Genomic DNA, 72,089 nt, shown 5'->3' on the forward strand with positions numbered 1-72,089 from the left:
TTGCTCATTTTATACATATTTAAAATTACTCCACAAATATATGCCAACAATATTGATCCGGTACAGATCAATTAAAAAATTCTTTAAAATAATCTTTAGAGACAAATATTTAAAAGTACAGATATATAAACTAAGTATTTATTAGTTACAGGAAAAAATTAAATTTTTTAGAATTAGTAGCAAACAAATGTATCCATTTTAGTTTGCCTATCTTTTGAAATTGTAACCTTTTCAGAAATATTTAAACAATTAATTTAAAATGTTAAGTGTTCTTACTTAGCTATGGAAATTTCTTAGCTGGAATTTTCAAAGATCTATAAATTGCAATTTTCCACAAACCACATTAACTTTTATGCGTGAACATAAAAGTTAATGTGGTTTGTGGAAAATTGCAATTTATAGAATTGCAATATGTAGATCTTTTACTGTAGTAAATGTTTGATTTCTCAATGACAGTGTTTGGGTGCAAATAAATCTTAAGTGATAAATCCATTCAATATTTCCTAGATTTTTCATTTTGTTTTCCTATTATCCTTATAGTTTGTTTTGCTTATATTTTTCGATTAAATTATTTCATAATTAAAGCTTTTGTTAATATAAAGAATTCAATTTAAAATCTTTACTTTTCATGAAAAGTGGATCTCCATTTATACACCTTTCTAGGGACCAATATAAAAAGAGGTTTAAATGTAAAGAAGTATAAATGAAAAGACATCTAAATAAAAAGAGGTTTAAATGAAAAGACGTATAAATGCAAAAGACATAAAAATAAAAATTCAACAAATTAATAAAGGTTCATAATAAAAATAATTGTTCTTATAAAGTAAATGTTATTCATATAGAAAATATAGAGATAGTAGTAATAAAAATTAAAAAAAGAGCATTTATTACAAAAATGAAGAAGAAAGCATACATCAAATTCACTTCTTGAGTACACAATTTGTCCAAGCTTTTCATACAGGATGACTATAGATTTGAGACGAAAAATTCCTTTTGTGAACCTTATTTATATTTTCTCAAATCCAGGCCAAATATTTATGTTTTTGACAAATGAAAGAAAAAAGATTGAAAAAAGCAACATAAACCTGGGAATTGTTTTTTTCCCATTATATAAACAAAGAATTTTAACATTGCATAAATTAAGAATGAACTGAGACTGCCATGAAACCTCGTATAAATTAGAAAGATGTATGAATGTGAAATATATAAACGAAGCTTTATTGAATTTTTAAGCATTTTGGCATTGTTAATGCGGCATAACATTTTGATTTCTTTTATAATATTTATAATTTATTTTTATAAAATGAATAATAATTTATGTCCAATAAAATGAGGTGCAGTACTATAATTTTTAATGTTATTTTTATGTCGTAAAGTTTTCTTTTTTGTTTTTCATTGGAAATGGCACTGTGTGTGTATTTGTCATTGTAATAGAGTGTAGTTTTAAAAAGCATAGGCTATATCTATTTCTCTGTTGCTAAACTTTTTCTATCTATATTTATATGATTTTATTAATTTTACTTTCTTGCTAGTTTTAAAATGCATAACAAATTAAATGTTTTGAATTGGAAAAAAATAAGAAATTAAACTGAGAAGTCATCTTTTTTGTTCTTATTTATATGCATTATTTTTTAGGCAACAGAAGATATTTGTTTTGTTGTGTTTGCACTTTTTAATGTTTTATGGGCTACTCTGTACCTGGAATCATGGAAAAGGAACTGTGCAGAGTTGGCTTATCGTTGGGGTACATTGGATATTCATAATGAACTTTTAGCTGAACCAAGACCCCTTTTTACTGTGAGTAAATTTGTGAAAATATTTAATGTAATACATAACCTCCGTTATTTAATGCTTAGTTCTATGTTATCAATAAAAAAAAATAACATAAAAGAATTTTTTGTCAGAAAGTTTTTTATTTTTTTATATAATGTTTTTAATAGCAATCATACTGAGTGAATAGCTTGAAGAAACAATCTTTTAAATATGACTTTTGTCATTCATGCATTCTTTGAATCATCGTAACTCTTAACCTGTGAATTTTTATGGTTTATATGTTTCAAAACTTCTAGAATTTTAATTTCCACTGAATAATAATTTCATTTAATGTTTAATAATTTATATTATGGTGAACAGCAGTGTTAAACAATCTTTTGACTTCCTACTAAAAAATAATAATTTTTATTCTTACTCAGAATTAAAGTTACTCAGTGCTGTAAATCTACACCTAGATTATAGATATGTCTTGAAAGCCAAAAGCTATGTTTCGTTCAAGCTGATCACTTTTCCACTTTCGCTTGATTTTTTTGCCTCTTTTACCTTCTTTAAACTGTAAGTCATATGTCATGTCATGAGAAAAAATTTATAATCTTTAATTGTTTGCTTATTTTAAATTAATTGCAACTAAGTCTTGAAAATTTTAAGTAGCTTTATTCCTATCTTTTACAGATTTATAATTTTCTATTTAATTTAAATTTCTTTGCGTGAATCTTTTAGTAAAATATATCAATTGGTTGTGATTTTTTCTAAACTATTTTAGGGTCCTTTAGCAGTCAGTCCCATTACTGGAAGAATGGAGCCTACTTATCCTGCATGGAAACGTAATCTGTTTCGCTACTGTGTTAGCTTACCTATCATAGCTTTTTGTCTTCTTTCTGTGTTTCTTGTCATGTTTCTTATATTTGAGCTTCAGGTAAAATTCAATCTTCCTCTTTTGATGTTATACTTCTTTTTCTATATTAACTCTGTTCTCATCTTAAAACAACCATACGTGTGTGGCTTAAAAAATAACACCTCTCTTAAAAATATTCCTTGGAATAAGTGGCAATAGCTGTAGTTAGATGAGGCTAAAATCTAAGGCAGAATGTCTAATTTTTCAAAGCTTTTACCTTTTACACACTTTTTTAAAAAAATTTAGTGTTATTTCCTTTACAAAGAAGATTTTCATGAAGTTAAAGAATAATTTAAATATAATAAATTTAAGTGTTTAAAATAATAAATTTATTGTTAAATAATGTGCTTGTTATTAGCTTGCAATTTATTGCATTCTTTGTATGTGTTGTAAAGTGAAAGTGCTTCGTTTCAAAAAATGAATATGTTGTTTTAAATGTTAATTATTTTTTAAATCCTTTGTTGGTTTATATGTTCTTCTTGAATTTCGTTAATATTTCTTATCTTTTCTAATCATTCTTTACATTAGTTTTTTAAAAAAATAAACATATTTTTTACCTGCCTTTTTTTAAATTTTTTTTCAAATACTTATACAAAAAATTTATGTTTTATAATTTTAACCTTGCTGATAAGATTTTTAATTTTAACCTTGTAACAAGTGTTAAGGTAAGTCTTAATTTATTCTTTTTTATTTTATTAAATGGAAGAAAAATTGAAAAACTTGCTAAAATTTTCTGAAAAAATTTATTTTAATTTTGGATTTATATGGACTCCCAATAGATCACTGACCTATATGGCTTTAGATACCACCAACTCCAGAGTAACCGCCAAGATTTATTTTTTGAAATTCTGGTTTCAGAACTCAGAACATTTAAATAGTGATTATTTATTCAGAAAAAATATATAACATGTCTTTATCAGTAATGCATTTTTCAATTATTATTTTAATCAAATCCCCCCCCCCAATTGTCTCCAAAGTTTTGGATAGCAAAAGCAATTTTTATTTATTTCAGATTCCTAATTCATTATATCACAAAAAAGCTATCTTTAATATTCAGCAATACCTCACAAAATATTTTTTCTTCAAATTTATATCTTTTGTCCTTGTTACTTCCTGACTGGATTTAAATTATGAAAATATATATCATTTTATTATATATGTAATGGTTTTTGAATTGTGAAGCTTTAAAACTTTGACATAAAATGGACACTTATGTCCTTTTCATATTTTTTTTAATTATTAAAAAAAAGTCTAATGGTTAGTAATTCGCCGAATTTTCTTCTTCACAGACTTGGTGGGATCGAATGATTGATGCTCGTGGCTTCCCATTTTGGATGACTCTTTTTCCGAAAGTCCTTTTGGCATTAGTTATAAATGTTTTGGATGGTGTTTATCACAAAATAGCTGTATGGTTAAATGATAAAGGTGAGTTGAATATTTTATTAAACCTTTTGTAATAAAGCTTGCATTATTTTTTTTCATTATCTGGAAAGTTTTTATTCATTAAGTTTTCATTAAATAAGAAACGTAAGTTTTTTCTAAAAATAAATTTAAAAAATAATACTTTGCTGTATTCTGCTACTTTTATGGAAAATAATACTTTTTAGAATATGAAGTTTACATGCTAATTTTTAGTACTTTATTATATCTTATGCTATAACTAAAATAGAACTTTACATGCACTTAAACGTTTGAAGTTTTTGCAAAATATTTTTTCCCTTAGTAGTGAAGTAAAGTTGATATCACAAAATTGTCATTCTGATTTATTACTATATTATATTGAAACATTAACTGTTGAGAAAAATATTTTCAAACAATTACAAAATTCTGTAGTTGTTAGAGGGTATGCTCTGAAATTAAATTCGTAGCTTTAACGGTACATTTTCAATTGAAATAATTAATAATTTTTATAATTGAAAATGTTTCCATGCTCTTCAATAAATTCAATGCTTTTCAATTGTTTATTAATTTCTGTGTAATATTTATCTAAAGTTCCTAGTTGCCATTTATTTAATAAGTGATAATGAAAATAAGAATGAGTTTTTTTTATTCTTCTAATCTGCATGTCCTTTATTATATTCAGATGTTCTTATTAAATATTTTAAATTATTTATTAATGACTCAAAAAAGATATTGTTGAAAGGTATTAAGTGTTCTTTTTTATTTTTTGTTAAAAACAAACATTTTAAACTTTGGTTTAGGTTAATATTTGCTTTTTTCCACTAAATATTAGATAACAAAAAATCTCACAATTATGAACAGGTATTGTAAAAAGCATTAAAAATGAAGGTTAAATTTAACTAAATGAGAAAAGCAAACTAAACAAATGTCTTATTTTACAGAAAGCTATAGACTGGAAGAAAGTTTTCAAAACCATCTGATTATCAAATTAGTTCTGGTTGGTACTGAATACGAAAAAATTTTACTTAAATTTTTCGCTATAATATTTTTCCAATCAATTTTTCATCTTTAGAAACTTTATATTAAGTTCTTAAATACATCATTCATTTATTTATTATGTACAGTAGAGTTTCAATTGTCTGGAATAACCAAACCCAGACTGAATAATCAACTATTTGAATAATTTACTGAATTTATTACTATTGTCTAATATGGAATTAAAGAAAATTTGCAAAAAAGACCAAACAAGAAATTTATTTACATTATTTGTTATTGTTTTGTCTTCTAATAATTTATATTATTAATTAATAAAATTCATAAATTATTACTATATATATANATATATATATATATATATATATAATATTAGAAATATAATAAAAACGAACTGAATGAACGAAGGAAAAATGAGCGTTAAGGTTCTCTTCAAGATGTATTCTGTTGTGACAGACACATTTTAAAATAAAGAATAATTATCCTAAGATGAAAATTACTCAATATAATACACCAATGTCTCAAAAAAAAGAAAAGAAATAATAATGTACTTGTAAATGAGGTACAAATGAAAGAAGAAAAAAACAAAACAAACTTATAAAGCAAAATAATAAAAAAAAATACGTTAAAAATAGTTTGACTAATAATTAACAAAAATTGGTAAGAAGAAAAATAATAGGGTATGGGTTTTTAGCTGGAATTATATGAACTAATTTGTAAGATTTAGCTATTTAAATTTCAGTGCTGAAATCTATGAAAAAAGCACATTAAGAATAATAATATTGGAAAAAACTTTGGTAACATAAACCAGAACTTATGAAAAGAAGTTTCTAAAAATTAAAAAAGTATAGCATTTAAATTTGTTTAAATCATTCAAAAGGATTTATTTATATTTTAATAATTCAACAAAAATATTAATTTTTAATTAAGGCCCTGAAGTAAGGAAGTATAATAAATAAAACCATTTTTATATAATTATAAAGTCTACACATATTTTACACATTTATTAGGGTATATGTTTATAGGTCAGAGCCCCTATCTATACTTACTAAAAAATATTTATTTTACTGGTTAATTGAAATTAAAGCTAAAAAATAATTTAATAAAGGCTATAAATTAATAGTATACTTAATAAATTAATTAATCCAGTATAAAAGGAAAATCCATAAGGCTTAACTTAAAATTTCCTTTTAAGGCTTAACTTAAAATTAAAATTTTAAGCATTACTTAAAATTTATGAGGACTGATGAGACAGTCATGAGGTGCTGATAATAACAATATACAACACTACCTAGATTTATGGTATGACGTGTGGTACTATTGTTATGAAGTAGCACAGATAAACATTAGCAAAATTTATTTATTTATTATTTAGCAGTATTTCTAATTGTCTGAAATGTAACTAATTAGCTACAATTGTTACAATTCTCTATGCCAATAATTGCATATTAATAACATTTTTCTCAGATAAACATTAGCAAAATTTATTTATTTATTATTTAGCGGTATTTCTAATTGTCTGAAATGTAACTAATTAGCTACAATTGTTACAATTCTTTATGCCAATAATTGCATATTAATAACATTTTTCTCACAATAATCTTAATTATTATTTCAATAACTATTTTATTATATTTTTCAAAAATACTATTTTAAGAAGTATAGATAATTAGCAAACGGTTATGACACTGATGCAAAAGAGCATTGCTGAAAAGATGTATTTTCATTTGCTGAAATCATTAGATGTTTTATTTAAACATTTGTGTTGGGATTAGTTGCATTTCAATACTATTTCAGATTTCAAATTTAAAAAAAATAATAACAACAATTGAAATTTGTTTAAGTGTTTTTCCTTTTTGGGTGGAAAAACCATTTGGATAGCATCCATTACCTGCTTTTATCCCCCTCTAAAGTTATCCAGATTGTTGAAGGTCTACTGTACCATATCATTTTGACTTCAGAAGCTTAGCACAATAATTGAGCTATGCAGCTTATAGATGATATTTGGCTACTTTACTTTATTTGCATGATATATGGCTTTCTTAAGCAAATTACTTATATTTTAAAAATTCAAAGTTTTTAAAATTAAGCTTAACATGATATTTTGTATCTTTAGTTTGCTGCGCAAATTCTTCTCCAATAAGTAGCAAGTTAAAATTTAAGATTCCTGATTCATTGGATATTTCACGCTATGATAATTTGATGTTTAATGATATAATACTTATTTGTATTGGAATTCAACATCAGGATCATTTTACAATTCATTCTTTGATATTATATATTAGCAAATTCAAATGTACATATTATATTATAAAGTAATTATTACAGGCATGAAATTTTTTCTTGGATCTACTATTTTTCAATTTTTCTGAGACCATATTGCCATACTTTTTCTTTCATACACTTTTCAAAATGTATGAATTCTAATCAACTGAACCTTAAGTCCATCTGTGGATAGAGATTGTGATCAGTTGCTTGAAATTTAGATTTTTTTGATGGCTTTAAGCAGTTAAGATTTTAGGAAATAAATCACTAATTTATTTTTTGTTAAGTTATACTCAGTTGCCTTAAAAAAATAAATGTTTTATATTAACATTTAGAGCAGTCAGTTACTATAATTTCCTTAATTAAGTGCATTACATTAAGAGCATTACATCATAAGAAAAATTATTTTTGATTGCAAAATAATCACTCTGCTGATAATTTTCTATCATATACTTTTCAAAATGTATAAGCAAAAATAAAAGTAATTTTCAAATCTATTTATTGATAGATTAGTATCAGATGCTGGGAAATGTAATTAATTAAAGTAATTTAAATTCATGTGCATTTCCTCTTTTTTTTGCAATCTCTTGCCTGTTATTAACCTTATAGAAAAAGAACTGAAAACTCTAACATTTAATTAAATACCCCTTTATTAAGCTTCATAATTATTTTTAAGAATTTTTTATAAACATTTTTTTTAGGTAAAGTATGCTCTTACAATTTTTTTTTTTAACTTTTAATCATTTAGTTCAGCTATCTTATTTATTTTCTCTTAAAACTCTGGTCTTCATCCACGGAAGCAGGCTATGAGTTATGTGTGCTGTTCTGTTAAAGTAGTTTTTCAGTTAGCTCTATCCGAACTTTATAAAATAATTTTTAGTTTTTATTGTTTTTTATAATATTAGTTATTCATGTAGTTTTTCTTTTGAAAAATATTTGAATGCCAATTTTGATATCTTGATTTCTCAATCTTATCTAGTATAAACTCTAGTTGCTTGAGATTAGAGGCTTTTTGCATTAATAATTTGTAGACTATAAATAATTTATTTATTTACTTTTTTATTGCATTTTTTTAAATGTAAAATATAAAAAAGAAAATTTATTTCTGTTATTCCACTTTTCTTACATATATTTTATAGAAATTTTTTAAAAAACTAAATATATTTTTTCCTAAGATCTATTTTTTTCCGCAGCTTTAAAAATGCTTTATTTTTCATATGTTTGTATTACTTATTTTCACTACTTTTAGTGCTATTGAAATTTTTTTTAAATTTACATATGATTGAATATTTATTTCCTTATTTAAATCAGTTCTCAAGCAATGCTGTCAATTGTTCTAAAACTATTCATTCATCTAAATTTATAAAGTAATCATTTATTATTATTATAAAAAAATTGCAAATATATTTCAGCTTTTTTTTTTTGTTGTTTTTTTTTTGCCATCAGTAGAGATACAATACCTTAGCATAGACTTAACATAAGCATTACATATTTATCTTCTATTGGTAATATTAAATATAGTATTAACTTTAGCAATAGATGGGCCTAACATATTCTTCATAACAGATTGCTATAACGCTTGCCTCGCATCATTCATTCGAAAGTTCTCCGATGCACTCAAGTTCTATCCTACTAATGCTCTTTTAGAAAACTTAACATTTTAGCTTAACATTCATGTAGAAGGCGAAACTGGGGAAATGTACTCTCTGTTTCCTGTGGAATTGGGAAAATATACTCTTCTATCCCCTGCAATGATCAATTTAGATTCCAAAATCCAAATAGTTCTATACGTTTATTTTCCCTTTTTTTTATGCTTTCCCAGAGAACTATAGGGGAGAAGAGGAATATGAAAATCATCTTGTAGCCAAAGAGTTATTGGTTAGTATGGTATATCAGTATTGTTATGCTTGAAATTTCCTCCCATATTGTCGTTCCTTTTCCTGCATGAATATTTGCAGCTTAATATTTGAATGTAAATTAATGTTTCTTTTATGCTACTGATTTGGTTATTTTTTTGCCTGAAAAGAATTGTAAAAATTTTTATAAATTTTTTTTTTATGCCTGCCAAGAATTTTTACTTATTGTATTGCTAGGCTTATTGTGTCCAAGAAGCTACTTTTTCCTGCACTTAATTAAGAATAGTGTGTTCTCTAAATCATTTGTAAAGACAATGATATTTTTATACGTTTTTATTACTATTCTGTATTGTTACACTTTTTTTTAATTATGAATGAATGGATTTTTGTTTATATATGTTTTTTTAATATATATATATGTTTTACTAGTTTGTTTCAAAAATATTTTTTAGTTTTTAATAATTTTTTATAATGTTTCTTTTGCCATTGGTTACATGAAAAAAATTTTATTATTTCTAGCTCATACATGTTTTCTTGTAAACTTGTAAAAAAGTTTAAAAATCTCTGGCAAACTTTTGACTACAAATGTTCAAATCATAGCTACAATATGCTGGAGATGTAACTATGAGTATTTTATCAACTATTTGTTAAATTAAAATTTAACTGTAAGATTTGCCTATAAAATGATAAGAAGTGTGCTAATATGAATGTTATTTTGTCTAAATTAACGTTTAAATTTTTAAAAAAATTTTCTTTTCAAAACTGTAAATAATAAGCTTATTATTTTATGTACTGCCTTCTAACTTTAGGTGTTTATGAAAACATGTAGACAAATCTCATCAAAGAGAAAAAAGGTTTTACTTCACTCCAAAAGGATAGTCACTGAGAGCAAGTTATTTTTTTAAAATTAAATGATACTTACCTTTATGGAATAAATTTTTTTTAATGTGTTTAAATAGTACGATACTTTTAGATATATGTTTCCATATGTTTGATTTTTTCTAAAGGTTTAGCAGGTAAAAAAATAAAACAACTACTACTATGTGTTGGTTCTTGAAAATCAGTTGGAGAAAAGAAATCTCATTTAAAAGTGTTTAAATAATGTCAAAGAAACAGAAATAACAGCATAATGCATGAAATTTAAATAAATTGTTTATTTATATTGTTTATTTATATTGTATGTGAATAATAGCTTTTTTATATACCTTAATAACATAATCTTTATATTTCTTGTTTTGAATTTGTAAAATAGTTTTTTATTTTAATTAATATAGGGTTTCTAATTTTTCTATCTAGTTTCAGTTTGTGAACTCCTTTCTATCTCTTTTCTACATTGCCTTCTATCTGCAAGACATGGAAAAGTTAAAAGAGGTAAATATTTCTGGTGTTTGTTTTAAAATTTTTAATCATTAAGAAACAATTATACTTTTAAAACATAAAGTTAAAAATTTTATAGAAAACTGTACAAACTTCAGTTAAATTAAAATTATTTCTTTAAACTTACTTAAAGCATTTTATTAAATTTTTTTAAGTTTCAAAAAATTACTGGTAACGAATCTCTTTGATCATTTTAAAGTTTTTCTCAATTTAGTTTTTACTAATTCTAAACCATTTTTACATTCATTAGCAATTAGCTGCTCTCTTGATAACACGGCAAGTGGTTGGCAATATCAAGGAATCCTTCATACCTTTTATTACTGAAACATTTAAATTGGCTCATTTGAATTCAAATCAGGCTCTTCACTCCCCTGCTGGATCTGATCAGGAACAGAAAGATGTTAGTTCTGATCAGGAAAGTGACTATTTGTCTTCAACATCCTCAACTCCTGTTCATGATCATCAGAAAAAAAGGAAAAACTACAACAGCCTCACTCAGGCTGAAGTAGAAAGTGCCATGTATAAAGTAAGCTGAAGTTTTAAAATATATTTATATGTTTAACTTATAGTTGTAGAATATTGGATCTTTCTGAACTTTCCAAGTGGAATAATTCGGGGCTGGGTTAGCCTGGGTGGTAGGTCTCTAGGCCCATGTCCAAGAGGTCGTGGATTCGATCCCTGCAGGCTGAAGACTTCTCGTGTAGTAAATGGTGACTGATGCACGTTAAATCTGTTGAGTCACAAAGGCCTCCATGTTCCCATAACAAATCATGCCTCTGGGGGTACTGATTCAGGAGTTCTGTTGTCTCCTGGATTGGTTCAAAATTACAAGGCTATAGAGTTGAACATTAGTAGTCGTGAACCTAAAATTGGCTCATCTGTTTAATGACGGTTATAATATAAAATAAAAAATGAAATAATTCGAGCCGTGATGGCTCAGTGGATTTAGGTTTCGCCTTCCAATGAGGTGAACCGGGTTCGAATCCCAGCAATGGTTGGTCGATACGAATTCCGCATCCGCCTTGCATTGACCACAATGCTGACGTAAAACTATCCTCAGTGGTTGACAGATCATGAGTTAGAGTCCCCTTGCCGTCAGGTTAACTGTTCGAGATTCTCGTGGTCTTTCTCTCCTTGTAAATTAAATGTTGATTGGTTCCATCAAAAAGTCCTCCACGAAGGCAAATTTCTCCCAATACTTGATCCAGGAGTTCCCTTGTCTTTTGGATTGGGCTCAAAATTACAAGGCTAAGTAGTTGAACATTAGTAGTTGTAAACCCAATATTAAGTCGGCAGTTCAATGACGGTTATAAAATAAAATGAAAATAAAATAATTCTATTATTTTAATATTTTCCTATCAAAATTTTCAAAAATTTGATCATGAGTACGAGTGAATATGGTCAGATTGTATGACTGAAGGGAAGATTGTGTTTGAATTCAATAAAAAATACATTATTTTTGTATTTGTTACATGCTTTTATAAAATATATAAAATCTCCATGAAAACTAACTATCTTACTATGTATTTTATATTCGAGTATGTATATGAATTAAGATTAACTTTTCATAAGATATTTCAATACAACAGATTTGCATTAAATGTAGTTAAATCAAATATCCTTATTACACTTAATGTTAGGATTTCAGAGGAGGGAAAAAGTTAATTGCCTATACTTACATTGTTAGAAAAATCTGTTAAATACAAATTAAGTACAAAATGTTGTATTCACTAACTAGTAATTTAAAATCTAGTATTTAAAAAAAAAATGGGGACAAGTAGTCTTATGACCTGGTTATGTTTCAATTGTGCCTATGTCCTAGTGCCCTTTCCCAGAAAATATACATTTATTATATGAAATATTTACAATTGTTTAAAATAATTATAATTGGGTTTTTCTTCTTCATTTATTTAGTAGATATTTTATAATTCATAATTTTCATAAAATTACAGTTAAATATTGAACAAGAGGCTTATAATGCAAAATTTGGATCCTAGTGTTTCTGCTATTAAGATAAACTTTAAAAAAAAAAAAGTAAATAAATGATGTTATTACTTTTAACAAGAAATTCAGACTTTTTTTCTTATTAATATTTAGTCCAAAATATTTTGTTACTGCAATACTTAAAACAATACAATTTTGCAATACTTAGACCAGGTGACCGAGGTTTCATCTTAATTTTTCTTTTAAATTTTCATCAGTGATACTTATCTTTGTTGGAATGGCAAAATATTAATAAAAATTCCCATTGCATGAATGAATAACTGAATGATATTTTTTGGCCATTTCGGAGAACTCCCTCATCTGTGGTTATCTTGCCACTTAATTCTGTATCAGTAGTTTATTAATACAGTAAACACTCTATTAACCGAAATTGAATTATCTGGGTTGACCTGGAAAAGGACAAATACAGAATAGGGAGAAATATATTGGAAGTTTCAATTTCTTCTCAAAATTTCCTACTTAAAATTCATTCAACTGTATCGTTATGAGTAGTTGTAATATAACATTAAAATTTACGTTCATTCTATTTCTTTTGAGTTAGAAAATAAATTATTAATGTCATAATTGTATAATTTTACATTTTTTTAAAAAATTTCGTATAATTTAATAATTTGGGATATTTACTTATCTTGGACATGTCATTTCCTTACCATCCTGGTTAAACAGATTACTGTATCCTACTGTACTGGCAGAAATACATAGATGCATTTCTGCCAGTGCTACTTGTTTTGTTTAATCAATATAATGTTGTTTTATAACCCTTTGTCATGCTGATAATTTCAATAAAAAAATATAGTCAAGAAAATTGTGGTCATTGGTTGCAATTGCATATCAATGCTCAATGTAGCTATTTGCTTTATCTTTACATTTTCAAAATTAAAAGTGGTTGATTGGTAGATGAAAAACTGCATTCTTTAAGAAATAATTACAATATTATCGGTATATATTGATTTTAAAAAATAAGTGGGACAATTTTTATTCTGCCACCCCTGAAGAGATTAATAGGATGATTTTAATGCATTTTATGATATAGCTTAGCTATTTCAGTCCTGTACTTTTTTTGACTGATTGCATTTTGTTTCAGTATGAGGGAACTTTTGAAGATTACTTAGAAATGTTTATTCAGTTTGGTTATGTTATTCTTTTTTCATCTGCCTTCCCAATGGCTGCTATGTGTGCTCTCTTGAACAATGTTATTGAGATCAGGAGTGATGCATTTAAATTGTGCATGATATTTCAAAGGCCTTTTGGTCAGCGAGCAGAGAATATAGGAACTTGGCAGGTAGGAGTTGGCATGTTTTTTTGTAGTTTGCTGTTTATCTGACAAAATAAAATCATCTTTTAATGCATGCATGGTCTATGTGTAGGATAATGATTTGGTAAAATGGATATTAGTTGCATTTTATTTTAGTTCATTTAAAAAATTGCTGATTGATTTTTCTCTTTGGAAAAGAATTGTATAATAGGCCAATTATTGTGGTAAAACATTAAGCACATTAAATACTATTAACAATTATAGCAACTATTTTTTTCTTAAGAAAAATAAAGCACTTTATTAATAGGCTCTTTTTTAAATTAGGAATAAGATGTACTGATATCTTTTTATTACTTATCTTTAAAATATTTCTAGATTAATCTATTATGAAATGTTTCTTTTTCATCAAAGAGCAGTTTTTAGAGATAGTCAATTAAAAAGAAATTTCTCTTTGTTTTAGGATTTTATTTAATCCTTCCAGAGTTTTTATAAAATTTCCTTCTTCTGGTACATCTAAACCATTTAATAATTTTTTTAATAATTTAATTTGACATTTTAGAGAGGAACCAGATTAAAGCATTGATTAAGTTGGAATTAATGCTTCCGTAGTTAAAATATAACTGTCAGTGATAGGAAATTTTTATTGCTAACTAAATTTTTTTGTTGCTAATTACAACTACATTGTTTTTAATGTAGTGACTTCATACTACTTTCGAAATGTAGTCCTGCTTGACTACTTCAATTTCTTGTTAAAAAATGGTTCGAGTTATGTTAATTATAAAAAATGGATTAGAATAATAAATTGGCTTATTTAAACATGAAAATTTTTAAATCATTTATTTTTATGGAAATAATTTTCAAATGATTAAATTGACCTTTCCAGATGAGACAGCTTATGTTTGCTCACTCGGAAAAAAAATTAAAATATAAAAAGTTGATAGTGGGGGGAAAAAAATTCTGTTCAAGCATTCCAGACAATAAAACTGAGTTTTATAAAAATTTTGAGTATAGCTGTGACTATTGAAAACTGGTAGATGTTGGAGGGAATCATCATAACTTTGAGCTTTTTTCGAATTGGCAAAAATCTGTTAGCATGTATGCATTTAGTCAAATAAAAATCAAAAGTTTAATAAGTTTTTTTTGGACAAATTTAATCAGAAAATGTTTTAAAAATTTAACCCCAAGATAATTATTTTTTAAACACTGTTTTGCTTAGACAATTTCACTGCATGATTAAAATCTGTACCACAAGGCTGTAATCATTCTATGTAAAATTAAAAGTCTCAATAAAGTATCAAAGTATCTATTTAACAATGGAAAACATTCATTAAGACAAATAATCTAATGATTTAAATATGATCTTAATCTTTTATTTCCCTTAGCAGAACACAATGTTGTATTAATCCAACTTTGCAATTTTAAGTAAAAACAAGGAGATGTTTTTGAAATCAGAGATATTTCATTATTGAAAGATGTTTCTAAGAATAAAAGAGTTAAAAAAAAGCGTCAGAGAAAAAATTAAATGGGAAGAATTTTAGTTGATGTTGTCGAAAATCAAATGTTTTTGTTTAAGTAGTTAAAGCTAATTACCATAAAATCAGGGACACTACATAGAGAAGCTAAGCAACAATAAGAATATTAAGTGGGTTGCTCCATAAAAAACTCTTTGCTTTTTATACTTTAGAAGTTCCACCAAAGAATTGTTTCAGGTTTGCCGTAGATAAAAGGTAAGAAACAGATGGTGGCTGTAAATTTTCAAAGCATCATTTGTTGTTTCTTATTCATAAACATACATTACACTCACTCACATTGAGCCACTGAGGGGCTTTAAGATTTGCTTCTGTCAAATTTTAAAAATAATTACTTGCGTTTGAACCTTGTTTCTTTTCTAAACTAATGTTAAAAGTATTTGTTAGGAATCGCAATAAACTACTTTTTTTTCTTTGTGCTGCACTATTCGCTACACTATGTTTTTTTAGTAGCGCACTTCACTGAAAATTACGAAAGAAGTAGTGACTACAGTAATTTCATTACATGTAGCAAGTTAATTCAGACCACTGCTTTTTTATATTGTATGTTTATAAATTAAATAATATAAAATGTTAAAAGATGAACACACATTGCAATAGTTTAAATTCATTTTTGTTCAGCTTAGATCAAGAAAAATGTACGAATTTTACTGATCTTAATATAACTGGTTGTTGTGTATACTTAATGATTTATGCTTTTTGGATTATAGGATGCCATGGAAGTGATGGGAGTTATCGCTGTTATAGTAAATTGTGCATTGATTGGCATGTCAGGACAAGTCCAAAGAATGTTTCCCAATCTTTCAACTCAAGGAACTATAATTCTAATTGTAATATTAGAGGTTTGTGTAGTTTTTGCAATCCCTTATTCTAAAACCGTTTTTTCTCTTAAAGGTACACAGCTGATATTTTAGCTGTTCTAAGTCATATCATTTGAGAATTCATAAAATTTTATCAAATTAGTGTGTGTTCATTTTACATCTTAAATCTCTAACTAATAAAAAAAATAAATTTTAGATATATCTCAAAGAAAACTAACTCAAATTTTGTAAAACTGTTTACTTAAGTGTTTTGTTTTTTATACAGTGTAGTTGTCCAAATTCTAAAAAATATAACGTATTGTTCCTAAAAAATTTATTTGTTGCTTAAAGATTTTACGTATTAAATTAAACTATACAGTGTAGCATTAAAGGGGTAATTTACTTCCATTGATATATAAATATTAACAACTATTGATTTAAAAGAAAAGAAAAACGAATGTGTTTATCTATCTCTTAATCCAAACTTTCAATGACTTATATCTGAAAAAGTCTAATCGTAAATCTAATTGTAAAATTATAAAGTAGTAGTTCAGCTCTTAAATTATCTATTTATGACTTCAAAATGATGAGTTTGCACTTTTCAATTATGTGCTTATTTTTAAATTAAAATTTATACTTTTTAAAGTTATTTTTTTGATACCTATATTTATCTTATTTTCAACTAACATCTTCATTCTATCAGGTTACTATCTAATATTTAATAACTTACATCTGTTTTGGTTTTGCATAAGGTTTATCATATTTTGTTGAGAAATTTTATATTAACAACTCATTTTAAATCTTTGTATGTACATATATGAACTTATAAGAGACATTATTGTTGCAGCACATTATTTTGTCTATTAAATTTGGTATTGCATATGCTATTCCTGATGTACCACAATGGGTAGCTACAAAAATGGCAAAAGTGGAGTTTCAAAGACGAGAAGCTGTTAAAGTATGGATAAAAATATATTTCCTAACTGTTTTTAATTCTACATATCAAAATATTTTTTAATACTTTTCATTTCATTTTTGTAGCATTTTCACCGCAGTTCTCTATCAAAAAAGAAAAGACGAATGGAGTATAACAACAGCAGTTTTGATTCTCCTGTTCAATGCCCAAAATCTACCAAAAAATTGACTAGCAATTCAAAAAAGAGAGACCAAAATTGCCAAACAGATCCATTCTCCTTTCCTATGAAAGAAAACTCTCCCATCATTCGTAACATTGATGATCAGAAAGCAGAAATAATTTTAGGTTCTTCACCTTCCAGTACTCCTCGCTTGGTCCCGAAACCAGAAGACTCAACTCAAAGCCACCTGACCGTTGACGCTAAAACACACTCTGGCAATTCAGAAACTCTGCCATCTACAGAGAGTACAGTATTGAAAGACATTGATGAAAGCTGTTTTGAAAGTATACCCATCATCCAGAAAGATCTCGATGCTATGAGCATCAATTTTGAAACACCTTATGCCAGGCATCAACATAAAAGAGTGCAGCGAAAGCTTAGTTTGCCCCAAATCAAAATTTTGAAAAAGAATTCCTCACAAGAATCTGACTCTCCACCTGATGCGACCCCATCAGGGTCAACGAGTAAAAAACAGGGTGGTAGTTCGAACTCGAGTGCCAGCTCGCGTTTCATGTCTTCCCTAAAGAAGAGGAAGCATGCACTAAAGAGAGCACTCTCATTTCAGAATTCCTCCACTAGCAGTGAAGACAAATCCCAGCCTTTAGAGGTGAACAGCAGTGCAGTGCAAACGCCCACTAGCGATCTCAGCCCACTGTGAATGCCATCAAAACAGTGCCATATTAAATGCATGCAGGGATGCCAATTACTGGGGTTACCAGCCTTGATTCCGGCACCGTGTCATATAATCAAAATTTGCTAAGTTTATGAGAGAGAAAAAATATTTAATAATTTTTTTTTGTAGGTATATTAAATGGTTTGCATGTTGTAATACAAAACTGTTGACCTATATTTAATTCATAACTTAAGTTATTGATTTTGTCTTCCCAACAAGTTTGGTGTTTTTAAATAAATATGAAGCTGTTTTAATTTTCAACAAATTAAAACAAAGTTATATCATTAATTTTAAGGTCCAAATTTTAGTTTTGGGCAACCTACACCCCTTATAATAAGCTTTGATTTATTTTTAATTAGAAAATTGCATTTTAGTCGTAATTAAACTGGAGCTGTTTGGATCTCCAATACAAGTTTATAAAATTATTAACCCAAATACAATTCAGTCATCTTGGGAGCAAAATTATATCTAGTGACCTGTAAAAGGACTTTGAATTTTGATAAATGTTCTATGGTCCATTGTCAAAAATTAACAACTCTCACTAATTAGGTTTTTAAGATTTTCTTAAATTTTATTTTGCAAACAAAATTTTAAACCTTTATCATGTAAATATTAAATTTTAATTAATATGCCTACATAATTAACAGCACATGAAATATTTTGTTTGCGATTGAAGCATAAATTATTCAGGATGAAAGTGGGCATAAATAGTTCTTATCCAAACAGAAATTATTCTGCCAAGACTTGGTTGTTAAATGATGTAAGTTCCAAATTTGTGCACTGTTTGCTTTATGATTTAGTTTGGAATTTGTTTTGAACTACAATGGTATTATTTTTATTTGCTATTTACCTTACTTTCATGGTTGTATTGGGTGTTCTGAAAAAAATACAACAAAAAATACAAAATGTTTTTTTAACAATTTTATTGTCTGAGACACGGCTAAAAATAAATAAGGCCTATATCAGCCTTGAAGTTCACATAGCAGTTGGGATTTAGGTTTTTTCAAGATGGAATAAAATCAGAGCACTCAATAGCTCCCCGAACTTTTTGTGACTTATCTTAACTTTTATTGTCCAAAAATTGGCATCCCTTGTTGATTGTCATGTAAATGAGGTCTACAAAACTACTGTCCCTTTTGTTTTAGGGGCCTTACCCACTAAGTTAAAATGGTTGTTGTGATATCTTGCAGTCAATATATGTCATTTATACTATACTATGCAATAACATTACTGTAAAACTACTTAATCCTCTCTTTAGTCATAGACATTTTGATTATAAGGTTCTAGAGTTTTTCGTATATTTAAACTCAACTGTGAAACTCAATATTGGTGAAGCATTTAGCAAATTTCATAAAAATTTTTTGGTTAAACTTTAAAACTATTACTGAAGTTTTTTTTATGGGTTCTTAAAGTGGCTTAAAAATTCTTAATTCTTTTAAATGTTAAAATCCTTTAAAAGTGCTAATTTTTCATTGTTGGGTCTTTTTATTTTCTTGCAGATTGCCATATTTTTAAATTGTTTTGCCGAATTTGCTGTCTCCGACAGAAGAATAATTAATCTACGATTGTAAAGATGCTTACAAATTCAAGGTTATTATTATTTTTTTGGCATCCAGCAGAAAATTTATCTGTTTTTGTAAAAATGTTGATACAAGTTAGGTGAAAAGTTTTTTTTATTGGAGTACGAACTCTATAGTAGTAACTGTTTTAGATTCTAAAAGATATTTGTCAAAAAAAGTTTAAGTTGTTCAAAAATATCTAACGACTGATTTTGTTGATCATTAATGTAAGTCAATGAAAATGTTAAGAACAATTGTAATTAAAATATATCATAAGAGCAGGATAAATTATATAGATATATATATTCTCTTTTTTTATATAAAGTGCATTCTATCTATCACATTATTGCTATTTATTTTTCTATAATAATATTGTTTAAGTACAGTGGTTTTCAATCTTACACTTTGCAAAATCTCTGTGGACTCTGTATTAAGTTTTCAGAGCTTCATTTTTTACTTTTGGTCATAAGTTGAGTTTATAAATCAGTAATTCTTTCATAATCCAAATAAATTATTAAATTTTTAAATATAAAGGCTCTAATAGAGTATAAAGTATTTGTTTAAAAAATTATGCAAATTTTATTGATGTTCATTGAAAAATAAGTTTAAATTTCAAAACATTTTGAAATCTGTTATTGTAAAATTTAAAAAATACAATATAAATTATAGTTTTTTAAGAAATATTACTAAAATAAGTTTCTGTTCAAAAGAAAGAATAATTTTCGAGTTTTCACTTAGAATCAAAGACACTTTATGATAGCTTGAGAAATATTTACATTGTACTTAGTGTGCCTTTATTTATTAAATAAAATCACGAAATATTTTATTACATTAGAAACACATATCAATAACAGATTTATGTAAAATATTCAATTTGTATAGCTTGTTGAATTTAAATATTGATACCAATATGGCATAGCTCATAAATATAACATTTTGCATTGTACATATGTATATTTAATTTTTCAAATTTTTAAAATTCTGATTTGTCAGTTTTTAATTTCGTTTTGCAAAATGAACGATGGACGAGACAAAACTTGGTCTTGCAATGTAATAAAATGAGAAAATATTTCTTGAACTACAATTACTTTTGGATGCAAAAATTAACTATATCTAAAAAAACTGTATTAGGGTTATCATAAATATCATCTACATTTATCATTGTTAGACTCTTTATCATAGCATCACTGTAAAGAATTATGTACTCTAACAACATCAGAAGCAATATTCACAAAAATAGTTAACATATTTTGTAATAACTAGCCATTACATATATGCTTAATTTAACTATCAGCATTGCAGATTTGGAAAAATTTGTACAGGAATTTCTTTAAATACACTTTCTCATTAAAGATCAGAGACTTATTTTTTATTGTTTTTAAACCCTTGCTATTCAATGAGGAAATTGTGTGTTAAGAAATTTCAATGCTGACTTAACCAAATAGGAACACTGTGTGAGTTAAAGAAAAAAACATTTTTTCACCCCTCGATTAAAGTATTTTTGAAATTCAATTGTCCTAATTTTAAGTAACTTCTTATTACATTATAGCCTTTAAATAAATCATTACCTGTATGCCCCTTTATCAGTCCATCAAAATGTATTATGTGTTAGATAAAAATTTAAAGTTAAGTGCAGCATACTCTTGTTAATCTCAGCACGGAAAAAAAAATCAAGATACTCAGATTAATATTGTGCAAATGCCTTTGCTTATGCCTTTATGTACAAATGCTTTTGTATACATTCTTTTTGTTATCAGCATAGTAACAAAACAAACATCAGTATAAACATTAATTTTTGTATCATGGTTTTAAGTCAGAAGAACAAAGGTGTACAAAAAAAGTAAGATAAAGTTGCCTCAAAAAATCAGTTTTTTGTGCATATCTAATTATTTTTTTATGAGTTAATGGTACAAAGGAGATAAAAGTATGAAAACTTTTACATTTATCTATATCAAGCATGCTGTTTAGAACAAATTTGTGTCAGCTTGAACATACTCTGAAGAGGAAGTGCGAGTTGCCATTCATTCTGCTGGACCCTCTAACATGAAATATTTTACACTTATGTTCTTTTTCTGTCAATTATTTTTGTCTACACATAAGTAATCAAGAGTATACTGAGATTTTTATAACTTAAAATGCTAAGCAATTTGATTGATGTGTATGTATGTATATAAATTATAAAACGAGGTTTGCATTTTACCTAGAGACGTACCGAATTCTGAGTAGTTGCCAGTTTCAGTACCTGGATAAGAAAGTTTTTTTTTTTACTAGGTCAGCCTGATGTAACTAGGAAAAACTTAGTATGCAGTATCATACTAAGTAATGCAGTATCATTAGTTACTAATTGTTGAAACCAATGTCAACCTACTAACGAAACATCTGCATTAAAAATTAAACAAAATTTGGCTAAATATTGGGTACATCCCTAGTTGTAATATAGCGCAGAATTTTCAAAGAAAGGATGTAAAGCTTGTAAACAATCTAGTCATGGGAACTGTGATAATGGTTTTATCAATCAGTAATACTTACAACCACTTTTCATTTTTATGTCTTCATTGCATATTCATTCATATGTTATTGTATAATGTGTATAAAAGTTTATTTGCTATTTCTTTAATGGCAAACATTGTAATTTACAGTGTAAATGTATCTTTGTTCTTTTGCATTGGATACTTGTCTATAATGCTTAGGCATTAATTATTATCATCCTCTTGAAACCTAGATTAAATTGAACTTGTGGCCGGGTTGAACTGAACTTATTGCTCATTTCAGCATTTTATCTCTTACATTATTATAGTCCATTGAGAATCAGAGTAAAACAAGTCCAATATGGATTAATTGATTTTTGATCCCAAATAAAATTATTGCTTTTATTATTGATAATATTACTACTTTTATACTTGATTTAGAAAAAAATTAATTCAAATCAGATTTAAGAGTTAATATTAAAACAAATATTACCTTTTTGATAGTTGTAAATGCAGATTAGAAGAAAGTAATTAATTTTACTTAATTATATGAAGATTTTTTTAATCTTTTAATTATATTGGCAGATCTTTTGAGTTGTATTGGCAATTCTCATGTATGTTTCAGGAAATATAATTCCAGTTTCATTAAAAACATAAATGTATCTCATAAAGCTACTTTTGTATAAAAAATAAGCTCAATTAAATTTTGTCAGATTTTTAATTTTAGGATATAAATGCAATTCGAAACTTAATATTCACTTTATTAATAATTCACTATCTAGTAAACTGTGAACAGTAAACCCATGACATTTTCATTATTCTGCAGTTATATATTTTTAAAATGCTTGTAAAAACTGTGAAAAAGATTTCTCATTGAGAGTTACAAATTCATATTTAAGTGCAAAAACATAGGTCAATGCCTATCAGGGTGTGTAGCCAAATTTTTCACCAAAAAATAAGCACCTTCTAAGCACTTTTCAAGCACTCAAAAAATATTTTTAAGCACTTTGAAAAATATCATAGATTGACAGGGTTGGAAAGTTTTTGACAATTGATGATTTTATCTGGTTTTATTTACAGTGACGATGACGTGTCACAAACGATGCAATTAACAAGAGAAATTAAATTTTCTATCACTAATGGAGAAAAAAAATTGACAATGTTTAGTTGGTAACCATAATCACAAAAATTCGAGAGATTTTTCGATTCTATTATAGAGGGCAGAAAATGAAGTCTGAAATTGAGAATCTCTCGCAAAATCCAGCAGGGTTGCACATGTGAGACAGAGTCCAGCTCAGTATACGCAAGTTCGGGCCTGCAAGTCTTTCATCAAACATGTACAACAAATGGTGTTTTCATGCACTACAGACCGATGGTACGCCAAAATATCGTAGATTGGGGTAGAATTCATTGTGAAAACGTTGAATAGGACAATGTCTTTTTGCATAATTTGTGGCGAAAATCAGCATGGTAAAGAAAATATCACATTTCGGAAAAGGGAAAATTAAGCACTTTTTAAAAACACCCATGGAAAAAAACACCTTTAAGAGCTTTTAAAAATTGAAAATGAGTACCTTTAAGCACATTTTAAAAACGCTATGCACCCTGCCAATAAAGGTCAAATCAAACTTTTAGAAATGAAAGAATTCACATTATTATTAATTTGGGTTGAATAATTATTAAATTTTTTCAATCTGGCTTAAAATTAAAACCAGTATTTTAATCTTATCTTCCCTGCAAAATTGACCTTGGTAATGATGTGTGAAGTTTTAATAGAATCCTAGTAATCCTTTATTCCTCACTAAAATTCTTTTTTTTATCCGAGTCTCAGTGTTTTGCTTTATTTTTTACAAGGATTCCCTAAAATAAAAAAATTTTGAGATTAAGGAATCTTCTATGCATAATTATATTAAATAATAATAACTATATAATAATATAAGAAATAAATACTCCCATTTTTAAAAACCCTAATCCTGAGTTTCAAGAGGTTGTTTTGACAAGACAAGAAAATAGCTGTGTTTAGGGGAAATTTTCTCATGTTATCCTCTGTTCAGGAGAAATTTTATCAGTTTCCTTCCCCATGTTAGGAAACTAAGAAGAGTATGATAATATTCTTTCATTTTACCTCATTGGTATTTGATTTTTACCCATTGTTGTTAAGCAACAGACTTGTTGAAAATTTTTCCTTAAACACCTTTGTGAGATAGCCTTTTGATTCCAATGTGTATGTTGCTTCAAATATATATTTTATATATAGTATTGAAATGTTATATGTAACCTAAATATGCCAGATATTGAAAATTTCATTGATCAAATATTGTACTGCATCATTCCCATAAATAGCACAGATTTCCTCTCTTTTAAAGTGCAGCTTAAATGAAATGGTAGCAATACATATTAAGTGTGACTTTCCCTCATTCGTAGATTTTATCACATGACTAAACCTTTAATCATTCATATTAGAACTTAATGATATTAGATACTTAATTTCCAACAAGTATTATATTTACCTTTGCTTGAATTGCTGCTGAAATCTAAGAAGAATATTTACAAACAACTTCTTTGATTATAAATGTTTAAAAAATATGTTTAAGGACTTTATAACAGTTTTATGTAATGAAAGGTTATTCCTATTTATATATACGACATATATAATCTCCTTTGATATCTCATGTTTCTAATTTCTCATGTACAATTTTGTATTTTGGAAATGTATGACTGTTGTCTTTCTTTTTTAAGATTTATTTGACATTGTGATATATATATTAGCCTTTGAATTTGACATTCTTATCTTCATAATGTATTCTTATGAACAAAGCGATTAAACTTATATATAAACATTCAGTTTCTATTTTATTTAAATCGAATTTAATTTTTTATTGAGTTTTTTTAATGAATACTGTCATGAAAAAATAGACATTTTCTATATAAAAAATTTTATTTATTCCTTTTTGCATTAAAAATATAATTAAATCCTTACCTCAATGTAATCTAATTTGAAGGGGGGGGGGTCAAACTTTATTTATAAGTAATTTATCCAATAATTAGACAAAGCCAAAACATTAGACAAAGCCATTGCCTAAAACATAAAATATGGGAACCCTTATATGGTTGCTACAATGTTATGAAGTCATTTTTAACTATAATTACCAACACATTTCAAAATTTGAAACTAAAAAAAAGATTGGCAAAAATCAATAGTCATTGCTAGCCAAACAAGATTCCTTATTCATGTTTGGCAAAATATTTTCTAGCCTCTGATCACTACTAAACTTATCATTTGAAACCATGATAGTCCCTAGCATTTCAGTCGAACTTTCCATCCGCTTTTATTAATTCACATTTTAAAGTTTTTCTGAAAAACTATTATATTACAACTGGAGCTCTTACGTGTTAATTTTGAAATAAAAATATATGATCTTTAAAATTAGTTATTTTCCTCAACTTATAATATTTTTGCTTTATTTTTATAGCTTTTTCATTTTAATTGAAATAAATATCACAATTAAGTTATAAGTTTTATAAAATAATTTAAACATGCAAAATTAGTTTTTCTTTTAAAATCTAAAAACTGAAATACTTAATTCTCAATTTTTATATTTATTTCACTCAGAATCAATCAATCAAATTTTCATTAATCAATCAAATCGAAATTAACTACAGGTTTAAAAAAATTATTATAAAAAAAACCCAGTGATGTTAAAATGGCACAGCATTTTAAGCTTTCTCCACATTTTTACTATTTGTTGATTATACATTGATTTAAATCTGAAATAGTTAGTTGAAGAATAATAGTTAATATAAATAACTTTTCCATGTAGTGTGGAATTATTAAAATAATTCAACCACATTCGTCGGTTTTTAGATTTTTTAAAATAAAAACTTATTAGGATGGACTCTCTTATTCCCACACGAAAAAAGATATTAAGTAATCTATAACATACAAAATATTATTGAATGTGCATACTATTAAATTTTGTAAAAATTAATTTTTAGAAAATTTGACCCTTTATTTCTAATGTTTCCTTTTTATTCTTTCTGTCAAATAAAGTGTCTCCTATTTTTATTCAAAAATGAATTCGTTTTCTCTAATTCCTTTATAAAGATTTATTTGCCACATCTAATGTAAATATTAATTGAATCATTTTTAAAAAAAGATACAAAAAATTAAAATATTGTTTGAAAAATAGATATAAACTCCATCTAAACTAAAAAGGAATAAAGAGTTAAATTCTTTTCATCTTCTGGTAAACAAAATTTGATAGAGTTATACTTTTTTTCATTTTCACTCTCAATTGAATGAAAAAATATGAGTTGTATAGTGATATATGAATAAGAAGACTCCAAAATTCATGCTTTATGATTATAACTATTTATTATTATAAACTATAATTTACATTCATTTATAAAAGAATACTTCATATAAAAACATTATTTTAATGATTAAAAAAATAGCCTTTAATAAGGAATAAGTTATTTCAAAATATAATTTTTTGTAAGATTAATTTGCATATAATCTAATGTTCAATGCAGTTCAACATAAACTAGTAAAGGATTATGCTACATAAAATTTGAAGCTAAAAATAAAGATTCTAAAATGTGACAGTACACTCATATTATTGACATTATCACATGCAAAGATTTAATTAAAATCAGATCTTAAGAAAAAGACTTGTGCGATAAAACAGCATAAAAAGTGAAACATTGCAATTCATTTTATAAAAATGTCAGGTGGCTGGTATATTTTAATAGGTTAAAAAGTATTTCATTATTGAGAGGTTTGACATGACTTTCTAAGTTTTTGACATGAATTTGTTATTCAATCTGGTTGAAAAATATTTCCAGCAGTTTAAGTTAAACAGAAAAGTCCTACACAAAGTGAAAAATTTCATACAAATTATTCCAGATACTAGTTACTCAGAGAGTTATTCATGCACATTACTCCTGGTACTCAGATAGTTATCCATGTATTTTAAGTAATTAAAATGATATAAGTACAGGCAGATAAGTAAAAACTTGGACTAAGTAAAAATTCAATTTTATATCAACCAAATATTTTTAATCAAAACTTATGTTAAATACTGATCCAAGCTTGTATCTAAATACGTGTATGGCCGTCGGTTGAATAATCCATCCTGGTACTCTAACATAAAGAGTTAACGGCACCTAATAATGGTGCACTGAACATTTTCTGGGCTTTTTGAAAGCTCCAGATGCGACTTGGATTTCCTGTTCGGTCCATCTTGGAGACAAGGATGTTTGCCAAGCCTTACAAGACTAAAAATCCTTGTGTAAATAATGGGGGGGGGGATATCAGTTGCTGACATGTTTAATGCTCTGCATTGTTTTACTTCTACACAATATATTTTCTGCTAAACTAAGTGTAGTAGATTGCTTTAAATAATCTACTTAAATTATTCTATCAAGAAATATTAATTTGAAATTTTTATTAAAAGTCAGTAATTTTTATATAATTCAAGATCAAAATAGTATCTTTACAGCTCAATGTATGTTTTAATTTAAAAAAAAAAAATTCTTTTGCTATTTTCTTCCTTTCTATAAGTGAAACAAATTTCATATATCATATTTATATTAATATGTTTTAAATAAACTTTAATATTTCGATAACTTTCTTTTCATTTATTCATAAATAAATAAAATTGTTTTGAATTATTTTTCCAAAAAGATATTATAGTATGATATATTATTTTCATACACTGTTATGCATTTTTAAAAAAGTATTGAATTCTGGTGCAGAATCCAAGCTAAATAGATTAAAATAAGAAATAGTTGCTCAAAAAGCATGTTTCAAATTTTAATTTTAAAAAAACTCACTGGTTATATTAAAATAAGTTGCAAGAGAAAATTATATGCAATTTTTCTTTCTTTCTTTTTAAAAAAATTGCTCCATATTATTAATATTTCCATAACTAACATTTTATTCCAATGTATATTCTTGAATCAAACTTTAAAAAAAAAATATTACAAAATGTATTTCAAGAACGTTTTGAAAAAGAGGGATAAGTAGTTTTATATAAACTAAATAGAACCTACTAACTTAGTTTAAAAGATTGTTCCTCATAAAAATGTTGCAGCATTTCATTTTTTTTCTTTTTTGTACTGTTGGCTATCCATAAATATACAGTATCTAAAAAAGCCTCACGTTTCTATTTTTTATTTTATACAATCAATTTATGATTTTAACATTTGAATATCAGAACAACAGATTCATGTCCAGAAACCTCTCCTCTTTTCACCCTTTCAGTTGTATGTAAAGGTATTTCATTTTAACCTTCCTCAATACTTCTCAAAATTTCCAGAGAGAGCTTATTTAAGCTACTATGTTTAATGCAGTTTCATAAAACTTTTAAAATTTTTAAAATTCAAGACAGAAACTAGACAATCGATAAGCTGATGCTGCAAAGATTCTGCAAAACGAAAGAAAGCTAAAGGACGTTTCGATTGTGAATATTTTGTAGTTTAAATGAGATAAAAATGTGTTTTCAGTTTCACACTCCTGACTTTTTTAAAATGCAGACATGAGTTTTGGGGTTAGTATTAAAAAACTTGTCTAACTTTAATTTTACTAATTTGAATTATTTTTATTTTTAACTTAATGGTAAATTGTTACAGCTTTTCTATATGCCAGTGCATAGCGTGTATTAAATTTACTTAAAAAAAGAAGAGGAAATTTACAGAGAAAAGAGAGGAATTTAAATTTAGACGCTGTTTATATAAGCCAAAGTTACGCAAATAATCTTCCATCTCATTTAAAATAAGTTTGAACTATTTAGGCTTGTTCTTTGCCCTTTAAAACAACAGTATTTATGGCATATCTTTATTAGATATTTTAAGTAAATATGAGTGCCGATTCTGTTGATGTAAAAATATTCTGAATGGTAAGCAATAAAAAAAAAGACTTTTCAAAATTTTGAGCATTTTCAAAATATCCATCTGTAATTTTACTGGGATAAGTACTAAGCTTTCAAACAGGTGTCTTCACTAGGTCATATTTATATTAACCCTCCGTTTAGGATTTCTATTAATGAAAACACAAGTTAAATCTACAATTACTGTTAGTCAATATGTGTTGCATTGATAGTTTATTGATAGGATAAAAATAAAATGATCTTAAAAAGTGTGACTTTTTTTGATACTGACCACACATTAATACTCTAAAAATATTTTCCCTGAGAAAAAAGATAATAATAATCTAGCCCAATATAAATAAAATAAAAATATAATTCTTTAATATCATGTTTGTAGATGAAAACATTTAGAATATGGTAAGAAAATAGTAATTAAAATTATTTTAATATTAAGTATGAGCTGTGTTTAGATACTGCTTATATTGAAAAAATGTTGTTACTAATGAGCCCTGGGTAAAAAATGCTTACCAGCCATTCATTTTTTTTTTTTTTTTTTTTTTTTTTTTTTTTTTTTTTTTTTTNTTTTTTTTTTTTTTTTTGTGCGTGTGTGAATAAAGTCAGAAAAGTGAGTATTTTGTTTGACAAGAGAGCACCACAAGGGTGAAAGTAGGTCTTAGTTAAGAATCCCATGGATAGATGACAGCACCACTCATTTGTGAGGCAACTTACTACATTAAGACATAAATCTGAAGAGGAATGAAATTTTCACCAGATCTCTGTACTTATGGTACTGCTCAGTGATCGACCACAGGACTTTTCATTCCTCCTATTTTACGAGCACATAGTATATCACATGTATTAGGTGAGCATTAGAAGAGTCAAGGATTGAACCCCAGTCCCTCCAAACCAGAGTCTGATTTTTTAATCACTCGCCTTCAGTCATGATAAATCATAATGATTTTTTGAAAGCCATACTTTGTTTTTTAAGCAAATGGAACCAAAATTTCAAATTAACTTTGCACCTTTGTATTTTTAAAGTAGTTACAATAATATTAAAATAAAACACAAGGTTTATTAATTCCCAAATTATATTACACTGTTTGTCATACAAGTGATTTTTCTACTAATTTTAACTGGTGAATTTCATATGATTATTTTGCTTTCTCTATAAGCAAATCTTTGATTTGGCACATTAGAAGAGATTTTGTTTCTTTCTCATTTATTTAGAGAAAAAGTAAATTTTGTATATTTGATACTTATATATCTGTTTCAACTAGATCATAAATATAAATTGAAAGAGAGTACTTTGTTGTCTGTGAGATGCTTTGCTGAATTATTACTGTTGAAGTGATAATTCTTGCTTATTGTAAAGCGTAATTTATTTATTTTTTAAAAAGAGAAGTTACTGTATGTAAAAATGCGAAAAATCAATTTAAAAAAAATTAACTACTGATTTTGATGCCTAAATGAATAAATAATACTACCTCAGAAGTGCTAATTGGAAGAAAAATAAAGTGTGTACTTTTTCCACTTCAGGTGAAACACCAATGATGTGTAAAAATATATATATCTTGTCTGCATATTTAGAAAGAATGAAGAATAACAACACCAATATGAAATTAAGAGATTCCAAAATGGCAAGAAAGTGACAATGTAGAAATAAATTCAGATCAAATAGCTCCTAAAAGTGTATAAGATAATGCAAGTGTAAAAAAGTGATCATATAAATATGTTGTATAATCTATTGGTTAAGCCATATTGGTTTAAATGGCAATCAAATGCAAACATGATATTCCCTATTTAAAAACAATAAAAAATAAAAATAATATGCACATAACAACAAAAAAACATAACCCTGAGAACACAAAACACTTACTTAAGATACATGTTAAAGATTTCAATAAATAAAAAAAATTTCAAGCAATGTAAAAGATAATATGATAATACATTTACAATTAGGTAATATTAAGTAACTTTCAAGCACTAAAACTCATTTGCAAATTAAATCATAGTAAATATCATTTAAAAACAGAAAATAACAACAACAAAATTATTTTGATGAATAAATTCCAGATGATAATAGTAACAAATCGATACCAAAAGTCATGTAAAAATAAATAAATAAACATTTATTTTGATAACTGTCAAAAAAGATCTGTCAATAATTTAAAACTTATTATTCTGCAATTGGCCTTGTACAATGCACCAGATCAACTGTTGTTTAACTGGCATGTAAAATAAATAAATAATTTAAGATGTTAGCAATCACGGTTCTTAATTGATAACATCAATTAAAATAGAGAATTGAAAATTATTTCTTTTTCAGCTTGTTTCAATCACAAACCCTAATTGTTAGCATTATATGCAAAAATAAAATTGAGAAAAATTTTGTTAGACTTCCTTACTGATTGCTTTTCCCAACTGATTGATACCTTAAAAAAAAAATTTCAAAAAAAGACAAGCAGTCAATTTGAAACTCATTAAATGTTAGATATTTTCAGGTGAAACTGATATCTCACTAGCAAGCAAAAAATTGAAATAATTTTCAATATGTTGAAAATCATTGTTTTTAATTGGTAACAGCAGATCAAAAAGATAATTAAAAATGACTTTTTTTTTTCAACTGCTATCAAAATTCCTATTTGTTAACATAATGTTCAATAATAAAATGGAGAATAATTTTTTTAGATTTCATTAATTAAGCTTTTTTAATTTGATTAAATTTTATATTCAATTGGTACCTTTAAAAAAAAGATAAACAGTAAATTTAAAACTTATAAAATGTTAGACATTTGCAGTTACAACTGATGTCTTACTTGCAAGAAGAAAGAAAAAAATATCTTTTTTCAATGTTAACAGTCATGGTTCTTAATTGATAAGAACAAGTAAAATGGAGAATTAAAAATTATTTCTTTTTCAATTGTTATCACAATTCCTAAATGTTGACATTATGTACAAAAATAAAATTGAGAATAATTTTATATCATAGTTCATTAATAGTGAAGGAAAATAAATGCACATAATAACAATAGAAATGCATTAATCACTTCAAAACGTAGTTCAGTTCCGACATTGCTTTTAGATTTGTCGACACGTGTAGTTCCATATTTCTTAGAGGACATAACATCTGTAAATAAAGATAAAATGTTGTAATGTAAATTAATGTTGTATAATTTCTAACATTTCAACAAAAAAAAATTTATAATTACGTGTCTCAAAAATTACATTGAATTTTAAAATGCAATTAAGGAGATGGAAATAGAAAATCAGGGTTTGTTACACATTGCTTAGGAACTTATACTAACAAAGTTTCAAAATAAATTACAAAGTTGGTCAACAAATGATACTGCTAGTTAAGGAAAAACTATTGGCCATTGTTTAATAGTAGTACAAGTACAAGTTAAGTTCATGTTTTTAAACAAAATAGCAAGTTTGAGTCTTAATATTATTTTAGCATTCTTTTCAGTTTGGTTATCAGGTTTTCATTGTGCTTTGAATAATCCTTCTGCAGTGGCTTATTTTTGCTTATCAGAGAGCTCGGATTACTATTTAGGTCAAGGTCTTTGTTCCCTCTATAGCCACACTGTTTCCCTTTTTTTCTGGGTCATTATCCAGTTCTTAAAATCTAGGCACTTTTTAATGATATTACTGAAACTAAAGGGTGGAACCATGAATCTACATCTATGGACATTTGACTAACTGAAACCAATGCATAAAAAATGATCTTGTAAAATCAATGAATAATAATTAGTATTAATTAGAAGCTACATAATCATACACAAAACTGCAAGTCACACATTTATAAAATTCAAAACTATTTAAATTTTATTTTATCCCCAATTTTTGCTGCCCTTCCCAGTAATTTTACATTATTAGATAAAGAAAAAACTTGATTCCTGAAATTTCAGAAAAAGAAAACAAATATTAACCATTTCTTAATATTATTCAGCATCAAAAAAGATGCTATTGAACAAGGCCATTACAACACTTGATAGTCAAATTTTACCACAATCCTGCAATTTCCTAATAATTTTTCACTTAAGTATGAAACGTAAATTATTTTTTTAAAAGTTGATTTTATTTGAGTTGATTTTTTAATGAAGTTTAAATAAATTTCATAAAAGTAAATATACAGAAAAAAAGCATGTGGTTTCAGTTAGCTTGTAAAACACTGATTCGTCTACCCCACATGATAATCTTAATAGTGGTAACATGGGATAAAAATCAGAGATAAGTAATTCTTAAAGAATGTGCAACTCATTTCCACTTCCTCAAAGTAATTCATTTTTGAATAAAAAGAGAGTAAATTCAGTAATTTCTAAAAGTTATAAAAATATATTCCCCAAAAATATTTTTTTTATAGAGATGAAAATTCGTATAAAAACTCTTCAATATTTTTAAATATGCTAATGATTTTGCATTGTTTTCATTTGTACTGTTCTTATTTGGTCACATACCTATTTGAAAAATCAACAAGTTTCATTTGGTAAATAACTGCAATAAAATTTGTTGCTTTCCACTTTAGTCTATTTGTTCTTTATCTTAAGTTACCTTTTAAGTATTTTAACATAAAAAGCTTACCAATTTTGTGTCCATTAAAATATTTTCGTGTTTCCCTAAAAGGAGGATCTTCCAGAGACGGTTCTTTTTTTGGTCGTTTACGTTGACGGTTCAGTTTTCTTTCAAAAATAAATTCATCAGGATTTTCTGTTGTGCCATAGATTACAAGATTCCAATCTTTCAATCCTGCACGTCCTACATTAAGCAGAAAGAAATTTTAAAATGTTACATTTAAATTGGAAAAAAATATTAAACAAAAAGGTTTTTTTTTTTTAAATCTAAAAATAATTATTTATCTGCAAGGCTTTAACAAAAGACATGCCTACTAGAGATGAGCTTGGCTCGCTTTCGGAGGTCCCCATCTGATCAAGCCCAAAAACTTATTATCCGAGCCCACCCGATCCTGAGGTGGACCAAAAATACATCAGATAAAGGCCAAATTTTATGGTCTTATAGCTTGGACTTTCATGTCTAAACAAGGGAATTAGTAAATTAAAAACTTTTTATCTCTAACCTGTGAAAGAAAAAGTAAACCAACTAAAACTCCAAGATGACTAAAACAACAATTAAAAAAAAAGAGTTCAAAATCTTAAGCTAAATAAAAGTCATTTGGCAATAAGCACCAACCTCACAAAGCTAAAGCACCAAACAAAAATAGCAGACACCTGTAAACTTTTATACTTTATAAATTTTACATTTTTTATACTCGATAAACAAAAAATAAGTTTATTCAAAAGTAGTAAAAAAGTTTATGAAAAGTTTATCATAAATCTGAGCCCACAAGAACTTGAAAACTTTCTTCAGTAAACAATCTTGAGCCTGTGTCCTACCAAGGCTCAGTCTGAGATCATCTCATCCCTAATGACTTTCCCACTTAACAGAAGAAATTATAGAGGTTTTAATGCTTATTGGATGCACAACAAAATATAGGTATGCAAGGGAAGTTTTTCCTTACAGGGATTTTGTTATAGATAGTTTTTTTTAATAGAGTTTTCGACGGGACACATTTTTGTTTTTATATGTTAGTAACGTTTAAATGGGATAAGTAAACATTTCCAATAATTGTTCATTGTTTATGAACTTTTATCAAAAACTTATTTTTTTCTATAAAATTATACTTTCGGAAATTACAAATGCTTAAATAACATGTTTAGTAGATTTGCAAGTTTTTGTATAACAATTTTCTCTGAGAAAAAAAGAACTTTTAAATGCAAAAACTGCCTTTAAAATAAATTAGTCATATTTTTGATAAAAAATAGGGATATAAATTTTTTTTTTTTTCAAAAGAGTTTGAAGGTGACACATAACTTAGAGGGTCTTCCTAAATACTAGATAGTATTGAGACCTATAAACTAAAGGAGTTCAGAAGATGGCAAGAGATAAACTAAGGAGACTCCCTAAAAATAGAGTGGGTTATGACATGCTAGGATTATGTAATAATATGCTTTCAGAAAAGTCATAAATTTCACTGCTCTTACAATGCTATTGTATTGAATAACAGTCATTTCTAAGATAAACATACCTCCAGTTCGTCCATCATTAGAAACTTCTAACTTCCACAAGCCATTGGGATTTTCTCCCCACATATGTACACTCATAAAAGGCCAGTTGTTAAATCCCCCTCTAGTTGTATCAGGAGGACGTTGAGCCAACAACATGGATCTATAAAAACATCATTACTCATATTATATAAATATATATATTTATAGTAAATTTATACTCAGTTAATAAACTAAACTGTTAGTTTGAATGAGACTAAAACGCAAAATTATCTCTGGTACTCAAAGAATTAGAAAACTTTTGAATATTTTTCTGTTTTTAAAAGTCAATTTGTACAGAGTGTTTCTAAGGTTTTAGTCATGAGATAAATTGTGAAAGGTGATAGAGTTTACAAAAACGAAATTATTTTTGCCTCTTTGTAACTATGTTCATTGCCATAACTATCACAAAATGCATCTTTGCAACTATGTTCATTGACACCACTATCACAAAGTGCTTCTTTACAACAATGTTTATAATAAAGCACATGCTCAGTAGAGTAGAAAGAGTGATTGGTGAACAGTTCTAAAGGTCCCAGATATGCCTGGAGTTGCAACAGATAGTCAAGCAATGAGGAATTAAAACCAAGAAGCTCGGAATAAAAATAGCAGTCTAAATTATATACTCCCATATTTCCATCTTCAAAATTTGTCTTAAAAAAGACAAATTATGAAGATGGAAATATGGGAGTGTTGGCATATAACTATTCATTTGATACTATACAGCATATGAAATATAGATGGCAAGAGTATGCTGCCATACACTTTCGCAAAAATCAAGATTAGTTGGGACCAGTAGTTTTTATTGCGTTAAAAATAATTTAACTGATCTTTCATAAATAAAAGCTTCTAGTTACTTCCATAAGAATTAATTGATGTACAATAAATATGACAATAATTAAACATCAAATCAGTTCAACAAACTGACAACCAGGTGATAGTAGATAACCACTTTAAAATTTAATAGTGCACCATTATGCAAAAAGTACATCTGGTAATGAATGAATAAAAAAGATCTTGCAGAAATTATTATATAAATAAGCAAAGTTTTTCTTTTCAATCTTCATTTCTCTAAACATTTTAGACTATGTATATTTATATAAAAAAAACTACGTTTTAATAGGCTACAGCAGTCCTATAACAGTCGAATCATCTTAAGTGAAAGAAAAGTTATACTGTGAAAAGTAAGAATAATTCATTCAAATTCTAGTTAGATAAACAATATTATGTATTTTCTTAACATAGTACTTATAATACATATCAGCTATCTTCAAAGAAATTAATAAATATAACTGCAGTTATGCAAATCAAACATTTTAAATTTGAACTAATTAGTATAAAACAGGACTACCTCATATATAATTACTATCGAATTACTAATTACCTTGTGCCCATAGGAGACGTGACATATATGTGCAGTTCACCTCGCCTGGACGCAGTGACTGTTATTCTAGCCTGAACATGTTCTATGTATCTAACTTGAGAGCAATTTGCAGATAGATAAGCTTCCACTTTACTTCGAGGATGAATATGTCTAAAAAAAATTACAATTATTAATAAATATTTCAATAAAAAACAGGAAAAAAATCTTAAATTATGTGTGTATTTTAATTAACATATGAGTAATCCAAAGAATACTTTAAAGGAAGAGAATTTTTTAATGTTCTTTTAGGTACAAAAAGGACGAGAATTTTTTAATGTGCTTTTAGGTACAAAAAGGTTGAGAACTCCTACATTTCAATATCTGCTATGTCTCTACAGAAGAGTTATAAGTTGCTTCCTATACAAGTAATATTATCAACTTTTTGTTAATTAAAAGAAATCTCTTTTAAATTTAAAGACATTATTAACATTTTTTTTTAAAAATCAAATATAGTGTTTCAATTTTTAAAAAAATATGAAACATGAATGATAAGTATAACACTTAACTCAAACTAAACTTTAGGGGGGGGAATGCTACATTCCATCAAAAAAGTTCTTTTTTTTTTCTCTTTTAAACTATGGCAAGAGTTAAAGATTCTCCATATTCCAGATTTCTAATTTTGTTTCCTTGAAAGCATATTACATAGTTCTAAATAATGTAATTCTCATAACATTATTGAATTATTAAAATTACACACACTTAAATAATACAAAATATTATATGCTTCAAGTCTAATTTTACACAATTGCATCTCCTTCCATTTAGTTTAATAATGATTTTAAAAAAATTTCAAATAATTATAAAATTAAATGTAAGAAAAATATTAAATAATTAATAAAAACTACTTTTTGTAAGGAACTATCTTTGATCTATAACTGTGTGGAAAGTTTTGTTGAGTTACTTAAATAATTTGAGGGACGAAGTAAACTATGTTGAAAAGTAATTATGTGGCACAAATTTTTGAACTCTCTGTTCTCACTAAACCTAGGACCATTTTTACCAGATAGCAACTATCCTTGTCCATATTTTAAAGCTCAAAATTGTAAATATGCATAAAAAAAAAGAAAGAAACGATAGTTAATTATAATTTAATTAAATAAGACTTTTGGTTCAAATTCCCAAAAAGACAGAAATGTTTTTAGTTCACATAAGATATTTTAAATAAGAATAATATACGCTAGCAACAATTTGTGATGAGTTCTGACGGTCTGTGACCTAAACTTTTGAAAAAACTGAGAAATTTTAGGCATATTTTCAATTTTATTGCATTATAACATCTAAATTCTACACAAAGTTTTATTGGTTTCCCCCCCCCCCTAAAATGCCATAAAATTTTAAATTGTAGAAAGACAAAGAAAAATAATAAGTGCGAAATAATTATGAATATCTATAAAGAAAATTGTCATATTTATATAACACTGAATTGTGATTTACTTTATGAATAAATAGATTTTTTTTTATAATGAAACATATAAAGTTAGCATTTAATGCATAAACTTTATGATGCACTTGAGAAAATATTAACAATGTCAAATTTCTATTTGAAAAAATATTCTTTTAAAAAGGGGTAATCTTCTTTCTACCATGATTTTAATACAAAATGTATTTCTATGATGAAAATCAAAATAAGGTTTTTATATTTTGATTAGATCTTTGAAATGTTTATCGGGTTATCTGTAAACATAGTGAGAACCATAGTTTAACGGAATTGCAAAACAGAATCTGTTGTTATTATTATTTGTCTGTTTAATTTTTATTGTGGGGAGTGTTTAAAGAGGCATGAATTTAAGTCACATTATAAGATAAGTCAGTAAAACCATTATCATAATTATGTGCTAAAACTGTTCTTACTCCTGGTTTTTATATCATGTCTTTAAAGAAAACAAAATCTCATTAAAATTTACTCTGGTTTTTTTCTTATTGCTGTGCCTTTCTTTGAGACTTTATTAAGTGATAATCAAAGAATACATAGGTGTTTTCTTTAAATATGTTATAATATTATATTCTTTTTTTTAAAATAGTACCTATATTTGAAACCTTAATATTTTCCTTCAAACATTAGACGAAGCAAAACAAACGTTTTAGAATTTAAGTATTAGAGTATATTTTTATAAGTATTAGTGTAGAAAAACAGTCCCATTACACATATTGAAATTCTATACTCTTCTGCCACCGACTACCTCAGTTTTCCTTTATAAAACACAGAGAGCCAAATTAAACAGTCAAATAACATAGCAATATAATTTGTCAAAAAATTGCAGAAAAACAGTGTTACAACTGGTTTTGAACTTTGTTTGTACCTATGTGTAGAATTTAGCAAAATTTAAAAATTAAGTTCTCCTTGGCAGCACAATATGACACTCAGTAACCTTCATATGTTTTATTTGGAGGGATAGTTTTAGGCTAAAAACATTTAAAAATAAGTGTAACACTTTTTTTCAACCAAAGAGAAAAAGTTTGCTCACTTATGACCACTGATTCTGATTAAACTGTTTGATCAAACTTAATGTGCAAGGATATCATCCTTAGCAAAATTATATGCTCTTTCATTTTTGTGTATACAAAATTTTGTGTAAGATCTAGATGCTGTAAAGAAATAACCAGAAAAAAAATGCTTAAAACTTTGCAGATATCTGGCTCTCAAAAGTTTAGCTTACATCAAAAACCATCAAAGACTCGTATTATTCTTATTTGAGATGCCCTATGAGAAATAAAATCCTTTTCAGCTTTCTGAGTATACATTAGAGGCACAGCATTTTTTCAGATCTAATTTAACTGGGTTATCTGAAGAAGTAGATTTACCTGTCTTATTTCATAACTTAAAATTCAATAAAAACTTAAGAAATGCATATTGAAGGTTTCCCCCTTAAATTATTAAGATTTCATGTTTTCTTCTCAGAAAATCTGATTATTAGATTATTTTTTAAGAGATTCAGAGTCTTTTTTATATGAACAAATACAAATCATAAACCAACATATATAAATCATAAACTGGTACACACTGGTTTAGATTGCGTCCTCGTATTTCACAAATCTTTTGCTCAGGAACAGTCATCCACATCCGAGCCAATCCAACCATAGCTCCAGCATCCATCATTCCATATCCAAATGAGTGACTCACTACAAATAATATAAATACTTTAAAATTAAATAAAATTGACTATTTTGAATATATTATTCATTTTAATTCTGAAACAAACTGAAAAGATAAGTCAGAAAGTATATTGTCCAGCAGTGCATTATGTCACTCGGTTAAATGCATATTTAAGCACACAGTCTCCTAAAGATCTAATGGTATAAATTTACAGTTCTGTGGTTACATTAAAATTTTGGTTTTGGAAAGGCTTATTTATATATTTTAGTCTTGAGCAATTCTGAAAACAAAATCTAACAAAAAATCACAAATTGTTTTTTTTTTTTACTGGAATCAAACTTATGTTTTTAATGTGTCATTATACTAAATAATTATTGAGAATGAATTGCTTACTACCGTTCGACAACTTGAATTACAAAAATTAGTCTTCTTTTTTTTAAAATTTAATTTTTAATTTGCAAACAGAATCAACAGAGAATTAGTTACAAATTCCTCTTTCTGTTTCAAATAGTTTAAATATTTTAAAAGTAACAAAGTATGCAATAAAAACAATGATTTTTACGGCAAAATAATTATATTTTGCTAAAATAATTACATAATATAATTATAATTTTTTTTTCATTAACTAGTTGATGAAAATGTAATGTATGAAATGTAACATGCATGAAAATGTAAGTAACAACATTTTATACAAATAGAAGGGGGTCAGTTAAGTTTAATCAAATTGAATGTAAGATTGGGTAAATAATGCAAGAGATTGTATGGTTTAAGGAATTTCCCAAAGACGGCTGTAGTAGGAGGAATTGCTTTAACCATGGAAAAGTTTCCGAAAAGCGTAGTTGATTTCTAGAAAATTAAAGGCTGAATCTAAAACCTTTGTTAACAGCAAAAACTACATGTAAAAACTAAAATTCCAATGAATTTTAAATTAATAGTGTAACTTGTAACTATTTTAACATCTGAGCAGAATGCTTTAATGTATAAAAAAATACTATTAGAAAAATACCAACAAAATTTTAAATTGTGTAAAAAATTTAAAATTTAAATGAAAAGCACTTTATGTAAAATTAATCAAAAAGATGGGACATAAGTACTTTCAAGGAGCAAATCAAAGCATTTTAAGTTACAATTTCAAAATAATAGGTCACAGTTAGCATAACAGTTTCAGAATAGTCTCTGCTTTTAGTATATATATAAATAATAATAAACCTTCAGAAACATCTGATCTTAAATGTTTGCAATTGATTATTTCTGAGTTAAAATTATTGAAAATCAGTACGGAATTGATTTAAAAAGAAAGCACTATTTTATTACAGAAATGTTTTTCAAAAAGAAATAAATATATTTTCACTGAGAGTTTCTAACTGTCTAACAAGTGTTTGGAACATTTTCAATGCTATAATTCTTTCACAGTTACTGTTATGCTAAGTAATGAGTATCTCAAATTGAAAAACTTAGTAGTATTTGAAGATAGATAAGCAACATCTTTGAATACAAATAGTTTATCAGATTTCGGAGCATGTGCTTGACATTAAGAATAAAACAAGAACTACTTTAAATAAGGCGTTTCTAACAGCAAAATATATGTTGTAAATAGTTTCTAGATGTTTCTGTACATTCTAAACTAGTTTTCTAAAATTTAAAAAAAAAATTGCTTAAAGATTTTTTTGACTAAATTCTACAATTTATTTAGAATAAGAAATAATAATAGAACAAATATGGTGCAATAATGAGACGAACAAAATATTACCATTTCTCCCAACACCATTAGTAACCCAATCACGAGCAAAAAGGTTTGATGGATTAGCCGTCCTCACAACAATGTGCTGCATATCACGCCATGTTAGTTTTGGGCTAAAAAGTAAATATGAGTGCATATTGAATAGAAATATAATATCAACAGAATTACATGATACTGAAACCTAACTTACTTTGCATCGAGTGTAAGTGCACATATACCAGCAGCAAGAGGTGCAGATGCAGATGTACCAGTATGAGTGGAAGTACAGCCATGATGCAAATCAGTTGTCACCTTGAAAGAAACAATTTAAATCTATAAACATACCAGCATTATAAGATAACATTATTACATATTTAATAAATATACACAAAGGATCTTCTTTGGAGAATCATTTAATCATATAAGAACCACCTAAAAAGTTCTGTAAATTGCTGAATATCTTACATGCAACGCTAGTTTAAAATGCAATTATGTGCATGCAAAAGAAAATCCCTCAGAGAAGAAAGTAAGAAGCTGATGAAGATGAGACTGCTGCAAGCTGTCTAATGGTGTTGTGTGAAAACTCAAGTCAAATTAAAATAGAGCAACTAATAAACATAAAGTTTTGTTAAAAAATAGGTAAAATGGCTGCAAGGAATTTAAATATTTCATGGTAGGTTACAAAAATTAAAGAGTAGATAATATCAGGAATGGTCAGAAATATGAAGGAAATCTGAGGAAAGAAAAAAATGATAAATAACTGATTGAGGAAGCGTGCCTATACTTGGGAACTGTGAGGATGACTTATAAAACTGTAGGAGATTGAAAAACTTGGAAATGGATGTATATAAGAGTAATGATGGGATATGAGAGTTAATTTTTAAATAGCATAAATTGCTGTAAACCTTCACAATGGCTTAATTCTGTTTTGTTTCAATAAAGTTTTAAATTTGCTTCACATTTAATGAATTTATCTGGATCATAAAATAGCACTAAGAAAATTTCTTAAACGGTTAGCTTCTGTTTTAACAATGTTATCAGAATTGCATATAGTGTTGGTTCAGGTGCACAAAATGCATGTCATAAACAGAAAATATGTTTAATAGGTCATACATTTCTTAAAGAAAAAATAAATCATTGATGATGAGTCATAATTGAAATGATTCTCAACAAAGGGATGATCCACAACAATGAGGGAGTGTCACAGATGCTGATGATGATCGGCAATAGAAATCAGAAAATTTGAGAATAAAATATGTTAGCATCATCATTCACAAAGATTTGAATGAAGACAAAATCTGTCACCATTTTATGCAACACTAATTGAAGACGTTGAGCAACAATGCTCCAATCAATTCAGGTCCTCACAGCACCCATTCCAATAGATTTACAAACAATGTCAAAAGTATATTGTGGTGGCTAGCTTGGTTAGCAGGGTGCTGGACTCACGCTTCTGAGAACGGGAGTTTGAATCCAGACTCCAAATGGCAACTGGTGCACGTTAAATCTGTTGGGTCACAAAGTCCTCCATGTTCCCATAACAAATCAATACCTCTGGGGGTTCTGAACTGGAGATTGGCCGCTCTCTGGTTCAGGTTAAAATTACGATTTGTGCATGTATGAATGGGTTCACCATATAAATGGGTGTGGCAGAAGTCAAATTCTTGGTCATAGATGGCGCCACTGGAAAAACAAGAACATTGGCATTCCCTCTGCCTTAATGGCCAACAACAACTAATGTTGCTTTGAAAGTGAATAAAGATATTTTGTTCCCATTTTTTGTTTTACACTTTAATTCACTGAACTTAATAGATGCAGCTTGTATCATAATATTAGTTGATAAGAGCAAAAGTAACACACGTTCCTATTGGTACCCCACCTTTACTCAATTTTTCAACTTTCAGCTTTTAAGTGGAACTAGTTGCTTCTTTAGTTTTTCTCCGTTTTATTTGGGGAGAAAAATTCAATGCATTGGAAAATTATAATTTTTTTTTTTAATTTGTTAATAGTTGCAGTATACAAAAGTCAAAAAGAAATTTAATACAAAATATATTAACTAAATTTAATCACATAATTACATACAATATATTTAATTAAATACAATATATCAGAAGTTGACAAAACGCTAGGTGAAATGAGTTCATTTAAAATTAAGCATCAACGAAATTAATGTTGATGAAATTTGTTCTTATAAGAACAAATTAAAATTGAATATTTGAAAAATTTATCATAGAAAATATAGGTTATACTATGTAATACTTTCAATTATGCAATTAATGATAATTCTTTGCACACTAAAGACTTTCTAATCTTGGGTTTTAACATCTAAAATAACATAAATGCTTAGGAGAAGATAAACTCACCACTTGTTTTTCACCAGAGGATCCACTGCTATATGTAGTGGCAAGAGTGGAAGAGCACGCCTCACTATACCAAGGCACCAGACCATGCTCAGTAGCACTACTAATGGACAGAGTATAAATGGAATTTGTATAACCATCACAGTTACAGTTATCAAATTCTCTACCACCATTGCCAGATGCCCAAATGAAAATTGAGCCAAGTCCACCTCTACCCTAATGGGAAAAAATACAAGAGAATTAGGTGTAAAAAAGAGATCATTCAACAATTTAAAAGTAATAACTTTTGAGCTTTCAATAAAAAGCCAAAATTTTACATTTCATGCTGTTATGAACTAAATTTAACTTTGTGAGACAAAACAGCTTTTTTTTCTATTTCTGTAGCAGTTACATAATGTAATATGTCATTGAACTTCTGTGCTATATCTTGTTCTGTTCATTTTTTGACACATTGATTACAGTCATATAACGACTCCTATTCTCCAGATGAAAAAGAAGGTCATAACATGCAGTCTTTATATGGGCAGTGCACTAAATGACACTTAATATTTAATTATATCTAAAAATTACCAGTCTAGTTTTAAGAAAATTTGAATCAGAATTAGATAACTTTCAGAACATTTAATTATTGAATTAACATGCTTTTTTTTTTCAATGTTAACATAAAAAAACCTTTAACATAAAAAGTACTTTTTAAAATACTTTATAGGAGGAAATTATGCTTTAAATTGATGGCTATCAGCGTATCTGGATAGTAAAGCTGATTTGTGCATGAAATTGCTTACATTGTGACAGTCATGGCAATAAACATGAAATTACAGAGCCTTAACTTCCATGACTCCGGCCCACAACAGGGCACTGCGGAAATTATTAGGTGAAAATTTTATTTGAAATAATGATTTGATTTGAGCCAGACAATTTTTAAAGAAAACATAAATCAAGATAACTGCAAAGGACCTAATTATTTGTTACAAAACAAACCACAAAAAGGGACTAATATTTTTTTTTTTAAAAAGTGAATACAATTGTCAAACAAGAAAAGTAGGATTGATAAACTTAAGCATTCTTTGGAAAGAAATTTACACTAACTCTGAATGCATTCATTTAGACTAATAAATGCATAAGGCACTTCAGGCCAATTTGCACATGGCAGAACAATAACCAGCTTTGATTATCAAAACAATGTTACCTATATTTTCCTAACTTTTGTACCATAAATCTCGATCAGCTAGTCTAAGAATCTGTATCTTTTTCCATTCAAAGAAGTTTCAATATATTTCACACTTAATGTGCCACATACAAAGTGTCACATTTAATGTACATTATTAAAAGTAATGTGATTTAAATAACTTTTTTCAAACTTATTCTAAATCAAACTAAATATATTTCGGTCACAATATTAGAATAAACTGTACATTGTAGATGTTCTAATAGGTACAAAAATAATATTGCACATGTAATAGCAATTAGATCTTTACGTATTGGTAGTCATAAAGAAAGGGTCGTTTAATGAGGGTCATACTAAAGAACTCAGATTGGATTAAGATTGCTTTCTCTTAAAAAATAAATAAAATAACACTACATAATACCACTACTTACATTTTCAACTCCTTCTTGAAATGCTTGGAATGCTAAATCACTGGGTCCATCAACAGTTTTTCCATTGTCATCCGGACCCCAAGATGCACTATAAATATGAATATGTTGGGAATTATGACTCAGTGATCGAGCTTCCACCGCATCTGTAACATCGCCATCCAACATTCGGATTCCTAAAACAATTATTTCTTTGTTAATAGAACACTTGTAAACTGATTTCAAAATACAGAATTACGTTGAATAAAATAAAATTACTTAAATTTTAGAGTGAATCTTTAAAGTTTGCATATTTGTAGTTCAAAAACTGTCCATACAGTAGGCTCCTAACTATTTGGACTAATATGGTTGAAGGATAGGCCGAATAACAAAATAACCCGTTAAGACCAAGTTCCACTTGGTGCCCTTTCTCCCATTTACAAACAAAAAACATGTTACACATTTTAAGATAAATAAATAAGACAACGATAGTTAATGTTTATTAATAAATTACACAAATGAGAAAATATGACTAGGAAGAGCAAAAATGTACAAAAGAGTGCATTAGCATTCATCATTATTTCCTCTTTCTCTCTAATGACAAGTTTTACTACAAATCAGTTACAAATTACCTCATTTTTTACAAGGCTGGAAAGTATGAAGGACAAGCCAGGTAGTTGGGAGTCTACTGCATTTTGTTTCAAATATAGAATTACAATTTCACTGTTTCTTCCATGGAACTAAAAATATTTACATATTTGTATTATAAGTATTGTCTATATTTTGTCTAAAGCAAGCCAGGTGGCTGAGCCTTTAGTATACCTGACTGCAAAGCCAATGGTGGAGGGTTCAAACTCCACTATAGGCATTATTGTTTCTCTCTGTGTGTTGACCTCAGTTGTGTGATGTGTAAATAAATGAGCTGGTGGCAGTGTTGAGTGGGTAAAGCTGCTCATCTCTGTGACTTATGTTCACAGGTGCTCATCAGGTAAAATTAAATGAGCAACATTTTTGTCAAGTTCAGTGTGTGCCGTTAGAACAAAAAATATTTTGTTCCAAGTTAAGATCTATCCATTAGGACATAAAACTTAGTCTTAAAGATAAAAACTAATCTAATACTAGATTATTAACTCTAGCAAGTTTAAGAAGCATAACACTTATAACATTTCCTGAGCTTGTAAATGTCAGTTTTTATAAAAAGGTGTCGGCATATTTGTATTCCTAATCATGTCTATACTTTGTTTCAATTCATTCTAGCATAAACTTAATCTAATACTGAACCATAAACTCAAGCCAGTTTTGAAATGTTCTGTTTCTAACATACCAATTTGGTAAAGCTACTAAGCAATACAGCTCCTAATCTATAATTTGGTGAAAAGAAATAAAAGAAACCTAAAAATGCAGGAGACAAATTATTAGTTGCAGAATATCACTCATTAAAGTTTAGTTAAATGCTTATAGCTTACCACCAACACGAGCTCCATAAGCGATTCCTACAGAACATAGGCTATTATTCGCACTGGCAGCAACTTCTCCAGCACATCTTGTACCATGTCTAAAATAGATTTAAAAAAATGTTATTTCATAATGTAATGATCAGTAACTGCATTTTATTTGAGAAAACATTTTACACTATTATCCATCTAAATAAATCATTCGATAAATATGTAATAATTAATTTTTCTATGGTATTTCTTTTCTCACTTTTATTTACTTATTTATTTTTCACATGGATGTTGAGCCAGTTTTGCTGCAATAATTTTCAAAGTGAAAGCAAGATAGAAAAAAATTATATCTTAAAATTTAAAGAATATTGGCAACAAAACAACAAAATGTGTTGTTTGATCTAGTAAAAATTTGTCCAAAAAATCAATCAGTAAAAAATTAGCAAGAGTCAAAAAACATTTTGTTCAAAATGTAGCTATCATTCCAACAAAGCCAATCAACTTTCAGTGTCAATGTCTAGAACACAGTCTAGAATAAGTTTATTTAAATGAATTTAATGATTCACATTTAGCAGATAAGTCATTAGCCCAGATAATTGCAAAATGAAATAAATCTGAAATAAAATTTTGTAAGCAAAAAAAAAATATTTAAGAAGCAGATTTTTGGCATGGAATACACAAAGTTAAGCATAAATGAATGATGGGATTTTTAAATAATTAAATTTTTGAAACTACTACACACGTTACAATAAATGAATTACAAAATTAAAATTAAAGGAAAATATACCAATTTTTTTTTTCAGTTCAATATGTAATCCTTTTGTTAAGAAACAAATATCTAATCTGCAAATTAGTTTTCACACATTTTTCAGCTTTACACAGTCAGTACTTAATGTTGCAAAAAAGCATTTTTTATGTCCTAGCAGTGTTTTTGGCAACAATTTATGATCTCAGTATTAAATAGTGCTTAAGAGTGTGCTTGTTACAAGTGATTTAAATTTGATCACACAGCCATCAAGAGCCTTAATCTTGCGATAGTGAATTTCTTTTACGAAATTATATCAAATATTTGTAATTAAAAAACAATTTTTTTTTCTTCCTTAATTTCATTTACTATTTATTGTAATATGCGTAGCAGTTTCCAAAATAAATACAATGAAATAAAATGGCGCAATCTTCCTTCATCATGCAAACTAAAGGTAAGTTTTTTAAATTATATATATCCTAAAATGAATGTAATACCTGTTTGAATCTAGCTTATCGTATCGAGGTTGGGGATCAAAATCATGATCATTGATATCACAGCTAGCATCGGGATCCTAAAAAAGGAAATAAATCAGTGATAAATTTATTATCCATTTTAAATAGTAATTATTATCCAATATTGCTGCCTCCCACTTGCATCAGAATTCTACATTTATAATTTTTCCATTTAATTTCAGTTTTTTCAGTTTTTAATTATAAATCTAATTACATGTTTTAATAAGAAGCATCAAGATATGTGGAGGTTTTAGTAGTCATCATTAAATTAAAAAATACATCAATAGGCAACAGATTGGGCAAGTAACAGACCAGGCAAGACCAATAGAGGATTGGTATTTCCTTAATTCTCCACAAATATATAATCTAATATATATAATATTGCTTAATGTATAATAATAATTTAAATCATCAATATTCACACAAAGTTAATTTTACAACAATAACTAGACTGTTAAAATAATTTTTTAAACAAAGCATTTTACTTCGAAATTGAAATTATTGAATGGGTATAAAGTATTAGAGGCTCTAAAGTAATTGTTTATTACATTATTTCAGAAACATATAGTTTGCATTTTTTAATCTCAAGTTTTAGATTTCTTGATTAACAATTGAATCACTTGAAATATTTACTATTTTCATGACCTTTTAACATTAATAAAAATAAAGATCATTATAAATGCTCATAAAGAATTTTAAGACAGTAAGATAAAAAACTATTCTGAATTCATAACATTCTAAAATATAACATAGTTTTCATATAGAGAAGAAGAGGGAGAAAGACCCTCTTCTTTATAAATCCATTTTGACAATAAATACAAATTTAAGATATAAGACAGACACATTATATATGCCATCTTCATATTTGCATCATTTAATTTTGCATTTCTTTAAGAATGTTTCATTTTTTTACTCGATCATCGGTAATTAGTGTACAAGATAATTGATCTCAGAAACATTTAAAATTATTTTATTGCTTTACAAGGATTCTATTATTTTTAATCTCAAAATCTTTTTATAAAAGGAAAAACCATTTTAATGCTTTTTTTTCTTCATTTTAATTGTTTGAAACAATAATTTATTAAAAAAATCAAGTGATTATTTGTTTGATGTAAATTGTGAAACCCTGTTACAAAAAAAAAAAAAAATGAGATTGCAGCTTTTTTGAAACAGGCATCAATGAAACCAAATGATGAATAAATAGAAAAAAAAAATAGAATTCACTGAGATTTATAATTTTTCCATAGTTATGGAGTAATTTTTAGAACGGATTTAAAACTGAAATAAATACATAAAACAGAAGTAATTTCCTTAGTAAAATGAAATGATATAGCAACAATTTACTTTTTTAAACATTAAAATAATCTTCAGAATATTTAATTCACGTTAAAACTCATATAAGTGTAGGAAACTTTGCTTAAAAATTTATCGTTGAAAAGAAGTTCATACCTATGTAATAATTAAGTAAAAAGATATTTCGTAAAATGAAATCATGTGAATTAATTAGTGCTACTTGTAAAAATTAGGTTACATTTCCATTTTCAATAGAGAATCTAAAAAATATTCAAGGTTTCAAAATCAAAAAAGGATGAAAAAGATTTTTATGTTTAATAGATAAATTTTTTGTCAGAAATGTAAAATTGTAATGTACGCAAATTTGATAAAAAATAAATTAAATAAAATGTGCTTACATAATTGAAAACAAGATCGGGGTGATCTTTCTCCAAGCCATCATCCAGAATAGTGACCACTACACCTTTCCCAGTAGCACCTGTGGCCCATGCAGACTGCACATTCATATCAAATCCCCACCCTCTATTCTGCAAATAGAATAATTTCATTGTAAATTAATTAATTGTAAGAATTAATTAATTAATTAATTGAAGATAATTGTAAAAAAAATATAATAAACTGTTTTTTGTTTTTTTTTTTTTTTTTTTTTTATTANTTTTTTTTTTTTTTTGTTTCTTCTAATTTCAAAATTACTTTGTTTTCAGGCAGATCATTGCTTGTGTTGGTCACAAAGTATAAATATTTAGTTTAATGTTGAACATTTTGATTTTAAACTTTATGAATTAAAAAAAAATTCAACCAAATACTAGATAAAAAAAACATTTGTCATGGATAAAAGTTAGGATTCATCATTTTTTTAAACAAAAAACTACTTTGCACTTAATGGGGACTGAAAAGTATATTAAACGTTCATGCTTTCAAATTCAAAATAAAACCTGATAAAAATTTAAGCTATCTAAAATATACAGAAATGCTGAAGAAATGTTCATTTAAATGAACAAAAATTTACAATGTAAATATGGACATCAATATAAAATGTGTGATATAATTGCTATTTAAAAGTGCTAAATAACAACCTATATTTTCAAGAAATTGTTTTTAAAATATAAAATAAAAGTGGTTCCGGAAAGGTTTAAAAATCGAATTTATAAAAAATTCACAGACCTTTATTCCTTTAATACACACAATTAAAAAAAAATTCTAATACAATGTCAATTTATTCAATAAAAATCAATATAAATCCAATAATAATAACTATAAACCAAATAGCAAGAATATATTTACCAAATACCACATTTCAGGCCATTTTGGATCATTTAAATCAGCAGAACCTTTTAAATCTCTTTTGACCCTTTTCTTAATTACTTGTTGGCTATATGTTTTTACCTGTAAAAAAAAATAATAATAATAAAATTTATGTTACTTTTAAATGAAATCAAAAGAGAAAGTCAAAATTACATTGTTCATAATTGTGACTTAATAAAAAACTAATTACAGTAGGGAACCGATTATCCGGAATGATCGGGACCATCGCTATTCCGGATAACTGATTTTTCCGGTTTTCTGAATCACTACAAAAAGCCGTTTTTTTATTGTTAAACCCAACTAAAAATAATTTTTTTTGGAAATAATCTTAAAAAGAAGGAAAAACGATGAAGTAATATACTAATGATTATTTCCAAAATGATGGTAAGGTAAACATCTTTCAAAAAAGAAAGAAAAATCCTAAAATCTTATGAAGAAATGTTTTTTTTTTTTTAAATGACGGGAAAATTTATCGAATTTCGTTCCGGTTTTTTGGTTTTCCGGTTTTTTGGTCTTCCGGTTTTCTGATTTCCGAATAACGGGTTCTGTACTGCACAAACATTTACGCAAACTTAAATTATTGACACATTAATTATTAATTGACTCAAAAGCACGCATATGATCAAAACGATTCCTAGGAAGAACTGTTCAGTTATACTTACTTCACTTATATTTAACTGTTAACATAAAAACTATTCTTAATTTGAAATTAAGTGAATATCAACTTGTAGCATTCAAACTAATTTGTAATTTTTTTTCTGAAATTATATAATTGGCAATCCAGATTATTTTCATGCACAGGATGAACACAGTAGTATTTTTATTTTAGAAAAACAAACTGGGCTGCCTACTAATATTATATATTACTCATTTGGACTACGATGGTTATTGCTTATGCTTACATTTTTTGTTAATATTCTTAAATATTAAAATTAATGTTATTTCTTCGATAATTTTTAAAAAAAAAAAAATTCATTTTCTTTAATGTGCAAGAATCTAAATTAATATCTGATACAAAAAGAAACATTTCAAAGCCCTGATTTGTTATCACATTATACCTATTTTTGAATAACTTTTTCTTTTTAACATGGGTGATAAAAGCTGTCAATGTGTCTGGGTTGGACTAAAACTTTTCTTTTCATTATTTTTTCAAGTTTTTCTTATGCAGTTTTATTTAAATATGCAAGAATCCAAATTAATGTCTAGTACAGAAAAAAAAAAATCATGATTTTGGTTTGTTACCACACTGTATCTATTTTTCGGGAATTCTTTTCTTACCAACAACAGCAATAATAGCTGTCAATGTAATATTTGGGTTAGGCTTGTGTTCACAGAGATTAAAAAAGTGATGCAATGATCAAGAGAGTTTTGCCGTACATTAAAAAAATCAACATAAGCGAAGTAAAAAATTTTTCAAAATTATATTTTGTTTAATCAGTTTTTTGAAATTCTACTTTAAAGTTTATTAGCAAAAGAAGGAAAAAAGTTGTCAAATAATTTTTCTCGAAATCTATTAACAAGCACTTATGTTGTTTCTTCAATTGCAAGGCAGAGTAGGGGTAGCAAAGTTATTGCTGTAATACCTTCACTGATGTTCTTATTTAAGCGCAATTGCTTGGAATTGATATTGTTTTAAAGTTAAAGAATTATCCAGTTGTTTTGATCAATAATGGAGTTTCAAAAGTCAAATAAGAAACCATATGCATAAGCAAATTAATCATAGATGTATTTTTAAAGGTAATTGGGATTGCATATCATAAATTTTAATAGAATACACTACACTAATGGTTTCAAAGGTTAAAACATTACCTGGCAATTCCTTTTTAATTTATTACAAACTGCACAACTGTACAGATAAGCAAGGAATGTTCAGATCAATTTTGTGGGGATGAGTAGAATCTTTGTGTGCCGGGTGCAAGCCTGTCATTTTTAAAGGAGTTTTATTTTGAATTGTGATCCAGAAAGTTGTGTTGATGGTGGGAAAATATGAAGTACATTTAAAAAATATATATATTTAAAAGTGTATCATACCCTTGTATCACTTGATAAAAGTTCATGGTGAGGCAAACTTTTATGTAAGGATCTTTTCACAACTCTTTTATGATGCAAATGATAATAATCCCCAAATATCTAAAAGAAAATAAAAATAAAACATATACAATTTGAAAGATCAAAGTAGTTAGAAGTCTTGTGAGCACTAACTTGGAAGTTATACCAAGAAATCCTTTTTCAATGACACATATTATATAAATATTTATTTTTTAAAACTGAAAAGAAGTATAAATATCCATAATACATTTTTAAAGTTAATATGTCCACTTTTATTATTGCACAAGTTCCTTTATGTTTCTCAGAGTTATGATTGTGTGTTTGGTACTTAGGAGTAGTCAGGAACGTTCCAATGGTTTTAGAATAGCTTACATGAAGTAGTCTGATAAACAGTTCATACAGAAAACATGCAGTGTGAAGCAACAATTTTAACGGAAGTTGTAATTAAATTTTTGTTTTTAAATATAACATAAATAATCTTCAGCTTATTCATTCACAGTCATGATACTATACAGGGATCAAATTTTTTGTCCGCAAAATAATAACTTAATTAAAATACCACAGATAGACCGACATCAAGTAAGATTATGCAGGCTTCAAATTAACTAAGTTTTCCCTCTATATTAAAAAAAAAAAAAATCTGATATCAAAATGTTATTGATGTGCTCATTATCTTATGAATTATTTTAAGACAAATTTTAAAAAATTTTTTCACTGCATAGTTTAAATTAGCAAAAATAATTAATAGGAGAATTATGATGTAGCCATTTATTCTTATGCCTGAAAATATGCAAGTGCAACATGTCTCAATTTGTTTATGTTTGGAATTATTCAATAGTTTATGGTAAGGAATTTTCAATTTTTGTGAATGTAAAGGAAAAACTAATCCTTAAAAATTATGATTTTTGCTACATATTCTAGGCTATGTTATAGGATTGACAATGTTTGAGTTTCAAAATGGAAAGGAACCTGCTGTCCATTCCATTACTAATCAGCAGTAATTATTATACATGGTCAATTAAAATCAGCACAGTATTGACACTAAAAAGAATAAAATATGTACTAAATGAAGAATGCCTTGATGATACGAAACCAAAAGAAAAAGAGCAGTGGATCTTCGACAATGCTAATGCTGCGGCCTGAAAAATTTTGAGGAAAATCTTTGGATCTCTTCAAGAGAATAACGTATGGAGAATTCTTTACAACCACGAAATTTACAAAAAATATGACAAATTCGGTGGGACCGACATTGTGAGAACTATTAAAGCATCACGCATTAGGTGGCTGGGCCACCTCTTCAGAAATTCTGATGCCGTCCCTGCCAAAAAAGTGACTTTTTCCACAATTGAAGGGACGAGACGTAGGGGACGACCACCTACAAGATGGATAGACGACGTTGAAAAGGACCTCAAGCTGTTGGGAGTCAACCGATGGCGGGCCGTCGCACCGGACAGGGCCAGATGGAGGAAAATCTGCGAGTCAGCCTTGGCCTGTGAAAGGCTGTTGCGCTTATGAAGAAGAAGAATGCTGCGGCCTAGATGAAACTTTCCTAAACAGATGAAGAAAGTTTACAATTTGCTTATATGGACAATGCCAAAACTCGAAAAATTGATGCCAGCAACGAAATAAAAAGCATAGAAATGAAGGACAAAGAAAATATAAGTGACTACATAGCAAGAGTTGGTGGACTTATAAACAAAATGTGTCTGTCTAGGACTAGGAATTTCAAAAAGAGAGCTGGTTTACTATGCAGTAAGAGGATTAAGAAGAAAATTTACAAAAATTAGCGAAATCCTAAAAACAGAGAGAGAAAAGCAACTAGACAAAGTTCTCGAAATTCTGAGAGAGGAAGAGAGCATGTTAAAAACAAAAACAGAAAATATTTCACGAAAAAGTGAAGCATTCTACATAGAAACTGGAAATAAAAGTAACACGCCCAATTTCTGTTATATCTGCAAGAAGCCAAATCACATTGCGAAAAACAGTTATTTAAAAAATAAACCCCTTTCTACTAATTCTAACGATCATTTCTGTGTAATTATTTCCTTCGCAACTAATTATATATCACAATTTAACAAACATCATGAGAAAAAGTACTATATTTTTGTTAGAAAAGTTTTGCAATATGTAAATGGTTCAAAAGATAAAATTTTGTTTTATGATAAAGAATTTCGATTTTTAAACTGTAGTACAGATGCAAGTCTGGAAAACGGTGAAGAAGTTATAAAACCTTTTCAGGAAGAGTAATTATTTTAGGTAATTCCTTCATCATGTGGAAAAGCAAAAAACAAAGAATTGTTGGACTCTCAACTCGTGAAGCAGAACTATTTACTATAGCTGAAACAGCAAAATTTCATTAATGCTCCAACTGAAATTTATTCTGATAGACAAGCATCCATTGATCGGTTAAATAATGGTAAATCATCAAACAAAACTTGACATTAAATTTTAATATTTCATTTTGTTAGAGATAAGATTGATGATAAAATTTTAAAGATAATGTATCACCCCTTGGCAAAATTGTGGCCACATGGCGATATTGCAGCAGAACTTTAAAGAATTCTTGCAGAAAGATTTTTCTTTTCAGAAGTAAAAAAAATTGGTTTGCTTCTCTGCAGAAATTTACACATAAATTTTGAATCTCACATTTAAATAATCACTTTTTGAAGAGCTCAATTTAAGGCAACATCGTAAATCCATTATGTTTGTATTTTTAGCAGTTATTGACATTGATTTTAACATAGCTTTTAGATATTCCGATATATTTCAGGAGAGATGGTAAATTCGAATCGCGCATTCAATCATTTACTTTTTAAGGCAATGATCATTGCTTTTGATTTCCACATGCATATTTCTTTAAAACTCTGCATTTTTTATATGATGTTATTTATTACAACAATCAAATCTTGAAATGAAACATGCATTTGGGTAACTCTTTTCCGAAGAGTCTGATTCGCATGATCTGGTTGTAGATCTGTTTTTCAGTAATAAGTGCTTTGGATTTCATGATATTTAATTATTTTTTTAATGTAATAATGATTTACAAAATGCAATAAAGGAAAAAATTAGTGTGTCCCCTCCCCCCCAACAAAATGGGAGAATATCACCCATAATATTAGAATCAAAAATATTTTACATATTCAATTAACATACTAAAAAAATTACATTGTTATTTTGTTTTTCTAGACACAGCCTTTTTGTTCCCTTAAATTAGCAACATATATCTTTGTTATTATTGAAAGCGTCTTGCAGAAAAATATTATGGCTAGAAAGTTTCGTCGCAAAAAGCATGAAAAATTTTTACCACATCATAATATTGATGACAATATTTCAGATTTCTTATCAAGATGTTACATTTGATAAGTTAAAATTTGCTTCAGAAAAATTTTTATTTTAAAACTCATTTATGTGGATATGTGATTGTTTTTCCAAAAGTAAAACCCTTTTCGCACAAGGGGAGTGTAGTATTAAATGATTCTACAAAGGCTTTTTTAATGACGCCAGATGGCGCTCTATGTGTTTTTAATTGTATTTTGTATCTTGTTAATAAGTGTTACTTTGTCTTCAGTGCTCTTGGAGTAAACTTTATTACAAAATTAAATTTAAAATTTTGCTCAGCTTATAACTAATTATTGAGCTAATTAAATTATAAATTGCTGAAAAACCAAGTATCATTCAAAAATAAAAGTTTAATATTTTAACTTGTCCCAAAGAGAATTTCTTAATTAGAGAAAAAAATGTCTTTTGTAAGAAGTCATTTCTCTCACATTGTAACTTTTAAATTTAAAGGTAAATTAAGACATTAAAAGACTATATTGGATATAAATTTCAAAAAAATAAATAAATAAATAAAAAAAACAGAAAGATAATTTGCATGTTAAGATATATTTAACACCTAATTCATGTACATTCTAAAATTATTAAACGCTTTCGAAAAACTTTAAGGTAACAGTTTTTGTATTATTAAAAGTCAACAATTTTACTAATTTGCATACATGTCCAAGGTACTCAAATCCATGCTCTTTAGCCACTTGCTTTGCTATTTCAGGACCACCTAATACTTCAACTACGAATTGATGGGAGTAAACATGGAAGCATTCAATGAATTTTATGGCAATAGAAGAAAAGAAAAGCAAAGAGAGAGCTTCAATAAAATATCGCAGATCCATTTTCATTACGTTGGAATAAGATCGGACGAATAAAATTTAATAAATATTCCTTCATTGAATACTAATGTTTGTAAAACATTGTCTGGTACAATGTTGAGACAAGAGTTTCCAAAAAATATAAGCAGATCCCCTGACAAATATGTCAAGGCAAGATGACAGATTTAACAGATCTGTCATTTCAATCAAGATGACTAACACAAAAATAAAATGTGTATCATGATGTAAAGACACATTTTAAATTTTTTTAAAAACTAAAGTAAATAATTAAGGAATTCATTAATAAACAGCTATTGTTTGAAGTATCAAGGTTGATGGCTGTATTATAAACAAATTTATTAAACAACAAACAACTAAATTTTTTGAGTTTCACGTTTATGGCTGACTTAAGCTTATAGCTTACAAAGCTATAAGTAACGAGGGAAAAAAGAAACCGAACAGTGCAAAAAATAAATTACAGTAAATATTAATTATTTGTTTAATAATAGCCGGGAAAATGTTGAATTATAAGTTATACAATATTTTAAATCATTTTAAAGTTTGTAATTTTCATGGCAAAATACAAAATTTTAGCGAAATCAGGTGAATAATTCCTGAGAAATCAAATTTTAAAAAAAGCAAATTTTAAAATTCGATTTCTCAGAAACTGTTCGACCGATTTCTCTCAAATTTTGTATTTTGCTATGTAAAATTCGATACTTTAAAATGATGTAACAAATTGTTTACCTTACAATTCAACTATTATTAAATAAAATAATAATAAATATTTACTGAAATTTATTTTTTGCCTGGAATTATCGTTGGGTGAACAAATTTTATAATTGAGTGCAAACTTTGCTTAAGTTCTCCATGTATAGCGAATTACGGGAAAAGTAAAATTAGCATTAAAGGGGTCCAAATTAGGGATCGTTCTCCTGACCAAACTACTGGGACGATATTTCCCACATTGCCCTATGTTTAGTTAGTCAGAAATCCAAATTCGTCGAAAAAAAGGTATGTTTATTCAGAGAAAATACGTTTTCGTGTCTGTTTTCATAACTTAAAATATCGTTTACATTAATTAATCAGCATATTCGAATTCGAGGTCACCCCCTCAAACCAGTAAGATTTATTTCTAGTACATAAAAATCCGATACCTAAAAATTAGATCTAAAGTTATTCGCGGTTATTCATCCTTTTTTGGCGCACTGTATTTCAAAGTTTTGGCTGGAGTTATTTAAAATGAAGTCGTGATACATCAAGATAGGATGTAAAAAAAAATCGAAAAGATTTTGGGAAAAACTATTAAAACAAGAGGCCCGAACGAGGTGTGGAGATGAAAGGCAAATATCTTAATGCAGATAAAGAGTTAAATTACTATTAAATTTAATTTATTAAATTAATTTTTAAAATTGAATGACGATTTTCATATTATATATATATAGTTATCTTTAGCTCTTTATTTTTCATATCCGATCTTTATTCAATATTTTACAGGACATCAACCAAAAAAAACTCCTGCGTTGGCTGAAAGAAATATAATTACTTTCTGAGGGGACGAAATTACTTTCCGAGTAACCTAATAAATCATAGAATTTATAAATAGATTTTTGAAAATAAAAATCTCAATACAAGATAGAAAAATATTCCTTGTTATTTTAATTATTATGTCACTTTAACAAGTAAAATTCTCATTTATTTTTTCTTTTCAGATTTTACTGACTGACCACACGAATTGTATTTCTAATATTTAATTTTTTTGCAAGTACAGGTGGTTATTTCTCGAATTAATTTGTCCATTTCGTTGTAATTAACAAAATGTCCTTACATAGAACTGAAATAATTTTATATTTCGCTGACAAAATGTTCTTCGTTTTTGTGAAAATATCTTTTAAGAAAAAAGAAAAGGAAAAACGGATGAATTTAAAAGTACTTTTTTGGAGAGCAGAGAATAGAGTCTAATCTCGTTTAAAAAAAGAAAAAAAAAAGAAGATAAAAAAAAAAACGACAATTTTTAAGTGCTACCCCAAGCTGATCTAATATTTTTTTTTTTTCGAATTTTAAGAATTTTTAGACTGGTTACCTCAACTACTGGTCTATTGTGGTGGACAAAGACATCAATTTAGAGTTCCAAAATATTGCATTATTTTTAATGACGCATGTCATTAAAAATAATGCAATTTGACAATTGATGTAATTGCAATATGTAATGATGTAATTGATGCAAGAATGTAATTGACAACTTTCTCGTATTTAAGATTGTACAACTGCCGAAAAAAACAATTCTTCTTTTGTATTCAATAAGAGTTTTGAATCAAAAAAATTAACTAATTACACACGATACAGTTCAGTCCACATTAGTTACAAATGAGAGTTATTATTTATACACATTAGTTATATATTCGATTTAGCTTCGTAAAATACATGGAAAATATCCACACTATACCATACTCCTTTTTTTTTCTTCTTCCTTTTCTCCCTGTAAAAGTGTTTCTTCTCTGTAAAAAAACGAATATTACCAGGACTTTTCGCCCTTTTGTAAAATTGTAGTTCGTAGTAAAAAATTAAATTAGCACATTCTTATAGAATATTACAACACAGAATAATTATTAACGCAGAATCGTAATTATTTTTTTCCAATATTTTTTTATTTTAGTATTTTAAATAACGTTTTTCGTTTTCCTAAATATCATTTTTTATCTTGCAGAATATCGTTTTTTGTTAGGTTTAATATTTTCTTTTTCATGGTTATCTAAAAACACATAAAACCAATTATTGATCTATTGATTAAATTGAATATTGAGTGTTATGGGAAATACATCGGTATTTGCTGTACTGTGTGTGCATTGAACGTTAACGATGTGACATACTCAAGACGAAAAATCAAATGGCACTATAAACTACGCCTGATGCTAAAAATGGAACAAACGGGAGCTGATTTTTAAAGTTGCTATTTCTTACAAATTCAATTTTAATTTCTTTTATATTTTTCAATTTTTTACGACTTAACACGTCATTTATTCCATCACATAAATCACGTTAATGGAAAATGGTAAAGTTGAGATTTCAGCAATATTTTCATATTTGTGACATAAAGAGATTTCTCTGTGCCCGTTTTTTTTTTTCTTCTTTTTTTTGCATTTAGCGTTTTTGTTTTATTTTGTTTAAAATAAGTAAATAATCTTTGAGTTCATTTTTTGTCGAAATTCTGGTTCAAGCCAATTTAATTTAATTTAAACCAAATGTTTTTTTTTTTTTTTTTGCTTTTTTTTTAAATCCTTTTTCTTTCTTTTTTTTTAAAAAAAAAAATCTTTGTAAATGTTTATTTTTTATTATTTATATGAATAGGTTCAGTTTGAATGAAACCAAATCGAAAACAATAAATTTTATCATAAAAATTTTCCACTTATAAGTATAATGTGTGAATCTGTAATTTTTTCAATAAACATAAATACATATTGGGAGTACAAATAAGTTCGGTCCGTTTTTAAAAGATGTCTCTGGCTGTTATGAATATTTCATAGTGACAGCTGGTTTCGGTGGTTTAAGAGAGGGTTAGACATCTGTCAATAATATTCAGCTTACATCGTTTTGAGTTTCATACAAAAACCTTGTTTTTTACTTTGTTGAATATGTCAAATTTTGTGGTAACTAAGCAGCATTTGCGGGAGGTTTTATGTTTTTACTTTAATTGGAAGAAAAGTGCAGCTGAAGAGCATCGAATGCTTGTAGAAGTTTATAGTGACAATGCTCCAACTGATAAACATGTAGGGAATGGTTTTGACGTTTCAAGAAAGGTGAATGGTGTTGTATACTATGAGCTGCTACAACCTGACGATTCCATTGCGGGCGATCGGTATAGGCCACAATTGATTCGTTTGAGCCGTGCATTACGAGGAAAACGTCCGGAATATGAGCAAAGACATGACAAAGTTAATCTTCTGTATGAATAACGGTCAGCCTCATGTCGCAAAAAATTATTTGGAAAATTTCAGGTTGGATATTTTACCGCAGACGCCGTATTCGCCAGACATTGCTCCTTCTGATTACTGGTTGTTCCGACGGATGCAGCGTGATTTGACAGGTCCCCGGTTCACTTCTTTCGCAGAAATCGAAAATTGGCTCCTAATTTGGATCACCTCAAAAGACGAGACATTTTTTTCGAGATGTAGTTCGAAACTTGCCTGAGAGGTGGGAAAAAGTAGTAGCCAACGATGGACAATACTTTAATCTGTTCATTCATTTTATTCGGAAATAAATGCATTTTTGACCACAAAAAAGGAAAAAAAAACCGACAGAACTAATTTGTACTCCCAATACTTTTTTAATGTTTAGATATCTTAGTTTTCCTCTAAAAATAAATTGATGTGAGCAAAATGTTCTAAAAATACTTAATTTTAAAAAAAAAGAAAAAAAAAAATCATCAACAAATTCATTTTCTGATTACTTTTAAGAATAGTTAAATAGTGTAACTAATGAACAAGTTGAAGTAAAGAGTCAGAATTTGCTTTTTTATTTTATTAAAAACACTTTATTCTTGTTACAATCAAGAGCATAAATGGAAATGTCTAAGCTTTACGCTTATCTTTTTTGGTTCTTTTTACGATTTTTTTTCTTCTTCTGTTATTAGTGTAGAAAAAACTGTATTACGCTACGATTTTATTCATTTCTGTAATATTTTCGAAATAAGTTACTTTGTATTAAAAACAAATCTAACAAAAAATATAAAGAATTTATTTGCGATATTTATATTGCATTTCATTTTATTCAAAGCTGCATTATGTTAATAAGCAAATACCGGCCTCGTAATCGGTTAAAGAAAAAAAGCATGCCATCTTTCGGCACAGTGCATATGTACTAGTTTTTATTTTACTTTATAACCGTCATTGAACAGCCGACCCATTTTTTTGGGGTTTACGACTACTAATGTTCAATTCTGTAGCCTTGTAATTTTAAACCCAATCCAGAAGGCAAGGGTACTCATGGATCAAATATAGGGTGAAATTTGCCTTCGTGAAGAACTTTCTGAGGGAAATAACCCACATTTGCGTTGCATGTAGAGGAAAACCCCGAAAACCTCTCACGATTAGCTTGACGGCAAAAGGACTCTAACCCATGGATATTTTAAGTGATGGGATATTTATACCACTATGGATATTTTAAGTCAGCACTGTGGATGGTGCACGCCGGATGTGGAATCGACCAGACATCGCTGGGATTCGAACCCAGTGCACCTCATTGGAAGGCAAACGCTCTATCCCCTGAGCCATTACGGCTCATGTGCCAGTTTACTTTTAAACAGTTTTACTTGCAACAACAAATTTAAAAAAAAAAGGAATAATTTTCACTATTTAAGCACAATATGGGGGCAAGCTTTATCGCCAAAAATATTAAACTATACTATTTTTAACTCTAGAATTACTTTATTCTTAAAAAAATAAAAAGTTTCAAGTATTTTTCCAGCAAAATTCCACTAATGGAACATTGAGTAACTCATAACAGTTTGAGATCAATAATTAGGAAGTTTTAATGGTACTGTTGCATTAAAAAATAATCAGTCTCAATTAGTTAAGATTCTTTGAAACCAATATTCACTTAAAATTTGCAATCGAGTTCATAGGTTCTTTTATAAAATATTTTAAAGTGGGTTTTCAATAATTTCAAAACGTAAACACAGTGTTTTAGCATTTGATTCAAAAGCAATATTCTGTCTAAGCTATTAATTAAAAAAAGAAGATATTAGATCAAAAATCTAAATCTTCGTTTATTCAAACCGATTATTTTAAGAACTGCATTAGTATTCGCAGAAAATGGGATGTGATGTTCTGAACGTACGCAAATAGAAAAGAATCAGGACAAAAAGCAAATAAAGGACAAATAATGGCAAAATATTTTTTTATCAGGAAAAATCAGTAATTTTAAGGTTACTACTAACTCCGATAATATTAAATTTAAGACACTTTTATTTTAAAATGGATGAAGAAAAGTAGTTTAAGCTTTATTTATTATTAAACAATAAATACTAAAACCTACTTTAATTATTTTGTACGCAACCCATTTCATTTTTGTAATTTTACATCATTCTATTATTTTTAAGTATTTTTTTTTTATCAAGTATTTATTATTAATATAGAATTTGTATCATATATTGCTTTAAATATATTAACATTTCTATTGATTCTATAGATTAAGAAAATAAATGTATATTTCATATAACTTAATTAAGTACTAATAATATAAACTGTATTCAGTTAAATAATAATATTAATTAAATAATACTGATATGTAGCATTTTTATAAAACAGGCACGAAAAGGTAGGTATAATCACTTTTCAACATATATTACTAAAATATAGTTTAAATGTTGAGTGCTTATTTGTATGTTAGGTGGAGCTGTGAAGTAATATAAAAAGGATATTTAGACTATTTACAGTTAATCCCTTTTTTTTTTTTTTTATTGTANCCTTTTTTTTTTTTTGTTATGGTAGCATATTTGACAAAAAAAGTGGATTTTTTTAAATTGTCTATTGAAAACATTAATAGTTAAATGCTACGAAATACTTTGGAATTATTTAATTAACTTTAATAAAGGCCTTAAAATTTCATTTAACACCTTCTTCATTAAACCGGTTTTTTTTTCTTTTAAATTCAACTTAGCTGAAAATAAAGGGATACTAAATTGAAGCAGAAATTGACACAAAAGTGGCAAATTCGATTCCATCTTATGAAATATTATTTTATATTTATCTAATAATTATATAGTATTTATTTAACACATTATTTCTCATGTATGCGTTAATTTTATAACAATCTATACATTTTTAATTAATATTTAATTTTTTCGTCTTTATTAAAAAAGTTGTTTTTATTTAAAAAATTTATAAAAAATATTTAATAAAACTTTTTTTTTTATTTGATAAATTAAAAACAATTGATTTCGTATTTGTAAATATCGTAAGAAACTGCATTAAAATTTTTTTTTTTTTTTTTTTTTTTTATCGGCGTTCGAAATGGGCTGCAGGTGGCGTATAGAGCAGAACTCTTTTCCTATGGCAACACTTCACATGCTTTCCCCATTAGCGTGTGGAAAGTCACCGAGGAGGGAGGTACGTTAGTTTCTCTCTTGATTTTCACGTAGATTAAAATCTTTTAACTTGAAAAACTATATGGAACTGAAAACTACTTTAAACATAGTTCTAAAGAAAAGTATCATAGAAATTTTAAAAAATATTTTTATTAAATAAAAAGGAAAAATATTAAGAAAAGGAAATTATCGTAGTACATTCCTATACAACTGAAAAGAGGAGGAGAGGGAAGGGAGAAGGGCTAAAGGCATGAAACCGGTCTCTCCCCAGATCTTAGATTAAGACCCAGACTTAATCATTAATAGATCTCTTTTCTTTAATTTTAAAAAAGAAAAATGTAATGCAGATGTTAATAAAATATGCGAAATTTGCTTATAGCTTTCAATTAATATTATTAGTTGAACAAAGGTCAAGTGTTAGTTTCGTCGTTATATTGAAATTAATTTGATCATTTAAAAAGAGAGTATTAAGATCAAAAGAAATAAGCAGTCGGATACGTATCAAACATAAAAATAAATAAAGCAAAAATTTTCTGACGTGTGTATCATCTGACATCTGAATTGCATATTATTATCTGACAGTGAAAAGCTAGGCCAAGTAAAGGCAAAACTTGCCAAACTTGATATTTATCAGTTTGTCACAATTAGCCCTCAAGTTTCGCCATGGGGAAATTTGCGCAATAAATGTGGTTGAAACAATTGTTGTGAGAGTGACGATCCAGTGATAATCTCTATCGAAATCGGGATGGTAGTATTGGTTAATGTGTTTTTGGGTCTGTAAGCTCTGTCTCGTGAGTTTTACTCAACAGAATAGATCTTGTGCGTTATAAGTGAAATTATCAATTGTGTTGATAATGAAGTAAATTGCTATAAGTCAGTGCATTTTAATTTATTTATATCTGAAATATTTTGACAAATTTCTAAGAAAATCAAAATTTCAAGATGCCTAATACGTTGTCAAAAATAGTTCAGAAAATATCTGATAAAACTTCATTTCCACCTGAAAAAATAAGCTTGTGCATGGTTAGTGCTGTTTGTTTCTTACACGCTTCTCGAGTTGGATTTCCATTGTTGTTGAAATCTATAAGAAGTATCAAAAATAGAGCTACAGAGGCTCAACAGAAAATATCATCTACAAGTCCTCAAAAAGGGACTCATGTTGATGATGAAATTATCGAAATTAGTACTGAAAGCACTGAAGATGCTAGTGTATATGATTTGAAAAATTTCCCAGCTTTCAATAAAGAATTTCTTCTACAATTAGGGAAACTAATTAAAATAATGATTCCCAGTATATGGAGCATTGAAGCTGCATTGCTAGTATTGCATACTTGCTCTTTAATTATGCGCACATTTTTGTCCATTTATGTCGCGAAGTTGGAAGGCCGTATAATAAAATTTATTGTTAGAAAAGATATTAACACTTTTACTTTACAACTTACCAAATGGCTTTTAATAGCTCTTCCAGCCACCTTTCTGAACAGTCTAATACGTTTTTTAGAAAGTCAGCTTGCTCTGGCCTTTCGTACGAAGCTCGTCCGATATGCGTATTCTTTATATTTTAAAAATCAAACTTATTACAGGGTAAGCAATTTAGATGGTCGTTTGGAAAATGCCGATCACTGTTTAACTGAAGATATTATTTCATTTTCTCAATCCATAGCTCATCTGTATTCTCACATCACGAAGCCTCTGTTGGATTTGATTATTATTAATTTAACATTGTTTCAAATGACTAGACATATGGGCTCGTTTGGAATGTCTGGTCAAGTATTTGCTGCTGCCGTTGTTTCACTTACTGGTCATATTTTGCGTAAAATTACACCAAAGTTTGGGAAGCTTGTTTCTGAGGAAGCTAAGCACAAAGGATATTTGCGCTATGTTCATTCTCGGCTAATTACTAATGCTGAAGAAATTGCTTTCTATGGAGGGCACAAGGTGGGTATTTTTTTAAAATCTAGTGTATGTATTAAACCCTATCAAATTCATAAATAATGTGTTAACAGCCCTAATAGTTAACTGTTATGTCCCTAATAGTTAACAGCAAACTATTAGGGAAACTGAAAATTTTGCCAAATGGTCTCAATTAAGAATCTTAGTGATAGTTTGAATATGGAAAATAAATCAGTTTTTTTTCTAGCTTATTTTAATTTATAAATGTTGTGTTGCAAATTTATTTAATTAGCTTTTATTTTTCACAATTAATACAGCACAAAAAGGTAAGAGAGAGAACTAAATAACGGTTCTACACCAAAGTTTTAACGGGGTATATAATAGTTATTTACTGATACTAAATGCCAATCAAGTAAGATAATTTTAATATAGCTGGGCATTGGACAATTATTGCTTACTATATGATATTAATGTTTACCGTAGCTAAGAATTGATATCATAAGTGGTATTGATACCCATTTTAGGAAAGCTAAAAATGAACAGTTGTAGTATTATATTTTCATCACGATAAATTAATACAAAACAATAAATAAAAATAATGCAAAGGCATTTTAGAGAATTACATACAATTTATGTAGTTAATTTAATCAATACTATAATACTGAACAGTAATGGTCTAAGCTGCTAGTCTCAATTGATTAATTTTAGCTCCTTCCATTCCATTCAGTTTTTTTCATTTCTTCCAGAGGAAACCTACTCTGATATTTGTACAATTTCAGAAAATGAATTAACATCATAGATTTAAATAGTGTAATTTTCTCAAAGTGAGAAAAAGGGAAAAATATTATTTCCTTTGGAACTTTATATCCACAAATGAAATTAAAATAATAGGGGAGAGTGGTTCACCTTGGGACACTTTTTATTTTCATTTTTTTTATTTTGATCAATTATTGTCAAAATTTTACCTGATATTCTTGTAACATTTGGTTGAAAACATTTTAAACTAGGTTTTGATTTTATATCTGTCATAGAAATAATTTTAAAAAATGTTTAGTTATCTTGTTATTTGTCCCAAGTTGTACCTCCTAGTGGGGCACCTTGGGACAGTTAAAAAATATGAAAAGTTAAGTAGAAATTTCCTAAAAATAGTATAACATAATTTAATTTTGTTAATAAAGTTTTACTTTGTTAGTTTCAACTTTTTGTATGCAAATACCAGAGCTCATTCTAGGCAGAAAAAAGGGCAGGGTGCAAACGTTTAAAAAAAGGGCATTATTATTCTAAAAGGGCAATAATTTCTTTCTATGGGCTTTTCATGTTCTATGAAAAAACATTGTCAATTAGTGAAAGAATTTTTTTTTATTTTACTAACAGTAGCAAAGCAATCATATTTACTCATTTTTATTAATAAATTAACATATATATCGAGTTATTGAGCTAATTAACTTAGTAATTTATTTAAAATGCTTGCATATATTAATAAAATAATAAATGTATGTTTTTAAGTGTCTAGTTATGATTTAATAATTAAATTGATTAATAATAACTATGATTTAATGATAGTGGAAGCAAGGGGGTGTGATGGCTATTTTTTCCCCCCATATAAATCTATGTATTGACAGCAATGGCAAACTAAATAAAAATAGTTTAAAATTTAAGAAATCCATTGTACAGATTGGAGAAAAAATAAAGAAGGATTGAGGAAAGAAAGGGTTTAGAGTCTATTAGATCAGGGGCAACAGGGTGGATTCTTTTGACTAAAAGGGCAACAGGGTGGATTCTTTTGACTAAAAGGGCAACAGGGTGCTGCGCCCTGTTTACCCTGCCTAGAATGTGCTCTGCAAATACAAATTATGCATATGTAGTGTCCCAAGGTGCACTATATAACTTAATAGGATAGTTTAAAATATACTTTTAGGCTTAGCATTTGAACAATTAAATTTCATAACTTCTAAAGGGAAAGCTTTGTACTTCATTATATTATCTTTTATTAAAAATAATTTCATTAAAATTTCTTTCTACAACTAATTAAACTTTTAAATGAAAGTAAGTAAACATGCTTCAAAAATAAAAATCTTAATAAATTATTATCTGCTTAATCAATAGAATTAAAATATATTCCAAGGTTAGGTGATGCTGACATATATCTGAATCTAAAAGAACTAAAAAATAATTTAAAATTTAAGACCAAAAATAAAAATGTCCCAAGGTATACTGTGTCCCAAGGTGAGCCACTCCTCTCTATATATGCCTAAACCCTGAAGAAATGAGAATTTTATCTTAAATACTTACCCAATTTTTAGATTGAAGAACTTCTCCAAAAGGTCTTAGTTCTTCTGCAGTTTTTCTCAGAATATGTTTGTTCTTAGAACATGTGTAATCTTTCTACCCAAATAATATCTATCTTACATTTACTGTTTTACTATGAATGAAAGAATGATAGGAATTATGTTTCAAGTTTTTTAGTCAAATAAAACACTTCTTGACCTAGAAATAAAAAAGGGGCTTTAAGTATGTATTGAAACAACACTAGAACAAGAAAAACTTTGGTATTCCAGCATGAAAGGATGTTTTTTGTACTTATCAGTGGTAACAGCTGCAAGTGAGGGAATAAGATTTCATTGGCTTAAAAATTACAAAAACAAAAAAAATTATTTTTTATAGTACTCATATTTGATGACTGTTAAAGATATCTTCTAACTATATGTTGAATAAATGACTGAAATATTCTTCATTTACTTCATTTTAGAAAATTTGTAGTGAATTATCCAAAAGTCAATATTTTTTGATGATATATTTATTATTACTATTATTGCTAATTTTATATTTAACTGATGTGACAAACCGCTCTCTAGCACTTTACTTATATCTTTCTGCAAGATACTTTTGATAATAACAATTATATATATATATATATTACTAATTTGAAGTAACAAAAGCATTGTGTTTAAAAAGAAAAGAAATCCTATTTGTATAAAAATGTAAAGTGTATCTATAAAGTGTATATATTTTTTTTATGGAATTTGTAATATTTTTTTATTCTTATTTTATAGGCAATATTCTTTGAAGGGAAAAAACACAAAAATTATTATTCTGTTTTCCGCATTTTGTAAATCATCACATTAAAAAAAAACTGATTAAAAATCGTGAAATCTGTTGCAGTGACTACCAGAAAAAGATTGATCATGAAATCACACGAATCAGCCTCTTTTAAAAGAGGTTACTCAACTGCGTGTTTTGTGTCGAGATTCGGTTGTTGTAATATACATCATATTAAAAATATCAAATTTTAAAAACCACATGAAAATCAATATCAATAACAGTCAAAAATACAAACAAAATACTACAGATTTACAATATTATTGGTGTATATTGTGATTTGCATCAGAAAGTGATTATTTAAATGCGCAATTCAAATTTTACATGCAGAAATAATATTAATATTGAAATAACCAGAATTTTAAAATCCCAGTTGGAAATCAGTAGCACTGGCAATAACTGCCGAAAAAAATGGTGAAATTGTCGCATTAAGAAAGTTCAATTATCAAATTTGCCAATTATTTGTGTGTAATAAAATTTTTAAAAAAATATTGATGTTTTTTTAAAAAAAATTTATTTGTAGCAATAACAATAAAAAAAAAACGGTTGAAGCACTGTACGGATCAACGATCGGGAGTGTTAAGGAGTGACTTCTTGATTCCAGGATTAGAACTTTGTGTGCTGTAATAATATCAGCATTTTTCAAAAAAAAAAAAAAAAATTCATGAAAATATCAAAATAACTATCTGAGCAATTAAAAACATCGAGATTTTATTACAAAAAAAGTAAAAATTTGTCAACGTAATTGCCGTAAAATAAAAGATCAAAGTATACATATATTTATGATGGAATTGGTAAGAGTTGTCAGAATGATTTAAAATTTTCATATGCGTAATAAAATTATTTGATAGATTCTTTTCAACCAAATTTATAAAAAAATTGTTTTTTGATTAATTATTTTTTTTGCTATGATTTGTTTTTTGATTAATTATTTTATTTGTTAAAAAATCCTTACTCACTGTCATATTTTATTAAAATATAATAGATGGAGTGCTTTAAAAAAAACGAAAGGGAAGACCATGATTTCTAAAATGAACTATCTTTTAAACTCTCGTTATTTTGGAATATATATATTTTTTTATATTATTCATTTGAAATTTTGCTGAAGCTAGTCATTATCAAATTTTTATTTCTCAAATGAGATAGAAAAATCACAAGCTTTTCTTTCTCCTTTGATGCATGAGAGAGGCATCTTTTAAATATACTTCGTCAGAAAGAAATCTTTCAAATTTTTGCAGATAAGAAAAGCAAAATTGTTTACTTCCCAAAAGAAAAATCTTTCTTCTCGAACTCAATAACATTCTGCATGCAACAATGTCGCCGCTATTCTGCCTTGATGTGAGTCGATAAGACTTTCATTATTTTAGAGTAACTTAAAAAAATTGGCATTGCATGCGACCCAAATATAGATGAAAAAACTTTGCTTTGTTATATATTCAGTTTGTGTTTTTATTTGAGAAAGACTGATTTTGTTTGATTTTATAATAATTAACTGTTAATGGTATATTTTACTGGCGTATAGGTAGAACTTTCATTACTTCAGAGGAGCTATAAAAAACTGGCCTCCCATATGAACCGAATATATAACAAGAAACTTTGGTATGTGATGTTTGAACAATTTTTATTGAAATATTGCTGGAGTGCTGCTGGCATGATCATAATTTCATTACCCATAATGATTGGTTCTCCTCAAACAGATGCAGGTAAATTGTTCTTTCTAAATTAACTTTTTTACTGTGCCTAAACTAATGTTTACAATAGCAAGAAAAGGTTTTACCTATTCCTAAAGTTGTTTCTGCGAAACATTGATTCATAAAAAATTCTTCTAGGAAAAAAAAAAATTTTTTTTCTTCATAAAAGATAAAAATCATTATTTTTTAAAATTCTTTTATGAGAAGTAATGCACAATGTGCTTTTTTGACGTTTTTGTGAAAATAAAAATTTTTACATTTTCTTCCAGGTCTTTTTTTTCTCTTGTTTTTTTATTTCTTATATTTTAAAAGTATGTTTAAATAAAACTTGAAATCATTTGTAGGGATATTTTCAAATCTTTTTAATAAACTTTTAATTTGTTCAAAAGAGGAATCAAAATAATGATAAAATTCACATTTCAGAATATTTACTTTGCACAAAATAAAATCATTACACCTTAATAATGTTTAATTTAGTGATTGCATTGCAACTTGCTAGCGTGCTATCTTAATGGTTAAGAATATACTTTACGTGAATGAGCTTATATTTATTTATTTATTTTTTTGTTGTTGGCAGTAAATTGTGAGAAAGAACGTTTTGTTTAGAATAATTAATTAAGAAAAAGATTTAGATAAAGAAATAACATAAAAAGATTAATTGAAGCTATTTATATTACATATATTAATCTGAAAGTGATTGTTTAGCTATACAAACTTTTCTTTTTCTTAATTTTCATCTTAAAAATTTTAATTGGCTGCTTTATTATTTGTATTTTTTATAGCTTTAACGATTTATCAAGATTTTTTAATGACTCTGACACACATGTCAATGATTTCCATAAAGTTTGCTGAATGTTCAACTGACAACCAATGTTTTCAGTTTGAGTCATTAAAATTCATTTTTTTAAATTATTTATATTTCATGTTTCCAAAATTATTTATTAATGTTCATTTATTTTAAGTACAATACAAAGTACATATTAACAGGACACAGCAGATCATCCTACTGTTTAATAATTTTTTAATTTAAATTAGTTTTTCTATTTAAGCTTATTGTCCAGTCCATTATTACATTATTATCTATAAATATTTTTAAATTTGTGTTGTGGTGATGAATTTTTAGCTGAGAATTTTTTCTTTTTGTTCCTGAAATAGATGACAATTATAGTGATGATGGCGTAAGTTCAAGAACAGAATACATGACTACAGCTAAAAATATTTTAATCTCTGCATCAGATGCTTCTCAAAGACTTTTCTCTTCATTCAAGGAGGTAATGAAATTCTATTCAAATTTCAAATATGATTTATTTTATTTATTTATTTTTTTGCAAGTCCACATCATGATTTTCGACAAAGTGGCGAGAAAATCTTCATCTATGCTAAGGGTAAACCAAAATGCTAATGGGTGTATATATATTAAGTTATTTTCTTATTCTTTTTTTAATCGTTATATGGTGCTTTATTTTCTTCAAAAAACATGGAGTTAATCCAAATGAGTTTTTCTGAGATGCACTGAGCATAGTTTCCTCTGTTATTTATGAAAATCAAAACCAACTTTTTTTGTTTTTAATTTTTAAGGTATGACCAATTTTTTAAAAACATTTTTTGGTTTTCATCTTTTTTTGCCATTTTGAGAAATTGTTGGCAATAGCAAGTATTATATTAATATTTTACTTGATAAAGTTTTTTTTTAATTAAAAGA

At 27.2% G+C, this 72,089-nt stretch overlaps 3 protein-coding genes across 3 annotated transcripts in view; 2 read left to right on the forward strand and 1 right to left on the reverse strand.

Moving 5' to 3' along the window:
* Positions 1–18,485, forward strand: part of LOC107454920 (white walker) — a 26,205-nt gene extending 7,720 nt beyond the window's left edge. The window contains exons 6-15 of the mRNA XM_016072267.3: positions 1,636–1,797; positions 2,537–2,689; positions 3,958–4,093; positions 9,150–9,205; positions 10,480–10,554; positions 10,811–11,086; positions 13,649–13,846; positions 16,059–16,190; positions 16,996–17,106; positions 17,190–18,485. Of these exons, the coding sequence (XP_015927753.1) occupies positions 1,636–1,797; positions 2,537–2,689; positions 3,958–4,093; positions 9,150–9,205; positions 10,480–10,554; positions 10,811–11,086; positions 13,649–13,846; positions 16,059–16,190; positions 16,996–17,106; positions 17,190–17,942 (2,052 nt within the window). The 3' untranslated portion in view covers positions 17,943–18,485. The remainder of the gene's footprint in view (positions 1–1,635; positions 1,798–2,536; positions 2,690–3,957; positions 4,094–9,149; positions 9,206–10,479; positions 10,555–10,810; positions 11,087–13,648; positions 13,847–16,058; positions 16,191–16,995; positions 17,107–17,189) is intronic.
* A 10,974-nt stretch (positions 18,486–29,459) lies between these two features.
* On the reverse strand, positions 29,460–57,018 carry LOC107454912 (furin-like protease 1, isoforms 1/1-X/2). Its single transcript, XM_016072255.3, has 15 exons — positions 56,471–57,018; positions 52,458–52,556; positions 50,406–50,507; positions 49,520–49,648; positions 47,811–47,887; positions 46,590–46,678; positions 45,148–45,320; positions 43,552–43,764; positions 41,400–41,500; positions 41,219–41,322; positions 39,377–39,494; positions 36,336–36,485; positions 34,936–35,075; positions 33,435–33,608; positions 29,460–31,980 (listed from the first exon to the last, which is right to left on the reverse strand). The coding sequence occupies exons 1-15, from the start codon at positions 56,648–56,650 to the stop codon at positions 31,847–31,849; spliced, it is 1,983 nt and encodes a 660-aa protein (XP_015927741.1). The 5' UTR covers positions 56,651–57,018; the 3' UTR covers positions 29,460–31,846.
* Positions 57,019–64,204: 7,186 nt separating this feature from the next.
* LOC107454902 (ATP binding cassette subfamily D) overlaps positions 64,205–72,089 on the forward strand; it is a 34,478-nt gene continuing 26,593 nt past the window's right edge. Inside the window, exons 1-3 of the mRNA XM_016072246.3 lie at positions 64,205–65,642; positions 70,219–70,399; positions 71,543–71,658. Coding sequence (XP_015927732.1) covers positions 64,647–65,642; positions 70,219–70,399; positions 71,543–71,658 — 1,293 coding nt within the window. The 5' untranslated portion in view covers positions 64,205–64,646. The remainder of the gene's footprint in view (positions 65,643–70,218; positions 70,400–71,542; positions 71,659–72,089) is intronic.

Source organism: Parasteatoda tepidariorum, chromosome 5, assembly GCF_043381705.1.
Source record: "Parasteatoda tepidariorum isolate YZ-2023 chromosome 5, CAS_Ptep_4.0, whole genome shotgun sequence".
NCBI classification, from domain to species: domain Eukaryota; kingdom Metazoa; phylum Arthropoda; class Arachnida; order Araneae; family Theridiidae; genus Parasteatoda; species Parasteatoda tepidariorum.

Coding starts and splice junctions, on each gene's coding strand:
- LOC107454912 (XM_016072255.3), bottom strand. CDS start 56,650: ATGAAAATGGATCTGCGATATTTTATTGAAGCTCTCTCTTTGCTTTTC. Junction 50,508..52,457: donor TTTTATCAAGTGATACAAGG/GTATGATACACT, acceptor TTTTTTTTACAG/GTAAAAACATATAGCCAACA. Junction 46,679..47,810: donor GATAAGCTAGATTCAAACAG/GTATTACATTCA, acceptor AATCTATTTTAG/ACATGGTACAAGATGTGCTG.